This window comes from Vigna unguiculata, chromosome 3 (assembly GCF_004118075.2).
Source record: "Vigna unguiculata cultivar IT97K-499-35 chromosome 3, ASM411807v1, whole genome shotgun sequence".
Taxonomy (NCBI): domain Eukaryota; kingdom Viridiplantae; phylum Streptophyta; class Magnoliopsida; order Fabales; family Fabaceae; genus Vigna; species Vigna unguiculata.
Genome location: NC_040281.1, coordinates 48,289,129 through 48,359,443, shown reverse-complemented (window position 1 = coordinate 48,359,443; position 70,315 = coordinate 48,289,129). Strand labels below are relative to the sequence as shown.

The following is a 70,315-nucleotide window of genomic DNA, read 5'->3' as shown; positions in this document are numbered from 1 at the left end:
TAAATGTAAAAAAAAATGGGGGGGCCATGACCCTCCTTAGTCCCTCTTATGGTCCGTCAGTGCACACAAGAACATTTGGCGTCATTTTTGGGGACGACAACTCTCCTCGTCCTCGACTAGGGATTTGTTTCAGTACATCCAATAAGTTCCACATCACTTAAGAGTCGAAATCAAATGCATTTTAAACACTCCTTCCTCTCTCCACCCTCTAAAACACGTTTTAAGAACAAAACTGTAATGGAGTCCCACGTTTTAAAGTGGATGATACTTTGAGAACATGATGGTTGGTCTTATAATCCTGTCGAACGAACTTGAGTTGGGTCGAAATATTGACCCATCTATAAAGACAAAAACTTTTCTTATTCTCAACCAATTAAGAGTCGAGGCCGACTGATAAAAGAATTATTAGGAACATAATATAAGAAAATGTTTGAAGTTTCGTAATATATGGAAATGTTTGAAATTCATATTTGGCAAATTAACCATCTGAATAAAAAAATAAACGAAAAATTATAACAATAATATTAATTAGCTTGAACATATTATATTATCTTAGTTGTTTATGTTATTGTCTAATTTACTTTTCATGTATTAAATGTATGCACACAAATTTTCTTTAAAGAAAATCCATCACTGAAAGATTTCATCCATATTTTAAATATAGAATTCTAGTTTAATACATTTGTGATTTTGTATATATAGAATATAAATAATGAATAATGAGTATAAATATTGACAATCTACACATATAGAATTATCATAAAGTAATTTCAATATGAATCATGCAAAATTGAAACGCCTTCTCTTGATTGATATAATTAAAAAAAAAAATCATATTTAAATAAAACCACACTGGGTCTTTCTTTTATTAATCCATAAGATTTCGACACTGAATACCAGCATTACTCAGGTTTAATTCTATAAATTCATTGTCCTTTATATATATATATATATATATATATATATATATATATATATATATATATATATATATATATATATATATATATATATATATATATATATATATATATATATATATATATATATATTATTTAAAATTTTAAAATACATTTAATTCATTAAGTGATTTCAAAAAGGGCCACTTTTCTATTCTACTCTATATGTGATGATTTGTTTCTTTTGTTTTTTTTTTCTGCGTAAATTTTTACTCTTTTCACCGGTCCATATATATGAAGTTCATTCATATCTTTAAATGACATTTTTTTTTCATCTTAGAAAATATAAATCTTCAATTCACTGAATTAAATCAATTTATAAGATACGTATTTAATTATTTATATTTATTTTTTAATTTTTATCATGTAATAATATCTGGTATTCAATTTTAAATATTGGATTGCTTATTTAATTTATTTACTAATCTAACACATTTATATTCCCTGTTTTATTTTATCCGTATTTTTGTTTCATGTAAAGAAATATCTTTTGTCATATAAGTTTTTCTCCATGAAATTATCAATTAATTTTACTTTTGATATTTATGTAATTTTAATTTATTTTTTCATATTTGACAGGCAAGAGGGTCTATTTATCTTTTCAATTGTTGATAATATTTCTATTTTTCTCACAATTTTACTAATAATTAGCATAATATGAGGCGGATAAATACCCATACCATAAGGAAGTAAGTGAACAAATTTATCTTTTTTTCATCCTTGTTTGTGGACAAAAAAAGTGCTTAGTTGATTCAACGTTGGGAATATTCAAAACGAGGTAAGTGAACAAGTATGTTGTTTTTTATCTTCCGTAACTGAATAAGTGATTATTTGGTTTGACAATAGAATGGGAAAACAAACAGAGTGAGAGGAAACCCATGTGAGATAGCAATTGACTAAATAGGAAAATCCCCATTTAACAATGAGAATATTCCAAATGATACCCAATGATTCCATTTTTTTTATATGTATAATTATTATTTACTTAATATCAATATCACAATTTTTTAAACAAATTAATTAAAAAAATAGTTATTAAGCATTTTATTCATGAAATTGTGTATGGGATGTGCCGCTGCTCCTTCCAACAACAAACCAGCTTTTTTTTTGTGAAAAGCTGTGTAAACGCCACTTTTTTTCATCACGTCAAACAAAATTAGCCTCCAAACTCTATTTAAATTAAAAACTACGATAAATAATTTTTTTTCTTAATTTCAGTTGAACTGATCTGACTCGAACCCTTAACAATTTTCCAAAGAAACACGTTCAACTAGCGTTTCCAACTTTACTACAGTTCAGACAAGAACAGCATGAATTTCTAAATTATACAATATATTTTTTTCCAAACAAATGACATATATATATTTATTTATGTAAATAGTTATAAAAGGTAATAAATATGCCATCTTCACAACAAAGATACATACATAGCATAAGACAGTATCTTTTTCTTTCTCGCTCTTTCTCTACATCTCCGCGTATCCCAAGTTTCTCTCTCTACCTCTTTCTCCAAACTCACTCATATGCCCATTTTCTGAACACGCTTTTCGAGAGGGTCAGTTTCTTTTCCATCTTTTTCGCAGTGCTTCGATTTGCTCATTTTTACTCTGTGAGGATTCCATTATTTTTGTTTCTCGAGTTTCTCTTGTTTTGATTTAGACGCCCCTGTCTTTGATGGGGTTTATGGGAGGGGAAAAAGGAAGGACAATGTGGGTTTCATGTTGTTGTGGTTTTTCTTTTCTTTTGATGAACAATTAGGCTTCAGGGTTTTCTTGATTTCTTTCATTTTTTGTTTTTTTGACATATTTTTTGTATGTTGATCTTCATGACTCCTTTTGTACGCTGTGATTTCCAGATTATGGAAATAAAGTAATAAGTCTGGCTTGTGTCACGTGTCGATGGGATTATGTGATGTTGATTGTTCTCTAAGTTTTCAGGATTATTTCATCTTGCTTGTAATGGGATAAATCCGAATTCAAGTCAAATTTTTTATTTCTTGATTACTCAATATGTTTGTTATTTGCCCCTTTTGCTTCTTATGGTTCTAACTTGTTTTTGAAAAAGTCTTTGTCAATAATTACATAAATTATGTCTCTTTGTGACACCTGAGCTCATAGCCTTCATTTGTTAATTATCAATTATTGCTCCTGACATAGAGTGCTGGGACATTGGTTTAGTTTTCTCGTTATTTCTTTTAGTTTTTTAAAAATAACTTAGTTTTTTAGTTAATTCACCGTGTATTATTGTAGGGTTGAATTGTTTATTTATTATTATATACTGTGTTGTTTCAATTGGGTTGGAATGGTTAAGATGGTTTTGATGATATATATTTCAGGTAAGTTTGAGCGCTGGTCCTGTACCGTGCTTCCTTACCTGCATTTCATCCATAAATGGGCTGTTTCGTCTCTCGGCCTAAAAGAAAATTTCCTGCACAGGAGAAGACAGTAACTCTTGCATCAGAGACTGCTTGTAAGTTGATCAACGCTTCCAGAAAGCTTTAATTCTTGTACAATCATATGTGACTTTTTATTGAATTCTAACTGTATTTCCTTAAGAGGAGTTGCTTTTTGTGAATTTACTTTTGGCCTTGCACTCTTGCTTGACAAATCTCATAAGTATAATACTGATCGTGAAAAAAGAAGGTTGTAGTATTTTATCTGTAAGGGCTTGCTGTTATGTATGGTATGTTTTCAGCGCCTGTGAGGTTTTGGGAATGGGAAAGATTGCAAATTTGTATCAAATGTGTATTGTTGAAAGTGGGCTGTTCCCCTTGGTCATACCAAATCTTATTCAATCTTAATTTGGGCTACATTAAGATGAAAAGACCATGCTCTGTCAATATTACTGCATTTGTGGGTACATAAATGTAAGGCAATAATTTAAATTTTAGTTATTCTGTATCTAGCTAGTGAAGTAAATCGAAGAAAATGTTGTTGGTCGCTTGCAAAGTTGAAGAGAATAAAGAAGAACCTCTCATCTTCTTTGTTAAATTAGATTCCCTAAGTCTTCCATTAGTTTCGATCTTTCCATTCTGTCACTGACATAAGCAGAAAAGCTTCTATTTTCTTCCATTTACTACAAACTTTTCTACTCTTTCAAAACCAACTGTAAGTTTGCAAATTTAAGTAATGAAATTGGAGTGAGTTGTCAGTTTATTTGTGTCATTGTATCAATTGAAATGGATGCAATAGTTTTCTTGTGCTCTGTTACCAGTCAATTATTTAGAACAATGTTTCCATCTAATGATGCATTTGTTATAAAATTGTTGTCTATTTCTCCATATGTAGTTTTTCTAATTTAAACTTGTGTATAATTTTGGTTTTCCATTTCCCAGTTACTGTTAGTGAGGTTGAAGCACTGTATGAGCTTTTTAGGAGCATCAGCAGTTCTGTTATCGATGATGGACTGATAAGCAAGGTACGACTTAGATTTTTTTTTCATTTTCTATTTTCTGCGTTAGGTTGTTTTATGAAGATTGGTATTTTTTATTGTTTGTAGTCATATTCTGACATCTCTTGCAATGAGTATTTTGTCATGAGAGATTTGGTCATATTTGCATTTGTAATTTTGTCAAGAATTTAATTCGTACTTAACTTCAGTTTGGGATATTCCAATTAATCAATCATGTGTAATATAAGGATAATCGGTTGCTATTTTCTTAATGATATTTCCAGGCACGAATTATCTGTAATAGAATATCACTTTTGTTAAGCTTTTCTTTCATATATTTGATAAAAAAAGCTTCATGTATATTATTGTCCTAAGCAAACTTGTTCTCACATGGAATTCGGTGTCCATATTGTGGTTTGGGATATTCTTTCTTTGCAGGAAGAATTTCAATTGGCAATCTTCAAAAACAAGAAAAAGGAAAACATCTTTGCAACTCGGGTACTATACACTTATCCTGCTTTTGCTCTCTTGCTAGTAGTATGGCTTATGTTTCTTGCAAGCATTTGTGAATGACTATAGACTGTCAAAAAGAAATCGTCGTTGTGATCTCTGGATCAGCAATTTGCAATAAAAGTAGGGTATTGAAGAAATATTATGTTTTTATTTGATCTTCTTAAAGAAACTCACTAGATTTACCTTTCAGCATATGCCTGTAACATTTATTGTGAACCATGTTCTTCCATCGAGTTTATTGTCAAATTTATGTATGAGATTATATTTGATTATGTCACTGTCATTCTCGGGGCATCTCTATGAAGTAATCATTCATTTGACTAGATTTCCTCTCCATTGATACGGTCCGTGCAGATCTTTGATCTCTTTGATGTCAAGAAGAAGGGAGTCATTGACTTCGAAGACTTTGTTAGATCGCTCAATGTTTTCCATCCAAATGTGTCATTAGAAGACAAGATAGCCTGTAAGTTAATAGTCAAATCCTCAACTCAGTTTATCCTAAATTCCTTACTGCGTGATCTAGCCATTCTGATACATTGGGTCGATTGGTACCGTGTTTCAGTTTCATTTAGGCTCTATGATTTGCGCAATACTGGCTTCATAGAGCGTTCAGAGGTAAGATGGTGATTCTTTATTCATCTGTCTTCATGCTAACTAAGTGCTCATTGCTACAAAACAAAATAAGTGCTAACCTACGCATATATAGATCTTTGCTGCGATGTGATAATTTACATTTTGGTTTGGTGTATTTTGTCGTGGCATCCATTTGCAGCATCTGCATTACTGTCCTATAATTTGAATTTATTCATTTTTCTTTTTTGTGGTTTCAGGTTAAAGAAATGTTAATTGCACTTCTTTATGAATCGGACATGAAGTTGGCAGATGATGTCATAGAAACAATTCTGAACAAGGTGACTTATGCTTATTATAGAATTCCTGTATAATATAAAGTAACAATAGATATCTTGTCCGCATTATGGAAAAAATATATATTATATTGTTACCATGTTGTGCGCTGTCTTTTTTAGCATCAATTATCAGAAACTAAATAAAAGTCTTGAGCCTGTCATTGGATTTTTTTTGTGTAGACTTTCTTGGAAGCTGACCTAAACGAAGATGGGAAAATAGACATGGAGGAGTGGGCAAATTTTGTTGCTAAGAATCCATCACTATTAAAAATCATGACCCTACCTTATCTGAGGTATGTGCTGAATTATTTTTAATGGTACATCTGAATTTACTTTGGTACATATTTTTATATTCTGGATATGCGATAATTTGTTAATCCTGAAAATGCAGGGACATAACAACTTCTTTCCCAAGTTTTATTTTTAACTCTAACGTGGATGAAGTTGCTGCATAAAGTACAAAGCTTTTAGGTTATGGGATTTGTGGGAGAATTGGATGTATTGAAGAAAGAGTGAAATATAGGGAGCCTTATTTGATTAGTCAAGTTAGCCTTAATTGTAAATGAAGTTGGCATTGAATTTTTCTAGTCACATGTCATGCTGGTGCTTGTTTGTAGACCCTTTATTTCTAAGGGATTTTTCAGTAGAGATGTTTAACAAGAGTTGCAATGAAAAAATAACAGCTTGTGGAATCCAAAAGTTGTACAACTTTGTGTGCAGAACAGGTTGGAAGAACACCAAACTGAACTTAAAGGTCTGTTTAGAATTTAGAATTTAGAATTTAGAATCAAATCCGTATGACTAGTAAAACGTTAATGAAATCACGAAGGGTAGCGTTACATTAATTCGGCGAAAAAGGTTAATATTTTAACTGTCAATGATCAATTGATCTGGCTTCTTCAATGAAAATTAACACAAAAATATAGTTTAGAAATTGATATAAGATAATTTATTAAAAATTTATAAAATATGTATATAATTAAGTCTGTAAAAAGAGATTAGAAATGGTAGAAAAAACAAAAACAGAAATTTGCCGTGGTAAAAATCTGAAAAGAAAAATAAAAGGAAATACGTCAGGATGATGCAGTTCTAAACGAAGTATTGAAAAATGAAAAGCAATGGGACAGGATTAATTTTGATAAGACAGAATGACCTCAACTGCCGAGGGTGTGTCCGGTTTCGTTCGTAAAGAGTCAAACTAAACTAATAGCATCTTTGATTGACTTTTAGATCTCACCTTCGTAAATTTAGGTAAAAGCTATAGAAAAACAGCTTTTTCACAAATTATGGTATGAAGTTTTCAAATACATCATTAAATAATGAATAAACAAATGGATTGAGTATATAACATAATCGTTTCAACCATGGTTTTAATACTATCAAGTCATAATTAAAGACATCGTTAAAGGGTTAATTGTTGTGTTAAATTAAAAGTGATCCAACAATGTCAATTTTGATATTTTATATAGGATAATTAAAGTGTAGTTCTATTTTGTAATGAGTAAATAAATATGTGAAAATAATAATTTTGTCTGTCAATAAATAGGTTATGTTTTAATATTTTACTACATTTTTTCTATTTTGACATTCCATTATAATAAGAGACAGAGACATAGTTAAAGGGTTCTATTAAGAGAGTATGTGTTGATCTGTCACTTATTATGATTTCATGTATGCTTTTATTTTTAGTTCTCGTAATTAAAATGATAATTTTTCATCAAATACTTAAATTTAAGTTTGGTTCTAACCATTGGTATCAAAGGAATTATCATGATGGATTATGAACGTGTCTTTTCATTTGACTTATCCCTTAATTAAAATATTTTATATATTTGTAGCGTGTTTTCAAGAGGAGATGATATTGATAATTAGAAGGTTTATTTTATTTTGTTTTCAACTTTATGTTGATATGACATAGTGACATTTAAATATATTGATAATTGAGCACGTGTATATGTTTTAATTGAAATATAAATTACTTTTTCTTTTGATATTTGTGAAATCAATTACTCAATCATGTCATATGTTTATATATTGTGTTGTTGTTTTATTTATATATTTTGAGATTAATTAATTGAAAAGGCTCAAAGACTACGAAAAGGGGAAAAAGAGCAATATTTAGTTCCTCTTGTTTCACTACTTATTAATTGATTTACAAATTCTTCTTGCTGCCCAAATTTCCATTGCCACAATCAATTTGTAATATAATTGGCATCCAAAATTTCATATCATTTATGAAAAAGTGATCTTCTTCATTTGTTACCTACTCTTTTTTTTTTTCCTAACTAACTCAAATGTTCACTGAAGCTCCTCATCCCAAATTTTTCACACCATGTGTTTCTAAACTAGGACTGTTAAACGTTCATAATTTTGCTTGAAGGGTATTATCAAATAATAATCATTTTTAATTGGTCCACTACAAGTTATTATAGTTTGTTATTTTCATTCCTGTATAAACACCATAGCTTTTTACTGTACTCAAATAAATGGAATCAATGAAATATTCATTCGAAGAGTTTTATTTATTAAAAAAATGTTAATAATCAATATTTTATTTTAAAATATTATTTTATTTATTAAAAATTGTAAATCATGAAAAGTAATAATTAAAAAAGAATATAATTTTGTAGTTCGATTTTACGTTAAAAACCTGTTTTCGAAATATGGCAAAATGGACTTGTAAGATTGGTCTAAGGGGACTTCTTCTTGTATTTCCAAATATTTTTTCTTTTATCCTATTATTTTTTTAATTCTTACTTTGTCTCTCAATTAAAAATAAATATATTTGTTCTTTCTCTTATTTAAAGTACAATAACTCCGATCCCAACTTCTTTTACTCCTATGAATGTCGACATTTGGTTCTTTGTTTTGTTTTACGGATGTCGACAAATATTTTGTATTTTTTTTCTTAATTTTTGTTTGTTACATGTCCACATATGATTGTCTTGATTTTTGAACGGCTTGATTATGTTTTAAGTCCATAACAAATTTGAGAACTTTCAATTGAGTTTCTAATAAATTGTTATGGTTTATTGAGTACTCAATAAATTTAATGTTTTCAATTGAGTGGTCCCCGCTGTTGTCTATTAAGTGTCAATAATAAGTAAATTTTTCATTTGAAATTGATACTTATCATGTATCAAATTATTTTATTTATGTATAAAACAAACCTCCTTAAGCTTAAGATACAAAATGAGGCATTAAAAATTGGAGTTTGAAGAATTGTAATCATATTTTACTTTTTTGCAGTGAATATAAGAGAAAATATCAAGTATTTAGCTGAGTCACGGTCACTAGCGTTAAGCCATGGAAATAGAAAATACAAAATAACATATTTTGACTTTCTGGTTAAGTACAACAAATTGGAGTTGAGCCTCATCAGGAGACCTTCTTTGAAGGAAATCTAAAGCACAAATCCATGAGGTTGAGCAGCCAAGAAAACTTTCCTGATAGGGAAAGGTCAAGTGCTAAGCACTAGGATAAGAGGCTGAGCTGAGAAGGAAACTCATTTGTGAAGAAACCCTTGTGGAGAGCACCAAAAATTGGGTTGAACACTACCCAAAAATTCCTATAAATAAAGACCTCATGTCTTCATTCTAGGCATTGAGTGGAGTCTTAGAAACATAGCAGTAGGAGAGAATGGAGTTGTGAGGCTCGAGAAAGATGCTCTTAGTGTAAATCTTATGCATAGATGCTGTTGGAATTGTATTGTAATATCCTATGAGTAGCTTAATTCTCATGTCTAGGTTTGATGTAATCAATTCTTATTTTATACATTTCTACTTTGTGGGTATTTATTTATCTTTGCTTTCATTCAATTGTTTCTGGTTTGATTTATGCTTAATGATGACTTGATCACCCATCTATTTAACTAGTTTGAATTGAGTTGGAAAACTAGTCTTAAACTGCGGTCCAATCAAATCATCATACTTGTACTAGTGAACAAGGATTCATTGCACATGAAAACAAGGATTCATTCAACGAGTCGTGTACACTAAAGTAAGGATCATTCAACCAGGAGTTGAGGAATCACACTGGATTTGAAGTCCTAAGTTTTAATGATTCAATAATGAACCTAGATCTACATAGAAATAGTACTTTCCGGACATTGAATGGTTTGCAGAGTAAGTGAACAAGATGGTAGTGATGTAATAGAAGAAGATAAGATGGAATCAATTCATAGCCCCTACTCTACTCAACATCATTAACTTTTTCTATTAACTTGGTGTTGTCTATTAAGTGGCTGACGTGATTATTATCTTGTCATGTCATTTTGCTCAGTTGTCGCCACATGTCATTTCATTGTTTTATTATTTTAAAATTTTATAATTGTGTGATTTTATATTTTTATAATTTAATAATTTTAATATTTTAATTCAAAATTATATAATTATAAAATTATGATTTTGTGAAATATAAAGTTATTATATATTTTCAAATTTTATTCATATAATAAAATTATAAATTTATAGTTATACAATTTTGAATTAAAATAATAAAATTATAATTGTACAAGGGTTTAATACAATATTTTTTTTCTTTTAGAAACAACTAAAGATCTATTTAGTTAAAATAAAAGTATTATTTGAAAAAGTTTGTATGAACTTTATGATATAAAAAATAATGTATTAATTAAGACTTTTATTTTAACTAAAATTTTAGTTTTAAGTTATGTGCCACCACTAATTTTTTATAATCACTAAATCAGAGACTAACTTAAATATTTATTGTTAAAATCGTTGTTTCTTGGAAATCTAATTTAAAAGCTTAAATATGATAATTATATTTTCTTATATGTCAGATAAAATAAAATTTTCCCCAAAACTAACATTCCCTTAAAATATTTATATATCACTTATTAGCATTTTGTCTTAGTAGAGTTGAATTTCCATAATTAAAAAAAAGGAAAATGAACTTTCGAAACAATGTTCTTAACACGCAATCTAATAAACTATCTCTTCCAAGATAGAAGTTTATAAGATAACATGGTAAGATAATAATCTGTAAGCCTCTTTAAGAGTCATATCACTCATTCCATTAACCAAGAAAGTTACCATCAATATTCATTAGATACTAAATACTACAAAATTTTATCAGAGACTTAAATTATGATAACCAAATTTAATCCTGTGAATATATATTGAACTATACAATTTTTTTAAATTGTGTTAATTAAAATATTTAATAATTTTTTTTTAAATTTTATTAAATAAAAATAAAATAAAAAATAAATATATTTTACTTTATATTAATTTGAATGAATATTTAAAGCATAATTATGTTAACTAAAATAATTACTAAATTTTAACTAAAAAAGTATTTAAAAAAAGCATTCAATCGAATTTTGAAATTTAGTTAACATAAATTAAATTATATTAAAACTTTTAATTAAATTATTTAAAATATTTAATAATTTCTTTTTATTTTTATAAAATTAAAATTTAAAAGAATAAAATATAATTTATTTTATATTATTTTAAATAAAATTAAAAAATAATAATAATGAATAAATTATTTTACAAATTTTAATTTAAATGTTCATTTTAAAAAATTATATTAATCGAATTTGAAAATCAAGTTAATATATTAAATTATATAAAAATTTAAATTAATTTAATTAAAATATTTAGTAATTTTTTAAAATATTTAATAATTTATTTTAAAATATTTATTAAATTAAAATTTAAAAAAATAAAATAATATTATTTTATATTTATTTAAAAATATATTTAAAAAACAATTATATTAACTAAATTATTTATTAAATTTTAGATTAAGAAAATATTTTAAAAGAATATGTTAATCGGATTTTCTAATCCAGTTAGCATATATTAAAAATTTTAATTACATTATTAAAATATTTAATAAATTTTGTTTTAATTTTTATTAAACTAAAATTTAGAAGAATAAAGTATATTTTAATTTATAATATTTAAAATAAATATTTAAAGTGTAATTATATTAAATAAATTATTTCTTATATTTTAATTTAATTAGGGTTTAGGGTTTTTTTTAATAATTAACTTTTTTTTGGACATCATGTTTAAAACTAAAATAATTAAAACCTAATGCGGGTCTAGGGATGTCAAAAAAATCCTTACCCGTGGATATCCACGAATAAAATTCGCAATTGGTAGAAAATTGATATTAAAAATGGATACCCGCTACCCGCGGGTACGGGTATTTTTAATACCCGCATGTTAACGGGGCGGGTACGGATATCATAATATCCGTTCCCGTGGTTACTCGTATCCACTAAACTTTAATCACAAAAGTACCCTTATATATATATATATATATATATATATATATATATATATATATATATATATATATATATATATATATATATATATATATATATATATATATATAAGTAAAAAACATTATTTTTTCTAAATTGTACATCTTGTCTTCTGTCTTCATTCTTCAAACTTCAAGTATTGGTACATTGTCTTCTTCCAAGTACACCCCTTGACATTCTTCTCTTTTCTTTATTTGAAATTGTGCATATACATCAAATCATGTATAGACAATTACGTTTATGGTATGCTTGTTGTCAAATGATGAAATCAAAATAAGAATACTTGGCACATAGCAATTGAGGTTTAATATTTGTTTATTTTGTTTATTTTTTAGGAATCAATTGGAAAATGTGAACTTTTTGATCAAAAACACTAATTAAAGAATTTTCATTGTGTTGAATGTCATATTATATCTACTTTTATAATTATTTGGACTGGTATGAACTTGAATTTATTTGAACTTTATTTAAAATTTATGATACTGATGTATTTTATTTTATTTTATTTGAATTTATGATTAAATATTTATTTTTTAAATAATTTTGTAAATACCCGCGAGTACCCGTGGATATCTGCAAATATGAAAAAAAATAGACGGATACCCGCATAACACATACCCGACGGATATAGGTACGAGTACGGGACGACGAATATTTATCCAGCGGATAGGGTATGGGGGAGCTACTACCCATACCCTACCCGCCCCGTTGACATCCCTAGGCGGGTCGTAGAGATCCAATTTTAAATAATAAAAAAATTAAGAGCATAATATTGGAGATTAAGTTCTAAATACAAAAAATAAAAATAATTTATATAATGACATCCGTAAAACGAATAACCGAACGAATAACCGAATTTCATATATTCGTAGATAAAAAAAAAAAGAACAAAACTATCATATATGAACATTCGTAACGGATACAAAATACAATAAAAAAATACTGAATGTTGATATTTATACATTAAAACAAAATACTGATATTAACCTCCTAAGAGTAAAAAAAACTTGGATAAAGATTAGTGTGTCTTAAATAGAAAAAAGAAAAAATATGTTTACTTTTAAATAAGAAACAAAGTAAGAATTTGAAAAAATAAATTAGGGTGGAGAAAAATTGTTTGGAGGTGCAGATAGAAGCCCTTGGGTCCAAAGGACGTAAATGGACCTATATAAAGAGTCGATGTTGGTCGCACACAGAAGAAGGAAGTAAAAATGGAGCAGAAGAATGAGACGACGAGGACGTTGAGTGAGGAAGCGAAAGAGAGAATTTCAGAAAGATTGTCATGTTTGGAGAACCTGTACTTTCCGCGCGCGCTCGAATCCACTGTCTCTCTCCCTTCTCAACGCAAGGCCATTTTCCACGATCTTCTCTCAAGAGACGTTGCTCTTTTCTTAGGTTTCTTAATGCTCACCTCTCACTTTCTTACTTTTCTTCGTTCAATTCATATATGCGTGTCTCGATTTTTCCTTGCTGTAATCGAATCCTAATTAAACCCTAACCTAGGTAAGAGACGAAATAATGAGTACGTTAATTGTATGTATTCTTGTGTTTTGTGTAGAACGATACGGTTCCCAGCTTACGTGCAATGAACTTACTGAATTTGACTCGATGAAAGACGATTATGAGATTAATTGGCACATGAAGCGGTTGCGGAGCATTATGAGCCCGTCGGAGGAGGAGTTGAAGATGAGGTCGGTGACGGTGAAGAACCGGAGGCGGGCTTATTTGGATAGATTGGTGTGCGGTGGGCACTACTTCTCTGAGGATGCCATGAGGGAGAGAGAACCGTATCTGCATCATGAGTATGTGGGCAAGTTTCAGGACCAGAGCAGCAGAAACATGGCAAGGCCGGGGGAGCGGTGGTCGGAGACTCTGATGAGGAGGTGTGAGGAAGCGGCGCTGGTTGCAAAAATTAGAGGGGAGCAGCAGAGGATGGGTGTGCCGGAAAGAGACTGGGTTGGTAATGAGAGATTTCAAGAGGAGGGGGAGGAGGAGGAGGAAGAAGAGGAGGAGGAGGAGGAGGAAGTGGATGAAGAGAGAGTAGGTGGTAGCAATGGACAGCTTGCAGAGGTACTAATCTTTAAACTATCAATCATGTGTTTATTTGTATTTTCTTCTGTTTTGACTAGTATATCAGTAATATCCTTGGAGAATTTGGTTTTTAATTGAGCCCAATGGTATTGTGTGGTTCGCATAGTCATCCCACTTGGTCGGATAACAAGGCTATTGTTGTTCTTGTTTAATCGCATGTAAGTAAAAATAAGATGAAGAGGAAAATTACAAAGGAAAATGTGGGTTGAAAAGGAATCCTCCTAAACGAGAGAACGAAACAGTTAAAAATTAAATGAACCATACTATTCAAGCAGCATAGGTTGTTCATTGCCACAAAAAATATTTATATTGGGACTTACGGCACACTCAAATTGCCCTGAATGAAGAATTTATAAAGCAACCTGGCTGAACAATTTAAGAACAGTTGACTAACAATTTATCAGCATCAACGAGACCCTTTTTTTTAAAATAGCATCATCTATCTGTCTTGGGTTGTATAAATAAGTAAACAACTACATCTTTGTCATTGTCTTCTACAGATACTGGATACACAGATTTAGACTGCATGTGTACAAATTTAGTTTACTATGTTCATGAGCTATAAAGATCTTAGATCAATGTGTTGTGTTTGATACCGAAGCCTGAACATTCTGTATACACCTTTCCTTCCTTTTCCCCACATGACTAGTGGGATTGTAAGTCTCTTTAGTTTGGTGCATGCTCGTTATTATCTTTTGGTACCAATGCTCTTGAGGATATGCCTAAATTTGTTTCACGCTACATTTAGAAGTGTTAATCTGCTTTTGCATATTCTTATTTTTATTGAATTAAAACCCTACATCATCTTTACTCAGAGAGAAAGGTGAATCATGATATTCAACTTTGTGTTGGTCTCTCTGAATAAGGTGAATAGCAATTAATACATATACTTGTGCCAATTAGCAAATATTTGGGTATATAATGTAAAAGATATTTTCTGATTATAGAATGAGTTACATAGTAGTTCGAGAATTAGTTCAGTGGTGATAGTTGGAAGAGAAGGGGCTTATAATCTAAACAGATGGGTTAGGAGGGAGATTCAGATGGCTTTTCTACGTATTATGAGATTAATTAGATTTAACTGATGAGTAATGTATCAATTAAGTTGCAATTAATTAATTATTTTCTGAAGGTTATATTTTCTTTAGATAACGGGTTAGGGTAGAGGATTTTTTGATAAATAATCTAAATCAACTGCATACTTCAGCCCTGACTTCAAATCTGTTGGATTTCAACCGCATGTCAGTATCTGGAATCCACTTCATGGTACTATTTTCTTCATTTGATTTGACCCACATGATTGTGAATTAGCTTACGAGGACTGATCTCATATGCAGTAACTCCGACTTGCTTTTTATGATGGTCACTATTGGCATGTCCTAATTATGGCAATCCAGTGATAACACCGTGTATTGAAGACATTGAAGCAATGAAGTTTTTTTTGCATTTGTTTTTGGATTATAACCCCTCCCCCTACGCGATTATATTATAGTATCTCTTAGTTGAATTCTTTGTTTTGAATAGTTTGACTAATACCTAAACTGTGTATTGCTTTCGGATCCAATGCTCCTAATGCTTGTGGAAATGGGGAGTTACTATGTGTTTTGTAGACGTGAATAATTATGTTGTTATTTGGTACTGGCAGAGACACCTTAATGGGGCTGATGTAAATAATGATACCCTATCCAATCCGGGCAGAGTTAATTTGGAAGCAAGTATATCTGCAGAAGAACTAGAGGACAGGATGGATCAATTCACCTACATTATGCAGCAGAAGTTTCTTTTAGGGGAAGATCAGGAGCATCTTGATTACTCTAAAATAGATAATGATGAGACCCTTGACGATCATTGGCAGAGGGAGGCCAATATTGATGCAGAGGAGAGATATTTTGCCGATGACTAAAATCTGGCTTCATACTATTACTGGGTAATGAGGAATCAAATGTGTCTTTCTCCACAATGTACCTTAATTAACTGCACATCTGTATATTCTTAATATAAACGTCTCTTTAATTCCATTCTTCACTAGGGCTGTCATAGGAAGCTTGGTATGGATCGCTTCTTGCAATTCCCGCAATTTCTCACCATCATCTTTTGCATCGCCTTTTTCACTTTTAACAAAATAAATACTATATAGTAATATTTATGCTAGGAACAATTAACATTTTAGACTTAAATATATATTTGGTCCCTATTTATTTTGATTTTATTCAATTTGGTCTCTATTTTCGTTTTATGTTCAATTAGGTCTTCATTTTCGTTAAATTATGGTCAATTTGGTCCGATGTTTAAATAGTTAATGTTTTTGAACAGTACATGCCACGTGTTAGCTCCTGATTTTTTTGATTTTTTTTAAATTTTTTTTAAATTTTTTTTTAAATTTTAAAAAAATGAATTGTGTCAAGTGTCAATGCTAGTGCCACGTGTCAGTTTGTGGTAGTATTATTTTTTTTGTTCAATTTAGTCTCTATATTCGTTATTTTTGTTCAATTTAATTCCAATTTTTATTAAAATAAATCAATTTTGTGCTTTTCAAATTGACACTAAATTTAATATCTTTTATACAAATTATATTAATATCTTTTCTAAAATTGACCTTTAAATTTATTATTTTTAAATTCAATTATAAATTATTAAATTTAATTATAAATTGAATAAATTCTTATATTTAATTTCTAAATAGAATATAATTATTTAAAATATTATAAGAATATAATTATTAATTTTTTTTCTAATATTTATATTCTAAAATATTTTTAAAATTGATATATAAAAATATTTTAAATATTCAAAATATTTTAGAAAAATAAACTAATATTTATAAAATTAACATTTACATATAAAATATTTTAGATTTTAATATATAAAATCAATAAAAATATTAAATATTTAAAATTTAAATGTAAATTTTACAAATGTTAATATATATTTTTAAAATTTAATAATTATATTTTAATTATATTTAAATAATTATATTCTATTTAACAATTGAATCTAAAAATTATATTCAATTAATAATTAAATATTATAATTTATAATTAAATTTAAAAAATAAGTAATAATAATGTCAATTTTAAAAATTAAATGGTTTTATTTTAACAAAATTTGGGACTAAATTAAACAAAAATAACGAATATAGGGACTGAATTGAACAAAAATAACGAATATAGGGACTAAATTGAACAAAAATAATAATACTACCAGAAACTGACATGTGGCACAATTATGACTTGACACGTGGACACTTTTTTGAAATTAAAAAAAATTAAAAAAAAAATTAAAAAAAATTAAAAAAAATTAAAAAAATCAGAAGCCGTACTGTTCAAAAACGTTAACTATTTAAACACCGTTAGTGAAAATGACAAAATTTACCATAATTTGACGAAAATAAGGACCTAATTAAACATAAAACAAAAATAGGGACCAAATTGAATAAAATGAACAAAAATAGAGACCAAATGTATATTTAAGCCAACATTTTATTAAACATTAATATTTTTTATGGAAAGGTTAACTAGTGCTGATATCTAGTCTAACAATTATCTCCCGCCACCTGAAAATACAAATACAAACTATCTATTATCACATTTGGGAAGAAATGCTTCTACCTTAAGAAAATAGAAACGTACGTATTAACCATATCGTGCATAATTCTTACTATCACCGGCATGTCCAAAACTACCATGTTAAAATTATCAATATTGCTACGAATAAATCAAATTAAAACTAGTAGTTCACCTGTTAGAAATTCAATAATAGAGTTTGATGATATATCCTTGCAGAATTCAACGATGGTTCCAAAGAGCAGTATTACCAATCAACAACATTGTTACTCAATGTTTTACTAAGTATTACGCACTGTCGTAAAACTTTATTTTAATTCTTAATTTATATCATAATTCATTCTAACCCCTTACAAACATGTTATCATCTAATAATAAATTGACATGCATGATAAAAATACTGATTTTTACATTAATTATAGGAAAAGGTGGACCATGGTTATATTTAGTGAACAGATAAAAATATTTAATATAACAGGTGCACTATTAATATTTAAAAAAAAATAAAGCATAGATTAGTTATGATTTTGTGAGAATAGTGAGTATAAAATGGGAGGTGGATGCAGTGGAGAAGAATTATGTTATTGATAGAGGAAGCGAAAAGAGGGGAAGAAACATGGTACGTATGTGACAGAGACGCAATAAAAGAAAGAAGGGGCCCCTTGGAAGAATGGTTGGGAAAGTAGAGAGAGACACGTAGACGCATAGAGAAGAGAGAGAGAAGTTACTAAAAATGAGATTGTGAAGGAGTGGGAGGAGAAGGATCTGGTATATTTAATTAATGAAAGAGAGAAAGTAATGATGATCATCGGAGAGGCAGTTAGAATGGTGAAGGCATAAAATAATTAGAATAGAGATAGGAGATTGGAGAAGAGAAAAAGAGGGAAAGAGGAAAAGAGGAGGTTATGAATGATTACAAAGGAAGAGAAGGAGAAAGTGTTGTTGTTCGGAAGCGAATCAAGGATAAGACGCAGCACCAACAACAACAGCAACAACAACAACATCACCGACAACCCAGTCCTTCCACTGCAAGGCCACACCAGCTTCACCGTCGCTCCGTCTCCCTCCCTAACAATCAACACGGTTTTCTCTTTCTCCTTCCCACACACGCATTTCTTTCCTTCTTTCTTTCCTTTTTATCATTTTCTCCAATCTTCCATGCCAAACCTCTCTTAAGCTCGCATATTATCGTTTCTCTTTTAAAGATTCATTCATGTTCTTGAAAATTAAACTGAATGGAACGGTTTTTCGAAGGCCAGGGGACAAACAAAGTCTAATATATCTGTTTTTCTATCCTCCGCTGTTTTGGACAAGAGAATTTTGGAGAGATTAATTCATTTTAGGCACCAATTAAAAAGTTTAAGGGAGTTGAAAATTATTTAATTTTTTATAAAGAAAAGACAAGAATCTAAAGATTTTCATATATTTTTTTATTTTCTTTATATTTCTTTTATTTAAATTCTATTGGGATATTATTTTCTCGGTTTTATCAGGTCGTTATCACTTGATATTATTGTTGCACTGTGATCCGTTTTTTTCTTTTTTATATATTGAAATTCATCATGATAATTTTTTTATGATCATAGTTACTATTATATGCTTCTTTTTTTGGAGGATGTATTTAGTGTTATTTTTCAGCCAAAGTTAACGAGAGATGTCTTAGGTGGTATCAAAATGTTTTCTTGGTGATAACACTTTTTTATATTCATTATTATTTTCAATTGATATTAACGCTTCGATTAATATTGGTTGGACTATTTTTCTTTATAACAACAATCATGACTTTTTACTAATGTTATTTAGACCATTTTCTAGTTGATATATAATAGTGGTTATTTTTGGTGCATTATTGGATTTATTTACCTGCACTGTTATTTCTCGATTGATCTTACTTAAAGTTTCTAAAAATGATGTCTTGGTGACTATTCTATCGTGGATGTCATTTGTTGTAGTCTAATATTGTCAAAAAAATATCTGAAGTTGGCAGGGATTTTATCCATCTAATGTTGACTAGAACTATTTTAGCCAATCATCACAAGGACTCTTTTTTTTCGTTAGTTGGAAAAAATTTCAGTAGGCATTATTAAAGAAATTGACAAAAAAAAAAAAAAAACTTGTATCAAATGTTTTGAAGAAATAGTCCTAATTAAGGTAAATAATCAAAATCAGTCGAAAACAACCTCGATTGATGTTAATCAAGAAAATATATTATATAAACTAAAGAATCGCAGCAAATTTTAAATTATTGAATATTATTTAATATTAAAATAATTTTTTGTATTTGGTAATAATTAAAATACTTCGTTTAAACAAGAAAAATCTGATTCAATAAAATATGAATTGTCTTATAAAAAAGTATTAAAATAATTTAGAATGAGAAAAAGTTTAAATTTATTATATTTGAGTTTTCTAAAAGAATATGAAATTCTTCAAATGCTCACACAAGAATTTTACCTAATCACCAAATGGAACTGCCTTGGTTATTTGCAACTTATTCAAAACTGTTTGTTCTGTAAGATAAAAAGTAAAAGGCATAGAAAATATGCGGGCACTAACTAAGAAGGGTGAAATGGATCTAGTGTTTTCATGGCTATGTTTTGGAATTAATTGGAATAGATCCTTATTTTTTACGTGTACTGGATGCAGAGGAATCTGAAACAGATATCGAAGGATCTGATGTTAGTGTCTCAGAAGGGGATGACTCATCTTGGATCTCATGGTTTTGCAATTTGAAAGGAAATGAATTCTTGTGTGAAGTTGATGATGATTTTGTACAAGACGATTTCAACCTCTGTGGATTAAGTAGTCAAGTGCCTTACTATGATTATGCATTGGATTTAATTTTGGACGTTGAGCCTTCCCACGGTAAGCATGCTTTTTTCTTTCTTCAGTTCATCTTTTATTCTACATTCCAAGTTATGCGATGAAACTGAAAATAGTTGTTGCTACCTCTGCATTCTGATTAAAGTAAGGCAAAAACTTCCGCCATTGGTGCTGAATCAAAGTTGTTCACTAATATATGATCTCTGATAACCTCTTTGGTGTTTGCTTGATTGACTGGTAGTGTCATTTTGTCGAATTATTAGCAGAAATGTTCACAGAGGAACAAAATGAGTTGATTGAATCTGCAGCGGAGATGCTTTATGGTCTGATTCATGCCCGGTACATTTTGACGAGCAAAGGAATGGCTGCAATGGTATGAATTTGTTTTTCTGTTTTTTTGATGTTTTATTGTGGACAAAGATGGCTCTGATAAATGGCATTGTGATAATCTACAGCTTCACAAGTTCAAAAACATGGACTTTGGCAGATGTCCAAGAGTTTACTGCTCTGGACAACCCTGCCTTCCAGTAGGGCAGTCAGATATTCCTAGGTCAAGTAATGTAAAAATATTTTGCCCCAAATGTGAAGACACTTACTACCCAAAGTCCAAGTACCAAGGTAGTATCCTTTGAAGTGCCTTGTTAAACTTCTGAGAACTATTTATCTTGTCTTCTCAAAGTTTAGATTTGCTTATTCTTCCATCTATGTACACTTTATCATTGCCTTCTGATAATTAGATGCTGGATATTTTTGGAGTGACTGTGTCTAACCCTGTGTTTTGCCATATGATTGTTCAATTATTTATTGGTGGGAATAATATCCCCCCATTTCATATATAAATTTCCTAAACTGTGTCTAGACATGGATGGAGCTTATTTTGGAGCTACATTCCCTCACCTGTTTCTGATGACTTACGGGAATCTGAAGCCACAAAAGCCAGCACAGAACTATGTGCCAAGAGTTTTTGGTTTCAAAGTTCACAAGACCTGAAGCTGGGTGGAATTTCAAGCTTTCATCAGAGTAAGAATCTGAGCAAGCCTTGTTTTCCCTTTGTTGTATTTCTTTAAAATACAGTGGATTTTGAGTTTCTGAAATGAGTATAGTGTAGATCCACGTTTTTGTAAACTGTAAAGATATATGCAGATACCTCTACAACAAGGCAGCTGCTAGAGCTTAATTTTTCTTTCAGTTTCAAATTTAGTCTGCCTTTGTAAATCTTTTTCTGATAGAATTTTAGATCAAGTACTTGAATGCACTTCTCAACGTTTATGTTAAACCTGCCCAAGAAGTGACACATGACACTTTCTTATCAAATGTATTCATGTCATTTACTCATGAAATGTATTCCTGCTTCTTTTCTTCGAGTTTTACCTCTGCTTGTTCAAATGCACAATAACTTCCTCTGCTAATATTTATGTCTAAAATTTCTCTGTTCTGTTCCTATTTTCTTGTTTCATATTGCTATTTTCATATTAATATGCCCTTGCTTATTTCTGCAACTTTTACTTAAAACTTTTATCAGTGGGCTTTACATGAATGCATTTGTGCTTCAGAATTTGATATTTTCAAGTGATTTAATTTCAAGTCCATCTATTCAAATTCAAAGGTTAATTTTGATACTCCAAAGAATGTCAGAGTATTTTAGATCATCTTCAGTATAAGATCATGGATCTTAATTTACTTTTCTGTAAATTTCATTCTACCACGATCTGTAAGATCTCTTTACTATTTTCTTTAACATGTTCATTCACTTAGTACCAAAAATTACATCCCAACTCACAATATCTCATGTATCTACATTTTTCCTCAATTTAATAAAATCATAACATATCTCAATTCATACACTTTTCTTATAGTTTCACATCTTCTTAAACATGTCAAAATTACCACTTAGGTATTTTTGACTTAATTTTTATTAAATTATATATTTTATACAAATACTGATTCGTTTATACATATTACGCCAATAAGTAAATTGAAAAATCTAATGTTTGATACATTTATAAAATTTGTATCATATAAGTGAAGAGAGAGAGTGTCTATAATCGAATGTAAATTTTTTATTGTATGTTTTCTTGAATGTGCCATCAAATAATACGGAAAATCAACTGTTAAATGACTATAAAGATTTAAATGAAATATTAGATTATCATATATATATATATATATATGATTATTATTGTTTAAATACTTAATATTCGAAAAGGTACTTTATATTAAATGTAAAATTGATTTTTTAAAATAATCAAGTTAAAAATACTATAAAATCATATCCTTTGGAGCACTACGACAGTAAAAGAAATAATTTAGTTAAGACAAATAGTTTTAGTCATAATAAAAATATTAAAACTGATCTTCAAAATTGATTTGTATTTCAAAAGTTACTATATTAATACAAAAATAATGATATTTTGATTCATATTTTTTACTTATTTTTAATTTATTATTTCAATTATATTATAAAAAAATCAAAATAAATAATTAAAGATGATTAAAGTAGCGAGTAAAAATGGATAAAAAATAGATAAAAATATATTATTTTGAAATAAAAATTTGTTTTACGGTGCAATGAATGATTCCGATACAAGTGGTTTGGGAGCTTATTCCTTATACATATTTACGAAAGTTTACGATGAATAGTAGTTCAATGTTACATAAGTCAGTTAAATTTATGGAAAAGGCTCATGTCAGAGATTGCAGAATCAGTTTCAACAGAACACATTGACTGTAACAATAAAACATAACAGCCGAAAGAAAAAGTGGATGTGAAGCATGTGTGTGATCAAAACATTAAATATTTTTTTAATCTAAAATTAGACCAAAGTTAGAAAAATAAAAGGTTAATTTAAAATATATCTTGTATTATTTTATTTGTGTAGAATTGAGTAACATTTAAAGTTAACTTCAACTAGATAAATTTGAAATAATGTTAATCTGATATTAGTTAAGGTTCATATTATAAAGACTATGTTTCTCTGATGATTTTGTTTATAGACTTATGAAGGACATACATTGATTGCAAAAGAAGGTTGTGAGAAAGATTGAGAGTGAAATATGGTATTAAGATAAGGAGGCATGGAAGATGTAGAGATGATAAAAGGGATAAGGACAAAGGTTTGGGTAATGTAAGGCCATGACTAAGATTATTATTGGCATATATGGATAAGAACAAAGTAAGGCCACTCAACCTCACCATACCATACACATCTCCAGATTCCACCCCCTTTTTAAATTCTTTATAATTTCAATCTCATTTGTTGCAATGTTATCTTCATAATTCTTAACTTAGTATAATTAAATCTCTCTGATACTGATCTTGCACTACTTTTGTCCACATCATAGTTTATTGTATCAACACGGAACAACGTGGGTACTGTTCCACATCGACAAATTTAAAAGGGTATACTGTCATTGTCAAATGCCTTCATTCCATCGTTTTTCTTTATTACCATTATTGAGCATAATCAAATAAACAGTGTTGTAAAAGAATATTTGAATGGCTTATTGGTTTCAGAATGATAAAATCCAATTTTTGCATTTTTTTTTTTATATCATCGAAATATCGTAAAATTAAGATTGAGCAGAAGAAAATAAAATTGTGTAAATGAAAAAGAGAATGGGAGGTGGCGTTTACGTAAATATAGGTAAACCATGTGATTGATTGGTTTGAGATGAGAGTTCGTTTCAAATTCAGGATTACCAATCAAAAGCTGAAACGAAACCAACGTGTGTCTGAAACAGCGTGCCACGTGGGCAGCTTTCGGTACAGTTATCGTTGCTACCTGCTAATACAGTTGCAGTTTCATCAGAGGGTTTCTCAATGTTTTGTTACATTACATTTTTGCCCTCCATATGCTTGTGTTTTACGAATTAACATTGAAAACTTTTTTTTTCAGTAAATTTATAATAGATTAAATATTCTTTTTTTAAAAACTTAAAAGAAAAATTGAAAATTCTTTATGCTCAATGATATTATTTTAATGGTTTAATCGGTCGGATAATATTTTTTTTCATTTATATGTGTTAATTTGGTGTCTATTTGAGTTTTAACATTTGAAAATGTGTTTCAATTAGAATTTTTTTTAAAAAATAATTATTTTTATTTATGACTTTTATCATTAAATTTTAATATAAATAGTAATACTTACTTTTGTAAGTCATTTTAAATATTAATATTATTAATAATGTCAATAATTTTATTTCGAAAAAGACTTAATTGAGACATTTTTTCAAAAGTTGAAATTCAATTAATATTTTTTTTTAAAATATAGGTATCAAATCGACACATTTTCAACAAAAAAATGAGTGCTATTCGACTAATTAAACATAATTCAATTATGTTAAATTGTATTTATATGTCTAATACGATTCAAATAGTATTTAAATAATATAAATTATGTGACAAGTTCTTAGTTCAATATCGGTTAAAAAACATGTTTGATATATCAAACTTCTATTTATAGTTATGTAATACTTTGAGCTGCATTTCCTTTTAGTAATTTATTTACATAATATTTTTAAAAGATAAATTATATACAAAATAAACTTATTTTAGTCAAATTAACTTTCGGTGAGTTTGTATTAGTGTGAAATGAGAAGTTGAGGAGATAAAAGTAAGCTCTGACATCAGTGTGGTTAACTATCACACTGCTTTGACCATTGGTAGCACATTTGCATGTGAAGTCTCCATTAACTTAAATTATGTTTTCTTATGAATTGTTGTATGCAGACATAAACATAACAAAAATTATGATAAGATTGAAATTCATCCACATGCATGCAACCTTTTCCTATGTGATGGTTCACTCAGACACGGAATTTCTCTTCAGTCAATGTTTTCGTGTTTTGTTCATCAATTAACCTAACCTAGTCAAACTTCAAAATAACGATTCACTTTAGGGTCAAGTTAAATTTCAAAATCCCTAATTTATAATAGTATTATTGAAATCAAAAACATTATTTTACCTGGAAACATTTAACCTTTATTATGTTCTGCTTTATTCTTAATTAACTAACTGTACATATTTAGTTTATAGAGTAAATGCTTAAATATACCCTTAAAAATTGAAAACACGCTTTTGATTTGTTTCTAAATAATTAGTTTCCCAAAATTTTAACAGAACACTTTAATCATTTCAACGCTTCGAGTTAATGTTTCTAGAATAATCTTGAATTACTAAACTTATATTAGGACATTATTCCTTTTATAGAATAATAATCTTTTTGTTAAAAACAGAATAAAAATAAATAAATAACTAAAGTACCTGATACTTATAATCTGGAAAAGGGAAATATTTAAAAGATTAATTTTATCCCTTTATTACTTGCCAATCTTTTCTTTCATTCTTTTTCAATTACCTTAAATAAGTTTTTAACTTTTATAAAGCATATTTTGTAATTTTCTTAAAGTTTATTTACCTGTTTGTGTCTCTACTTTTCCTTGTTTTATTTTAGTATTGAGTGTGTCATTCAGTTTGTCTCTTGTAAATTCAGTCTCTGTAAAATTATACATTCTTAATATATTATTTTCTTTTTTATTTTAAATTTTGTTATAGAATACAAGCCTATTTCGAATATGCCAGACATTGAAAATAAAAATAATAATAATAAATGACTGAAAACAAAAACAAAAAATGCAACAAGTGATTTAATAAAAAAGAGTTTGATAAATATTTATTATAGATATAAAAACTTTAAGATTATTAACAAACTATAATAATTATTAATATAATTCACAATAAATTAATAGATAATATAAATTATACAATGCAAGGTCTACTTTTTTTATCAACCTCTTTTCTCTGTTTTCTCTGTTATATTTACATGGTAACTAAAGCACGAAAAAAAAAACACTTGGAACTATCGTAGTTGCATAAAAAATGAACAAGTTTATTGAATTATTTTAAACTATTAATGAATGTTTTTTTTTTTCCATAAAAGTATTACTATGAATTATAAAGAAAAAAAATATAGTTATAACTATTCCTTATTTTCTCAATAGTCCTATCATGAGCAGAGTTGATCCTTTTAGCAGTAAAAAACACTTACCATAATTTATCCCTTCAACTTGCAATGGAAGTTGCAATTTTGGTAGAAATTTAGAAAGTCCAAACACAGTTCATAATTTGTTTACACCCTTCAACAATCAAGTTGCAACCTAACCGTAAGACTGTACCTTTTTGTGGCAATTTAGAAAATTGAGAGAAAGCCCATGTCTCTTTTAAATTCACATGCAACCTTTTCCAAATCCCTCTTATTATCACATTCCATTGGCTTTGGCATTAGCATTGGTATTCCTGTTGGACCCCAAAACAGATACAAACTGCAATTTCCCACCTCCATTTTCCTTTCATTCCAACAAATTAAACCAAAGCCACAAACAGCAGCAGCAGCAGCAACCAACTTCCACAGAAGAAAAGCAAAACCATAATCACAAGCAGTGTCACTGTGTGACTTTCTTTGTGTGTTAATGCATCACCACCACAAGCCCGACCTTCACATCGGAGAAGAGAACTCCCACCTCTCTTCTGAGGATGCCACTTCAATTCCTCTTCCCCAAAACCAAAAGCAATCGCAAACCCATTTCTCAATTCAGGTCTCACCCTCCTCTCCCCATCCACCGCCACCAAACTCACCAAACACTCCCTGTCACCATGAACGCTTCTCCAATAACCCATCTGAAATTTCGCCCCGCAAGAGAATACCCGTCATGGCCCTCCCTTGCTGTCTCTTTCCGACACCCTTTGGCGCAAAGTTTCCAACTTCGAAGCTTCTCCCTCGCTTCCGTTTCCTCATGTTCCTCCCCCTTCCTTCCCTCTACTTTCTCTTGTCAAACCCTAGCCCTTTGGATTTCTTCTCCGTCATCGCTTGCTCAGCAGCACTGTTGATTTCCCTCAATCTGGCACTGTTGCTCTTCACTCGATTGTTCCCCGCCAAATTTTCATCATCGTCTTCTTCTTCCTCCTCTTCTACCCACCCTGTGGTGTGGTCCATTGGGTCGAACCCTAAGCAAGTGAAGAGCACGAGTTGGGGATGTTGGGTGCAAGTTTACAGCAATGGGGATGTGTACGAGGGTGAATTCCAGAAGGGGAAGTGTTGGGGAAGTGGGGTTTATCACTATCACATGAGTGGGAGGTATGAGGGGGATTGGGTTGATGGGAAGTATGATGGGTATGGTGTGGAGACATGGGCAAGGGGGAGCAGGTATAGAGGGCAGTATAGGGAAGGTTTGAGGCATGGAATGGGGATCTATAGGTTCTACAGTGGTGATGTGTATGGTGGTGAGTGGTATAATGGACAGTGTCATGGGTTTGGAGTCCACACTTGCAATGATGGGAGCCGCTATGTTGGGGAGTTCAAATGGGGTGTCAAACATGGACACGGACAGTACCATTTCAGGTTTGTTTTTATTTTTTCAATTTACAATCTGTACAGATGCTTTAGTTACGATGTTTCAAAATGTCCTTCACTTTAGCCCTTCACGATATTAAGAATAGATTAGCTTTGTGTGGATAATATTTCTCAGTAAGTCTTCATAGGAGAAGAAAATAAATAAGTAAATGGATTGCGTTTCTATTAAGTTAAAACTAGCTTACTCGTGTGTTGATTTATAGAATCCCTCTCATTTACTTTCTGTGAGAGCTGAATTTTAATACGTCAAATTCCAATTTAACATTTAAGATGAATTCAAATTGTACCTTTTATTTTCTTATTTTACCTGTATTGTCAAAAGTTTACCCAAAAAAGATGTAAACAGTTTTTTGCAGAGTGAGGGCCTATACTTGCTTTGTCAGTTATAGAGGTAAATGAAGTGCATGATGAATACAATTTCTAGAATTAGAGTTGGGGTTTAGTTCTATTGAAATTTCACATAATGTGTTCAGGTTTAGTGTTGTCGATGTTCAATGCAATGGGACTTTGGTTTTCTTGTTGGAACTTGTTGAACATTCCAAAACCATGATTTGTTGGGGAACTTCTATCTGCATCTGATTCAAGCCTATTTTATTTTCTTTTGATGAAAACATCGGTGTTTCCATGGCCAAAGTTTAGAAATATGTTCATTTGGCCAGTAAAGCATTACTGGATCCAATATCTCAATGCTTCAATTATGACTTCTTAAATTTACCCGTATTAGGTCTGGAGATATAAAGTTTCAGTTGCAACAATGACCATTCAAATTGTCAACAGCCTGTATTAGACACAAAAGTTTTTTTATTTGAGGTTTTACATTCCCTATCTTATTTTACAGATTTACAGGTATATTGATTTGGATTTACTGTTCTTCATAGTTTGGAACTAATAATCCCAAAGTTTTGTTGCTCTGGCTAACTAAACGATTTTCTGCCGTCTTTTCTTTTGCACTGTAGTTCAATCAGTTGTTTCTATTACTGTCAGAAGCCAAATTGGTGTAGTTTCTCACTAACCACAATTTAATCAAGTATTGATGATTAAAGCACAGCCTGTTTGTAAGCATCTGTAGTAGATCAAAGTTTTTTGGGCCACTTTTCTTGTAGAAAATTACCATCTTATTGATGATCACCTTGAAGATTATGAATTTGCTACCTGTCCTTGCTGATGTCAATTAATCAAGTATATTATGTCTCAACCAATTTTACGTGCAGTATACACATCCTGCTATAAGATACTTGAGAAATGATATGGAATACTGGTTCTAATACTCTGTAACCGTGTAATTGCATTTGAAATATTTCTCAGCTATTATATCAGTATAGTGTATAAGAATATTATAACTCTGACTCTGTCTAACTCTTTTAACCTTGCAACATTAATAATTGAAACTCGGTATTGAATTTGATCCACGTTTCCAGACTGTATAATTTCTCAATTCTTAACCACTTATCATTTTTTACATAGATCAAAGAACAATCTCATTGGAAGGTGGTACAAGGCTGTGATTGTCATTAGTGCTGTGGAATCTTTAGTTCACTGCATATATTGAATGCATTACAATAGAACAATTGTGATGGGAAGGCTTGGAAATGTGTCTTTACACTCTCATTTTATGTGTACTGCAGAAATGGGGACATATACGCTGGTGAATATTTTGCTGACAAGATGCATGGTTTTGGAGTGTATCAATTTCAGAATGGTCATCGGTATGAGGGGGCATGGCATGAAGGAAGAAGACAAGGACTAGGAATGTACACTTTCCGAAATGGGGAAACACAGTGTGGCCACTGGCAGAATGGGATTCTTGATGATCCTAAAAGACAGAATAGTCCTACTGGATCTCCATGTGATGTGGACCATGCCAAGGTTTCCAATGCAGTACAGGTAATGTTATATTTCTCACTTAGGAAGGATGGATTGATATGTATATAGTAACTTGTACCAAAAAATCTGTAGATTGGGAAAGAAAGGGAATAATAAGGGACAGGGTAGTTATTCTTTTATTAGGAAAAGGGTAGAACTAACTATGATATAAATGTAATTAACCTCCTTTCTAGTGCGTAAGCATAAACATAATGTGATGACAAACCATCCAGAAATTTCTAATATTCTACTCTCCAAAGGAGTAGAGTATTCTTCTTTGAAGCTTCATCTTCTTCTATTCTCTTAATCAAGAATATAGTGGCCTTGGTCGGATGGTTTCTCATCACAATGTATGAAAAAGCAAATACACTTGATTACATTGCTTTTAAATTACTAAAAGAAAAGGTAAACATTGAATGATTATTTTTGTATTTTCAATACAATAAAGATTATGTTTTTGGCTCTATGCTCACATTAGAAAACCTGTATAACCTCATCCTGTTTTGTTTGCCATAATATAGTTTCTTTCGTTGTTTCTTCCTGGTTGTCATTATGAAGGATAATCAAATAATAAAAATCAGGAAGAAACCAGAATTTTCCTCAACTTATTTCATCAACTTGGTGATCCTTAAACCACGGTATTCACTTCTCTCGTTGTTTGCAGGATGCACATTCTGCTGCTGAGAAAGCTTACAGCATGGTAAAGGTAGATGACAGGATGAATAAAGTAGTGGCAGCAGCTAATAAAGCGGCCAACGCAGCCAGAGTTGCAGCTGTAAAAGCAGTGCAAAATAGGATGCACCATAACAACAGCAATGATGATAAATGATAGTAACCATTTCCTCAATCTAGTGATGATATAAAGCTTCAGTATCATCCTCCATCATAGGTTTGCCTACACACCATTATTAGATATGAGAAAGCAAAGGAAGTAGAAGGAATTAAGGAAGGAGAATCATAAACATGTGCAAAATAATGAGATCTTCTCTCAAACTTGAGTACTAAGTTCTGTACATGTTCTTCCCCTCCCCACTGGAGAGGCGTTTCCATTTCTTATATCGTGGTACAGGTGCGAGGTGTGCCTGCTTGGAACCACTTTCGGTAATTGAACTCAATGGCAGATTGTGGAGCAAGTAGGGTCCTCCCTTTTGGTGTCTGGTTATATGTGTATAAGTGTAAGAAAATTAGATAAATCATAGAGTTTGAAATTCCTATGTACAATGCAGAAGTGCCAAAAACATGTAGCGTAGGATTTGCATGCTGGGTTCTTGCCATAAACACGATAGTGTATCTATCCATGTGGGTGCATTTAAAAGTTGCCCACCATCTAGTGCTGTATGTGTTTGGTGAAGAGTTAAAGCTTTAGAAAGCTGAATTTCGTTATCATGCATCAAATCAAACAACCATGTATAATTTCATATCTTAAAATAGAAAAAAAGTGATTGAAGATGAAGGTCTATTAAATAAAAGAATTGTATGTTGTAGTACGATGGCGACATCACATCAATTTTCAACAGAAATGGATGCCAGTGGTGTCAACCAGGCTGGTTCTTATCAGCCACCAGACTAGTCAGTATTTTTGTTTACTACAATGTTAAACACATTTTATTAAAACTCTTTTATCTTATTTTCATATCTAGATATGATTTCAGTTTTTATAGATATGTTTAAGTTTAGTTCAAGTTGCAAGAAAATTGTTATATGAATCTTCAAAATAAGTAAAATAAAAATGATACTGTGACTCACATTTGTTGATTCTCATCTTTGATGTGTTTATATTTTATATGATTTGGCTATGATATTAATATTACACATATAAGATATTTGACACTATTTTAATCCTACAATCTTAAGACTATGTGGTTATGGACTTTTATTATTATATAGTGTTTAATTTTGTTTAATCTATCCAATGTGAAACTTTGACTCACATTTAAACTATTCTTAACCATCTTTTACCCTTTTACGTGGTTTAGTATGAACCCTTAATTAATGTATTAATATATTTTCCTTTAAAAGAATCAATGACTTACACTAAATTATAATAAAAAATAAAGGATGAGAGTCAAAAAAATAGAAGTCACATCATTTTTTGAAATAAAAATGATATCTACTTCATAATTATGTAGCAACTCGAGTTAATAGTCAAATCAGGTGAATATTATATGATAAGATGATAAGAAGTAAAACAAACAAGATATGAGTATAGTATAAGAGAATTTAGTAATTGTGCATATCAAGATAAACTATTTAATGCTTGATTATGTTGAAAATTAAAAGCTTAATTAATGTTTAAGTTTATTATAAAAATATTTTAACCGGATTTTTATTATTTTTATTATTTTTATTATTTTTATATTTTTTTATCTAATATCTGTTAATTAAATTTTTAGGTTAGTTTTTTAATATAATTATCTTATTTTATCATTTTATTTAAAAATAGATTTTACGATTACAATTAATAGAAAACAATCGTAAAATTATAGTTACAATGAGTAGATTCATAGTTCATGAAAAAAAGTTAATAAATAAAATTGTAGCCATGGGTATTAAAGTTAACAACTTACTTTTCATTCACATTATAACCATTTATTATAATTAATTCAAAATACCAATTCAAGTAAATCGAAATTTGGAAAATAGTTTATTATATTAATATAAATGGTGTATACTGTCAAGTAATTGGAAATTAATATTAATACAAAAGGTAAAAGAACATATTATGCATGATAATTTGTAATTAGATAATGATGTAAAAAGTTTATATTATCTGTATATACAATATTTTCTTGTAGAAATATTTCATTGTATGCAACTTTAAAAAAATACTTTACCTTCATATTAACCAATGGTTTATTTCATTTAATCACCTTATTATTCTCATTGATATTTTATTGTGGTAAATAAATCATTGTATTTATTAATGTGTTCAAAATAACTTTAAAAGACCCCTGAAAAATAGTGAGAACGTGGAGATGTACACCAAACACTAACATATGTTTCTTTATCATAGCTTTTCATGTCTTTCACCAAAACTCATTTCTTTTTTATTTTTAATAATATTTTATAAGATTATGATTAAGAGAATAAGTTATTTTTAAATTTAAAAAATGAGATAAATATAAATTTTAGAACTCATAATTTAGAGAGAAAAAAAAATCGATCATAACTTAAAATGTTTGTCAATTTAATTATTGTAGTTACTTCAACAAATGTTTTAAAAATAATTTAATTTGCTTCCAATTTTAAAGATATTTTTCTAATAAAGACACACTATATTAATTGAGATGCAATTAACATAATACGTGTTGATAACATATTATCAATCATTCATTTTCTAACCTATTTTCTCTCGTTCATTAAAATTATTAAAAAAAATTTAAATATATTAGTATAATATTTAATGTCCCTCGAATAGTTTTATTAAATTTCAATCAATATAATATGTTAAGTATTTTTATAATTTTAGAAATTTCTATATAACAGAATATGCTGTAACAGTTCTTAATTAATGTACTTGATATAAAAAAAAAAAATCTGAAGTATAATTAAAATAAATTCCATTAGTCTGTTTATGAATTGTGATTGATATTCTTTCGGTCCTAAAAAAATATTTGATTATTTTTCCGTGTCCAAATTCTTTAACCTTTTTTATTAACGTATTACGGTGTATTTGTCTTTTCTAAATGTCACATTTAAGTTGTTATAAAATAAAAACATCGATTTTCTTTAAAGTTTAAATAGAAAAAATTATAAATATATATATATATATATATAAAATATTTTTATGTTTATATTTATTTTAAAATTTTATTTTTTAAGTAATCTATTTTTAAATTAAGATATTTATTTTATCATTTCTAGGAACCATTTTTTTAAATTTATCCATTTTTTCAATTTTTCTACTTTTCTAAATTATTTATTTTTTTAATTATGGGACTACTTGTAAAATAAATAAAAATTATTCATAATAAAATTATAAAAATAATTTATATTTAACATTATAATTATAATGATAACAATAATTTTATTCATAATATACATAACATATTTCATATATATATATATATATATATATATATATATATATATGTATGGTATAAAATAATATTGTGAAGTCTGATTATATCAACAGTAAAATATTGTAAACATCTACAATAATTAACAACAAATGCAATTAACAAAAAAAAGAAATGGTTGAAGTGGGAATAATTAAAAGAGAACTGAAAACATCTACAATAACTAAAACAGCTAATTAAATGCTCAGAAACACCTATTAACAATGACAATAATAGTAATTTAATTTGACTTGCATTAATGCCTGGATTCCTTAATCTCAGAAAAAATAATATTATAAATGAATTGATGATAATTAATAGTAATAATTAAGTTGGAAGAGGAAGAGGAGTGGTATATAGGAATGGGAATGGGGTTGCTTAGCTTAAAGTGACAATTAGGATTGTGTTGTGTGTTGTGCTGTAGGTAATCAAAAACCCTAGCCTTCACCCTTTCATCCTTTTTTTCTTTTCATCTTAGACCATGTTTGGTTAACTTCAATCGTCCCAAGAGAAAGACGAAGAAGAAGAAGAGGAATTAGGGATAGGGCAAGGATTAGGGATGTATAAAGAACGAGGAGGTGTTTCCGTCACTGTTTCTGCTTCCAAATCGGAGGATCGGAAGCGAATCAACGACGTTCTCGACAAGCACCTCGAACGATCTTCGCCGTCCACTTCTCGCCCCATCAACGCCACCTCCAAGAATTCCAACCTCCAAGGTACCTTTACCTTTTCCTCTTTCATTCCCTTCCAATTTGCTTCACCACATTCTTCTCTTCACACAAATGACACCACTACACGGATTCACCTAACATCATAATATTCCTTTCTAATTTCATCTGCATTGGCTGCAGCGGAGGAATCTGAAACAGAGAGTGAAGAGTCCGATGTTAGCGGTTCCGATGGAGATGACACCTCTTGGATCTCTTGGTTCTGCAATCTTAGGGGAAACGAGTTCTTTTGCGAGGTCGATGATGATTATATCCAGGATGACTTCAACCTCTGTGGATTGAGCAGTCAAGTGCCCTACTATGATTATGCCCTTGATTTGATTCTCGATGTCGAATCATCCCATGGTTAGTTTTTCATTACTCTTATCTGTTCTCGTAATTATTTTCCTTTCAGGTTAATTCGTATTACCAACGGTGGTTTCTACATCAATGTTAACATATTTTGAGGCTCCTCTCATCTGAATGCAATTTCCAACAATATCAATCAAGAATTACGACAGAATGCAACTTAAAAACTTAAAAACGTTTTTCAGCATTCACTCATTTACTTTATTTTCGTAGTGGTTACACTTTGGTTCGAATGTGTAGGTGACATGTTCACGGAGGAACAGAACGAGTTGATTGAATCAGCGGCGGAAATGCTTTATGGTTTGATTCATGCCAGATATGTATTGACCAGCAAAGGAATGACTGCCATGGTAAGATTTATTGTTTGGTTTTCACTCTTTTCGTTGTTAATCATTCAGGGGATTAGCTTGGTCAGTGACGTTGGTTCTTTTTCAGCTTGATAAATACAAGAACTATGATTTTGGTAGATGTCCGAGAGTTTACTGCTCTGGACAGCCCTGCCTTCCAGTTGGTCAATCAGACATTCCTAGGGCGAGTACTGTAAAAATATACTGCCCTAGGTGCGAAGATCTTTACTATCCTCGCTCCAAGTATCAAGGCAGTATCCTTATATATGATCTATTATTGAACCTTTTTGTGGGTGACTTTAGCTGATGCAACAGCTACTTTTTATAACTGTTCACTGAAAATTCTATTTTTATTCTCTTGTGCCTCTAATTTCATCCTTGCACGAGTTTAATTCTTGAGTCTGACCATATAAGCAGTTTGTTTTCAAGGATGTGTCCTTTTTGGTTTTGGTTTATTTGGAAATTCACTTCTTACAATCCAATATTTGTTATGCTCATTTGAAAGAAAAAGTAATTGCATGTGTGGATCAGGAACTATTTTCTCAATATGATTTAGAATATATTAGAATTTATGGACACGCTGTGCAATTCTTTTTCTTTTTTTCGGAAAGTATACTTCAATTTCTTGTTAATGTTGTCCATACTATGCTGGTCCCTTATGGAATAATAGAAAGTTATATTCAGATAACAAGTTTGTTTAACTGTTATGAGAAGTGGGGGTTCTAGATATTCCAGTACCTAGTGATATGATGTCTAGTAAATGGCCGGTCATAAAGGATAGCCATGCCAATTTTCTTGTTTGACAAATTATATCTGCTACTGTACTTCCAGTGCTGTATGCCTCGAGCATTAGGACTGTTTCTGAATACTTTGGTGAGCACACTTATGTTTAGAAAATGTTGCAGGAAGTTAACTTCTGAATTGTTAAGTCTTTGGAAGATCAAATTTCTTTAATCTCTTGAAGCTAAGAAGTTTGATCATTCGGAATTTTCAGTTTATTTTTAAACTTCCTGACATTATATTGTTTGTTCCTCTTGCATTTATTTTTCTGTAAAACTTTCATATTTTAAATTTTGATGTGTATATGAAATATGGTATATGATTGTATGACACTATATAATTGCGGTTCAAATTTTACTCCCAATTTTCCTTAAGTCTGTCTAGACATTGATGGAGCTTATTTTGGAACAACATTTCCTCACCTCTTCCTGATGACATATGGACAACTGAAGCCTCAGAAACCATCCCAAGGCTATGTTCCAAGAGTTTTTGGGTTCAAAGTTCACAAGCCATAAAGCTGATAATACTGAAACTTTCACTAAAGTAAGAATCTGCCCATGTCCCGTTTAACTCTTCCTCCTTTTGATTCTCATTGCTGCACCCGGCGGATCATAAGCTTTCTGAACCAGTACAATCTAGGCATCTGTTTTAGGAGCGTGTTGTAAAGAAATATGCGGACATGTGAAGCAAGTGCTTAGCTTCAGCATCCGATTCAATTAGCAAGTGCGTAGGTACTTGATGATACTTTTTTAATGGCCTAAAAATTGTATTCTTGCTATTAACTTAAAATTGTCTATGGTTATGTCTCGGATTAGAACTACCCTACTACTTTTATGTCGTTTACCTCATTTCTGTAGTCTTTGAATTTGTGGATATGATCCCAATGGATTCATACATTATACTGGTTTTAAAGTTTCCTTGCTTGAATGTTAAACTCGCCTATACAGTTCCAACATTACTATTGATTATGTGGAAAATATGAATGCACAATATGACTGACCTCAAGTCAGTGTGCTGTATTCTGAATATATATGATTACTGACTTGTGAAACCTCTAATTATGTGCATAGAGAAATAGTTACTGTTGAAAAATTAGCTATTATCTATTTCTTCAATTCTCATTTTGTTGAATCCCCCAATTCAGTTCCCTCAACGTGCTACACTACAAACTGAGACCCCATAATCACAGTTTTGGCTGCTTTACCTGTTTGGTTCTCGTTATTCTTGTTCTGATCGTAATAGTTGCGGATCAAACTAAGAACTCTTTTATCGGTTCTATTCACTTGTTGTACCTAAGACAGTTCATGCTCAATTTGGTTTAACTGGCTATGAGTTGGTTGTTTATTCACTTGTCCCTAAGACAGTTCATGCTCAATTCGGTTATATTCACTTGTTGTCCCCAAGACAGTTGTCAAAATGAAAGTTGTAAATCCCCAAGGAACTTTTAAAAAAAATGGTAGGCTCTAAAGTTGGTTTTAGTTCTATTTACTGAACGTAAAATTTTAAAGCGATTACAAATCCTTCCAGTTTAGTTCTATTGACGAGTTGATTAAAAAAGTAATTTACTAATTACGCATGGAGTGGTTGAGTAGTTCTGACTTGGTAATCTTTTGGGTGGAAGCTTACACCACCTTCCATACGCAATTCACGTCCATGATCTGTAAAATTGTTTAAATTACCCCCTTTTTAAGCTCTTTATTATTTTCTTGCAATCATCATGATTTGGCTGCACGCAGGCAGTGAATACGTCTCATACTATTCTATATTTTTGCATTGGTTTTGTCTGGGTTAACTTTCTACGAACAGATTCATTTCGTTGGAATTAGTAAAAAGGGATGTCTTCTGTTAATCTATCTTTAAAAATAACGTATAATGCCTCTGAATTTAATTACAATTCGCCCATTGCAATGTGTACGATTACTATTTACAAAAGTCAATATTTATTACTCTGAAAATCTATAAACGCCAAATCAAGGAGCTCACACAAAGCTTTGTACCCTCCCACGCGTCTATGTCATCCACGTCATTGTCTGAGGCTGGATTCATCTCAGAGAATGGATAAAAAATAATTAATACCACAATGAATGAACATTCGACATTTGGTAAACAATAAAAAAATATTAAAAATGATGAAATTAACAAATTTTCTCAATTTCTCAACCATACTTATAAAAGAGACTAACGAAATGTTCATTTGAATGGTTTGCACTGTTCAAGCAAATTTGGGAGTGCAGATTTGATACAATGAGGGTGTTCTTTTGCTACAATTTGCAATGAAAGCAAAGAGCGAATTTGGCCGATGAATGGTTTTTAATCCATCCACATAAAAGTGAGGTAATTAGCATATATTTAGTTTAAGATTACGAAATTGTCCCCTTTTTTGGGAAAAGCAATGGGTGTGTGTGAATTGAATGCAGTGGTTAGTGCAGATGGGTCATCAAGAACGAAGATGAAGGAGGAGTTAGGGTGTGGTGGGGAAGAAGATCAAGGAGGGGGTGGACTGTGGTGACAGACAAAGATGAATGATGTGGTGGGGATGAAGCTCGTGGAGGAATGGTGGTGCATAGGGTATGCGCACTAGTTACATAATCGGTGAGTGTGTATGGCACCGATTACATAACTTGTGTCTTTGCAAAGTGGAGAGTGACACCGGTTACGTAACCAGTGTCATGTGTTTGTTGTTTTTTTTTTAACTTTTTTTGTATAACTTTTGTTTAAAATTTAATTGTATAATTTTTTTAAAATTTAATTGAATAAATTGTTTTTAAAATTTAATTGTATAAATTTTTATACATTCATAAAAATTTAAATTTTTTTATTTTAAAATTTCATATAATTTTAATATTTTTTAATTCATATTAATTATTTATAATTATTTTTATAACATCAAATTACAAAATTATTATTATTTCCATAAAAGATATTTTGGTAACTTTCTAATTTTATCTAATTTTACAATTTATTTTATCTCTCACATTAATCAAATTTTTCTCTAACCTTCATAAAATTTATCTCCAAATCCAGTCACTTTAACATCTAAACTCACTTAAAAAAAACACGCAAATCCATATACTCAAATTCATACAGAACCAACTTCAGACTCTCCCAAATCCATACTCCAAAGTAACACTCTAAAAGAATAAAAAAATACAAAAGTAAAAATTGACGCACCGGCCGTAGGATTAACATTCTATCATCAAAGATTAAAATGTAAACCAACCAAAATATATTTCGATAACTTCATTGACTCCCTTACAGTAAAGAAAAAGAAAAATTAGCTTCTTGATAAACCAAAAATAACATAGTAGAAGCAATGAATAAACAACTTCAAATCCACAGGTAAATCATTCGCATTATATATATTCTAGTTTAGAAAATATAAGTTTCAATTTTTCTACTTATTTTTCTCATAAAACTAATTATGAATAAAATCATCCAAATATATCCAAAAATATACATGTATATTAATACACTCGTCTATGCGCTGATCACAAATCAAGAACAAATTACCAACCCACGCGTATGAGTGAGTTCAGTCACTCTAATTCTTAATTTTACAATTTTAAGATAATATTTTCCATAATTGAAGACTTAAAAACAATTTGAAACGTTAATGCCCATATAAAAACCTTCAAAGAATCAGCAAACATTAAGAATTCAAGTGCCGTCTGACCAATCCATTTAATTAATTCAAACATTCTTCAAAGTGAACTTCGGAAATTAACATCCAAGTATGTCCTAACTCTCCAATTACGTCCAGACCACTTGAAAAACAAAAATCCTAAGAAAACTTGTCCAAAAGACATTTTAATTTAAAAACCTAAAAATCTCCTGCATTGAGCCTCATAACAAATCAAAACATCATTTTCAGTGCTAGCTCTCCTGCACTATATGATTAATATAGACCTAAAACTTTTAGGAGTAAAGCATTTGCGGGGTAAGTAAAAGTTCACCTTAATATGCATGGAAAGCAACAACTAAAATCTGAAAAAGAAACTACAATCTTGGGAAGAGACTAGAATTGCAATCAATAAAAAGAAACTATAAGCAAAATTACTGACATAGAGTCCAAAACAAGAAAAATCATAAGAGTTAACTCTGATAGAAATCAAAGGAGTTTACTTTGGGTACAATCAATGCAGTTCTGTAAACACAAACTAAGAACTCCACGCAGGTCTAATTGATATAGCATTCACAAAAAGTTTATCCCTCAGTCTGCTCTCTCAACCTCCTGATGGTGCTCCGTACAGTCACAGCACTTGCGGTGCTGCCAAAATAATGAGAAAAATTAAGTCTCTGGTTTAGAAAATAAAACATTTAAGTAGAGAGGAAGAAGAGCATTACTTCAAAGTGTAAGCACCCCCTGCTTTCACTTTACCACAGTCCTTGCATCCCCATATTCCCACGGCTTTTCTCTTCACAGCATACTGCCACAAAAATTAGAATGTCAGAATTCAAACATTTTGAAAAGCTAAAGAGAACGACTAAAGAACTTGCTGGAGCATATGATATAAAAACATACAAGAAATCAAGGTTTAGCTACCTTTCCACAAAATTCACAGAAGAACTTGCTGTGTTGACTAACTTCCATCTTCTTAATCTGCTTCCGCAGACTGGCACCATAACGGGTACCTGATAAAACAAATCAGGCAAATTTCTCAGCAATTAATCAAAGCAAAATAAACATGTTCCCTGTGACAGCATTCTCAACAACCTAAGTTCGCATAACAATTTCCATTGACTCCAAAACCAAAGGGTTTAGCAAGAAATCGTCACATTATAAAAATACATCAACCAGTAATCATTCTTCTCAAAGCTAAATAAGATTTACAGTAAGCAACAACATTAAGATTGACCCAAAAACCTAATCACATCAAAATTATAAGATTCAGGTGGCATTGAAGCAACTATACGTACCGTATTTTCCAACAATGCCAGCCTTCTTTGTTCTCTTAGTCTGCCAAAACAAAATGTGAAATTTTAACATAAAACGACGCACAAAAAAAAATAGAAAAAAAAAAAAAGATGCTTGAGAATGGAAAGAGAGAGAGGGGAGAGTACCATGTTTTCTGGATCGTGGGCGCTGCAGAGAGGTTTGGGACGGTGAACGAATGAATGGAGCAGCCGCAGAAACCCTACTTGTCATTCCACAGAATTTATAGAAAACCACATTGGGTTCGGGTCGGGTAGAGATCCGGTTTGATTCGTTTTTAGTGAAGTTTGGTTTGAATTACTATATTTTGTTTTATATTTTTTTATAAATGATATACAGTAAATTAATAAAAAAAGATTATAGGTTATTTTCACCGAAGTAATACCGATTAGATGTAAATAATAATTTCATATATAAGTGTCAATAACTATATTTGTGTCTCTTTCGTTTTAACTTTAAGAAATAACTATATTTTTTAAAAGGAAAAAAAAAAGGTCGGAAAATATTATTTACTTGAATGAAAATATGCGCAATATTATATTTATTTTGAAATATCACAAAATATGTTATAATTTTACGTTGTTTTTTTATTTTTTAATATTTCGTTCTTTCCATTATATCTTGAGAACCACTTAATACATCCTTTAGGTAACACAAAAATTAAATTATTCTTTTTGAAAGTATAAACACGTTTAATATATTAAAATCATAAATATCTGATCTCAAAATTTCAATATTAAATCCAATATATTTGCATTTTTTATTACCATTCATATCCCAACAAATAAGTTTGGAATGAAAACCGAAGCCATAAAAATAGTATTGCCGTGAAGAGAGTGCAAGACCTTGTTTTCTTTTCTTTTCACTATTGTGTCTCAATATTATTGGGCCGTTGATTTTTTATCTATAGAGCTGCTTTCTTCCTGCACCCTATTTTTTTTTCTTCACCCCATAGTTCCCACACTACTCTCTCTGAAAATGTAATAAAAATTTTTGGGGACAAGGGACCGAATATCTATCTAAAACACTCCCTAAATCTTTTTCTTTTGTAATTAGGCTCTGATGCTTAAATCAGTTCAAGTCCGTTCGGGATATGCAATTAATGCTATGATAAATACGAAGTAAAAGTCTTTACCAACTTAACTTGGACTCCTTTTATAAGTTTGATCAAAGTCCAATTGCTTTTTAAATTTGATTACTGACTTGTTTTACTTTAAGTATAGATCTTATCTTCTTGGTCCGCCTGACTGACGTTGTTGAGTGTTCGTACTCCGATTAGACATGTTCTTATGCCCAAATAGTCAGATCAGAATGGCAAATCATAACCAACATTGTCGGTGTTTACATTAAGAAGGATCTCAGTGTGATTTTCAATTACTTATTATCAGGATCAACCGGTCGTTGCGGACTTTCGACCGCTTGTCCTCAGAATCGTTCAGTTGTGGACTCCCTAAAATTACTTCGGAGAAATTGTCACATCAACAAAGTTAACAACTTTCAACCTCAATTGTTGAATAGTTCACCTGTAACAAACGACTTTTCCACCGCTTATTCTTGGTCGCCTAACTCAGGGTGTTGATAAGTACTACGCTACAAAAGTCCTGCACCTCTTTTTTTCTAAAATTTTCCGGATTGAATGTTTCGGAAATAGCTTCTAGATTGGGTGTTCGGAACCCAAAAACCCACACCCAGCCTCATCCATGTTCTTCCACCTATGTTGAAGATTATGCTGGTTCATGAGCTTCTTGATGTAGTCGTTTTCGTGGTGTTTTCCTGGATGATGATAACACTACGGATGGAGACGTGTTACACCACCACCTGCATCCAACCTCCCGGATAGCACAAGAGTGTCGTCAATCAAGAGAAGTGTTTGGAGGTGGTTCTCATTGCCTTTACAAACTTGGTCCATGGTGATGGTAGAAGTCATTTCAATAAGGCCATGAGGGTGCACCAAGAAACATGTGGTAGTGCAGGAAGAAGCAACTTTGCTATAGTTATATGGCCAAGCCTAATTTGTATAATAAAAGTAAATAATTTAAATAACTAAATGAGAGGGAAGAAACTATGTATCTTTAAAAGATGACAAAAATATCTATTCACAAGTTATAATGGATATTTAGTACATGTAGATATTTATAATTCGTGAGTAGCGACTATTTTAATACATGTTTATAAATAGGTCGAGTGCTAGTACTATACCATCCATACATGTAGATACTCATTATTTGCAAAAAAAATAAAAATAAAATTTAATTTATATTTTATTAGTATAAATTTAATTAAAATTAAAATTTAATTTTTCATAATTTTATTTAAAAAATATTATGAAATATATATATATACATATATACATACATATATATATATATATATATATATATATCTTTTAAAGATTCGTGGGTATGCATGTATTTACATATATCCGTTAGTTTTAAAAAATCTACGAGTATTTTTTAAATGACTAACCGACAACTTAACGGGCAGATAATTAATGGACTTTTTTTGTTCGGATCGGATTACTGGTAGACACTATTTGTATCCGATCCGACCCGTTGTCATCCTCAATATTCATCTAATTTTTTGTGTAAAAACATGAAATACATTCCTATAGTCTAATGTTTCAAATGAATCATGGGAAGGCTAAAATCATGTGCCAGTTATGAGAAAATTGATTATGCTCATCACTTCGGTTTGAGCTTCCAATCATCCAGGAAGCATGTGAAGCTTAGTAGGTGAAGCAGCAACTTTACATGTGCACACAAAAAGTTACCCTTTCCTTTCTCAACTCTCAGAATCTACCTGGAATACCATTTTCATAATAAAACCACACCTTGCTCAAAAGAGGATAGGAATAACCAAGCCAGCAACATGAAGAAAATATCTAGCACGTTCATGGAGGCATTCCTGATATTGATGCTGATTTTATCAGTGACAGCAACAGAAATGGATGCAAGGAACGAAGAAGACGTTGTTGCAGCAACCAGAGAGATGCAGAAGGCAAATTACTTTACCTTTGTAATGCTCATAAACATGTCTCCACCTGACACAAGACTCGTGGGGAATGTGACTTTCTTGATGCCCAACGATCGAATGCTAGCTAACATGGTTTTGCAAGAAGGATCTGTCTCTGACTTCTTGCTTAGGCATTCAATTCCGTCACCTTTGCTCTTTGAAGTCTTGGGACAGTTCCCAACAGGAACAGCTATTCCCACTTCATTACCTAATTGCATGCTCAGAGTATCTAACAATGGTAGGAAGAACTATGTTCTAAACAACGTTAAACTCATCAGCCCAAATATATGTGTAGCAGGATCCTCGATTCGGTGTCATGGAATTGATGGGGTTCTGTCAGAAGTTTGTACATCAGTAGGTAACTACAGTGTTCCCTCACTCACATGTGATAATAGCACACAACAACCTTTGTGTAAGGCCTCACCTATTTCACCTTCTTTGCCTTCAGCTCCTTCCCCTGCTAGGGACATCCTTAATAATTCTCCTACATTTCCAACACCTGATGCAACAACACACAAATCAGGATCTCCCTATCGGTTTTCTTATCATATATCCTTAGTCTTTTTAATGTTGTCTCTTATAGGCATCTCTATCTAATTCAGACACATTAATTGATTAGGATTATATGCAATTGATATTAATTCTTCAACTAATTAATAATTTAAGTTTTAATTTTATAAGTGTAAACTCTTAATTAGCACTACAACATTTAGTAGCTACAGCAACATTTACTTAGCTACATTTATTAAAAATGTTACTATAGGTATAATATAGTTACATTTTCTTAAAATGGTTACTATAAAAAATATTAATATTAATATTAATATTGTAACACTTTTAAAAAATGTCACTATAGATAATTACATTACACTTTCCTGTTTTTAGTAACATTTTCATTATCATAACTATTAAAAATGTTACTATACATCAATCTTATAAATTATAATAATATTTTTTAAATAAATATTATTATAAGTTGTATTTTAAATAAAAGTTATTATAAATTATTAATTCACTCAGTAAAGAAAGTTCAGGCACAAATGTCTCTCACGTCCATTGGCATTCTCTCCGTTGTATTGTAATTGTTTATCTAGTTCACTTGCATTCTTCCCTTTGCGGCTTCCTCTCTAGTCGCCACTCTCTTATATGCTCTCACTCATCGCTCTAGTAGGTCGCGAGTCATTTCTCTGCTCTTTAACACTCATCGTTCTCCTCATTCTAATTTCGACATCTCACGTCATAGGGTTCTAGGATTGACTTCTATTTGTTCTACATTGCTTCCCATCTCTTTGCAACGGTGCAATCAAAGTTAGTTTATCCCATTCTCTAACCTATGCAATTTAGGGTTTAGTTCCTGATTTGGATAATTTTTTTGAAATTGGTTTAATTACTTTTCCTCGTGTCTATAATTGAGGGTTGTTGTTGATTTTGGATTTGATTGTCTCCTACATGTATTTGTTTTTTAAAATGCATATTTAGCATTCTTTAAGAATTGATCTATAAAAATTCTTATTTAAATCTATTTTTTATGTTCCTTAAGAACTTGTCAAAATTAGTATCACAAAAATGGAGAAATAGAATCACTAAATGTGGTGTAACTCAAAATAAAAATTTAACCAAATGGGATTCATATGGAAAAAGCCCATTAATTCTTTACAAAGAACAACAAGGAATCTCATTAAAAAAAAAATAGAAAACAATATAAATACGATCTTTTATCCTATAATTTTATGAATTATGCAAATAAGAAAGACTCATATATTTATCGATATAGATCCCTATTTCAATCAAATAAAAACACAATGATTTCTTCTAATTACAATACATATAAAAAAAGACTTATTTGATAGAATAAGTAATATTTTTATCAAGAATTATATAGCAGAAGATACTATTATTATAAATTCGGATAGAAAATATTTGGATTGGACGGGAATCAATAGAAAAATACTAAATCGTTCCATATGCAATCCGGAGAATTGATCTATAAAAATTAAAATCAAATTTTTTTATGATTAGAAGACATCAATTGGTCAAAAGAAATGTTTGTATGACTATTTATATTAGTGATATTTTTATAATGTTGCCTTAACAAAAAAAAAATATCATTAAATTTTGTTAGTAATAATTTTGAAATGTCTCTTTATTTCAAAAAAATGTTATCAATGACTTTTAGTAACATTTTTATGATAGTCACTCATTTATAAAAAAATTATAACTAGAGTAACATTTTTTAAAATATTACATTTTTATTAAATAAATGTTACTAAAAGTATCTAGTAACATTTTTATAAATGTCTCGATTGATACGTAAAAATGTCATTAATATTTATTAATAACATAGAATATACATAACATGTAGTATAATGTTACTAAATTATATTTGTAACATTTTTTATAATGTAGTAACATTTTTTAAATGATACTAAAGAACAAATATGTAGTAATATGCATTCGTAAAATAAAACTAAAATGTTGAAATATCATATAGACATATCATTTTTATCATTTTATATGTATTATATGTTTCAATGTATAATTGTGTTAGACGTTTATAATTTAATAAACTAACCAACAACTTTCAGTTACAAAATAATGAAATATGTAATAAAAGAATTATGTAATATAAAATTAAATTAAGGATAATAAATCAACATATTAAAATATAAAAGTCATTAATGAAAATATATAAAATAAGATACAAGCACAAGTTTCCTTCATGTTTCTCGATAATCACATTTATTTATTGCAATAAAAAATCCTTTTTTTAATAGCAACCACCAACTATGTTGCATGACACTGGCATTATAAAATTCGGAGTAAGAGAAAACCCTTGTTCTTAATCAATGTAGCGATGAATTACAACTCTATTAATGTCCTTTTAAGGTTATGTGTTATGATTTTTTTTTCTCTTCTTAGTATTATATATCATTCTTAGTGGACTTTTAACGAAGTATATTTTTTTAGAACGACTTACTATTTGAGTGAGTTCTTTTTTCTTGAAATGCACCATTTTGGAAATGCCTTCCCGATCTTCCACACCACAAATTTTAAGCCTAGTAAGAAAAAAAACATGTTATGTCCAATGTTCATTGACATGATTTCAATACATGAGACGTTGAGTGATTTGAGTCGCTGAAAGTTTGAACCCAATCAGACTTGACATGTTTAGATAAAGTGGTGATTAGTGATATGAAAAAACAAAAATGTGCCAAGAATAACAGTGGGAAGGTTAGGAACTTAAGTGCACCAATGCAAAATTGGAATTTAATAATGACATACTAAGGTGGTTAAACGAGAATAGGTGCAAAAGAGAACGTAGTATAATTTTACTAATATTGGACTAGATATTACATCGATTCTAATTTAGTCGACGTAAAAAACGATAAATTGTATTAATTATGTAGTATAATTGATGTAAAGTTATAAATTTTTTAAAAATTTAAAAAAAATTATTTCACTATACATATAATATCATTTAAGTTTAACAAAATGTCATTAGGATGAAATTGAACATGGTAGCAAAATTGTAATTAATAAAGGACTTATTATATCGGTTAAGTTGAGAACTAATATATTAAATAAAAACAACATCGGTTAAACAAAATAATGATGTAGGGATTTTAATTTTTTCATATCTTCATTTACATGTATTTGTTTATTTCGTTATTGTCTTAATGTTATTTATTTATGTGTGTCACTCCTCTTATAGTGACTCATCATGAAAGGTGTTCGAACATCGTTACTATCTCATAATCCATCTTTATTGCCTCAAAATGTCGTGTCCCACGTCGTTATGAATGTTGTTCGGTCATTGTCATTCACACTGTCGATGGTGGAGAATCGTGCTTTGAATGTGATGTCGCTCTTAACGTGGAGGTTTTGTTGTTGGTGATGGAGGTTTGTGTTCTAGGTGTTATTCTGAGTGTTGAGATGCATGTTTCACCTTCTTTCACTCAACTTTATCGTTTGCAAGCCACCTTAATTGTATATCATTGGTGTCTGCATCAATATCCCCTTGTTGTTCGAAACCAAAGTTCAAAACAACATTTTTATGTTTTGTCATTATGTATTGCGTCATTCTTAAAACTGTTTGCAAAACCATACTTTATATATCAGTTAGGATCATACCCATTGTAATTTGTATATATTAATCAACTTTTAACCATGTAAAAAACACCACATTTTATATGTCGACTACATCTATATTAATAATTTGAACTATGTAGAATTCACAAAATAACTTGTGTAATAAATGTTTTTTGTAGTAGTGGTGAAAGTAAAAGCACGAGAAAAAAAAGTTTAGTGGTCAAGTATAGGGGTAAAACTTTAGAGGTAAAACTTTAATGAGTAACCGGAAGTAAGTCTTTAAATGTCTTTTCATAAGATCTTTTAATAACATCTATTAGTAAGACAAACCATATGCGTGGGAATGATTGAGTGGTAAGAGTAGGAAGCCCAGGAACAACCTTGATCACTAACAAGAATTAAGTCCTTGAATGTCTTTATATAGGATCTTTAAGTATAGTCTTTAAATTATTTCTATTATTAAGGTCAAATATTAGGTTGAATGTATCTACATAAGATCTTTGGGTATAGTATTTGAATTATGTATATTACTAAGGTAAAATACTAAGGGAAAGAGACTTCAACAATAAAACATACAATCCGAGACTTTTACATATTTATCATTAGTGGTGAACCTACATGTACATAAGGGTGTGCCGTGATTTTGTTAAAATTATTACCAAATATTTGAAGAAAAAAAAAAATGTTTTGTCCCTCTTCATCTTATATGTTTGTCCTTCCTAATTTTGTTTCTCTAAATTCTTTACTTTTCTTGATTTAAAATTTAAATAATTTTTAATTGTCATGTTGACTTAGGATTTTAAATCCAACAATGTTTCTCATGAATTTGCCAAATTCTCCTCCTTATTCCATTTAATTAAACTTAATATCTCATTATTATCATAGTGCAACACAATGATGTCATCATTGTGTTGGTTACTAACCATATTAAACATCATTTTTCTTTCTTCTTTAATAAAGTATCAAGTCCAATGCTATTTTTCCTTCTTCTATTAGTATTTTGGTAGATCATTTTTAATTTTTCTTGTAGTTTTGAATAAAAAAGTATTAATACTGCAAATTGAAATAACAAATATTTTATTACTGATAATATGTGAAAATTATACAAATTACAAAATTAAAACTGTAAAAAAAAAAACATTGTAACAGTAACTTAAAACATTGTTTTTATGAAAACAAGTAAAAAAATTGAATTAATAAGCTTATTCACTCTTATCTGAAAAATATCACGCAAAAAATTGGTAAAGATTTTTTTTTTCCACCAAGCATACTCGATCATTGCCGATGATCAGGGCAGAGGTAGGGCAGAGGTGGGGAATTGTTACATTTAAGTTTTCAATTTAGTAACGAAATCAACGTGTTAAAAGATTATCTATTACTTATTAAAATATGTCGCTACTTTAATACCTTATTCTATATTATTACAAAATTGGTCTTTTAATAAAATGGTTCATAAATTAAATCTTGAAAAATACATTTAATAATAGTCTATATATCACCAGGGGTTGGCATAAATAATAACTTATGTCATCGTGATATAAGATTTGAAGAATAATAATATCAAATATGAAATATATTAATTTGAGAAAAAAAAAGAATATCTACCTTATATAAGTGTTCAAATCCTCTAGTATCAGTTATTTATGAATAATTATCACTTGGGTTTAGAGAAACATAAATAAGATCCTTACAAAGTTACATTTGAAATATTTAAGAAACTTTTATAGTATAATCATCTTTTTTTCGAAAAAACTATACCCCACGAAAAAGCAACCATCTGAAAAAGTGATTGAAACTTTTGATGGATAAAAGAAACAACAACATTTCTCCACCGTGGGGTTTGTTCTACCTTAATGTTTATATATATCATTTAAAATTTTTAGTGAATTAAGGAATATTTAATTAATATAATATAAGTTATGTTTAAAATAAGTAAACTATTTTTAAAATAAAATATAATAAAAGAAAAATCACCTTTTTGAACACTTGCACTTTTAATTTATATAAAATTAACCAATTTTGGTTTTGATTTATATACATTTTTTTTGCTTGTTTTCATTTATGTAAAATTTGAAATCAATCTTTTTAATTCTATAAAAATTATGATTTTTTTTATCTAGTCTATAAAGATATTTTCTTTATTTTTTATCTCTAAAAAATTATAATAATAACAATAGTTATTATTCTTAATTTTCATTATAATATAGATAAATAAGATATGTTTTATAAACATTAAGAACTTTTTAAGTGTCATGTCACAACACTAATATATACATAATTTGAAACAGTCACTTGGCATTTTATTCTATAGAAAAAAATAATAATATTTATTTTTATAATAGGAAAAATCAAATAAAATTTTACATATAACCAACTTGCTCATTTCAGAGTAATGAAAACACATTTAAACATCTCTTTAATAACAAAATAAAAATTAAATTTTGGTTGCTGTCAATAGTTGAATATCTAAATGTTACTTTAATCATTGGATACACTAAATTCTATATAAATAAATTGTGTAAACTTAGTGGTCAACATGTACTCTTTTTTTTTAAACAAATACGTGGAATACATAACAATTAATTTTTTCTAAATGCTAAAAAACATTTTTCATATAAAAACATGTGTATGAAACTTAAAAGAATACAAAAAGTTAAAAAATAATTATAAGTTATAATAATTTAGATAAAATAACAATTTATTTGAAATTGTTTTCACAGATTCCGCTTATTGTATCTAGTATCACGAACCTTTATCTTTTAAATTAATTGAAATAAAACTTCAGTGTTAAATTCATAAAATAGAGATTTGTTAGCTCATATTCACAATTTTTAGGACCGTCAAGTTACTGTAGTTTTAGATATTTTAGAATTAGCAAATACATTAAAAATCACATAAGTAAACGAGTTTGTTTTTTATTTAAAGAATTAAAAAATATAGTTTCTTTGTTAAGAGTCATGGTAATCTATAACAATATATAAAGGAGATTCTCTGTTTTGTGTACACATTTTAAAATATTAATTTTACCATTTAAATATAATAATTTATTAAATTTTTAAAAATTGACCGTTATTTTTACAAGTTTTTTATAAAATCGACTATCTCTGCTTTTTCTCTTCTTCTTTATTTATCAATGATGATTCTTTCATCTGTTCTGATATATTTCACTTTATTTTTAATAAATATAATTTTAGTTTATATATTAACTTAATAACATTACAATATTATTACTTACTAATATAATATCACCTATATTTAAAAAATGTATACACACCTTTTTTATATTTATGCCAGTAATACATTAAAAACATTGAGTATTCTATAATCTTCAATAAATATTTTCACCTTTTCTTTTATTTTTCCATATTTACTCCTTTTAAGTTCAATAATAAATATTTTAAATTTTTTCTAAATTATGTCTTAAATCTTTTAGAACAAAGTCAAATTAAAATTCTTAATTGAGTGCATATTAACAAATCTTACTTATAATGATACTTCTAGTTTGTTAAATAATTTAATATTAACTGTTTTAAGAATAGTAGATGTTAGTTTCTTGAGCTGTCAAAAGAAAATAGAAAATGTTGATTTGGAAATACAACGCACTTCGCACACACAGCATTGTCCCAACAACGAACAACCTGATGAATCAGGTGTCGGAACACACCACGAAACAATCACCCACCATCACGGAATCCTAAACCTAGTAGTAGCGGTTTAAATTTAACGTTTAAATTAAAAATGAAAGAGTAAATATTAGAAAAAACAACTCAGAACGCTGCGGTAAACAAAATAAAATAAAAATAAAGAAAAGCAAATCACGAGGGAGAGGAGGGAAGAAAACCCCCCAATAATTTTTGTTTGTTCCTTGCAAGTAAAAGGAACGAACAGACACTGAAGATCCCGTCCCAACCGCACAACGCGCTGTTTGGGAGCAACGCGAAATCTCACCCGCATTCCTCGTTTCCTCTCACTCCAAAAGGCCTCATCCAAACACCCCTCTCTGCCTCAGATCTCGCCGCGAGATGGATCAATTGTCGGCGATCAGCGAGGACCTGGCCGAGATCGAGGGGCACATCGCCGACAATTTGCGCGCCCTACAGTCAGAACTTCAACCTCATCGCTTTCTTTCGTGTTCCGTTGCTACATTGTTTTCTCATGTTGTTCTTGTTGTTGTTGCTGCAGAAATGGATTTCAGAAGTTGGAGAAGATTAAGGATTCGAATAGACAGAGCAGGCAGCTGGAAGAGCTCACGGAGAAAATGCGAGAATGTAAACGGTATTTTTCACATTCTACATACGAATCATTCGTTATAGAGTTTCGATTATGTTGTTTACAATTCGCGTATTCGAATTGCATTTGTCTCACATTGATGAGAGCTTTGTGCAAGAGAGCCTGTATAATCTGTCACAATTTTCAGATCTGGAATACTGAAAATTCATGACCAGAAACCTGTATATAGGGTGAGGTTTTAATTTGTGTTCGAAAGCCTGATTGTGTGATTGTCCTGATAATCGTTTGGCATTGGAGAACACCTTTGATTTGAGGTTTTGCTGTGGCTGCCTCATCTAGTGTGTTTACGGTTGGATCCCATTTTGCAGGCTTATCAAGGAGTTCGATAAAGAAGTCAAAGCTTTGGAGAATAACTTCGATAGAGAAACCAACAAAATGTTGAATGAGAAAAAGCAGTCAATGGTCAGATGCTTGTCGATTGTTTTTTTTTTTCCCGTTCATATTTTAATCGATATGTCTTTGCATTTTAGGTTTATTGATTTCCATAAATTATGCACGACGTTTGTCAATGTTACTTATCAGCATCTTCTATTTTTGTTGCAGATCAAAGAGTTAAACTCATATGTTGCTTTGAAAAAGAAGTAAGTCAAAACATCGTATAAGCTATCGATTTATTCCGTTTGGCAGACATAGTTTTTTCTTACTTCTGCAATTTCGAAAGTCATTATATTCTGACATTAGTGGATGTATTCCTTGATATCAACAACCAATTCTAGTGTGTGCTATATTGCAATGCAGGTATTCTACAAATATTGAGCAGAAACGAATTGAACTCTTTGAGGGGCCAAGCGAAGGTTTTGCTGAAGAAAATGGCTTGCTAGCATCCTGTAAGCAGACCGATTTTTTTATATTGTACATGCGGGTATTTATTTTTCGTATCACATTTTCTGCTTTCAAATAAATGAAAGCCTATAATAATTTTTGTTTTACTACTTGGTACATTATTGCTAGAACAGACATATATGTTGCCAACCAGTATGCAAGTAGGATAATGTGGTGAGTATGAGTGGAGATACAAAGTCTTTAATCATTATTGTGAAAATGAGAAATGAGAAATGACAAAATAATTATCATTTTTCTGCGAAGTTTTATTTTGAGAGAATCTCTTGGTGTGCTTTGACCTAATTCAACATGGGTGTGCATGCTCTAAGTTCCTGTCTGGCCCTGCTTTGATTTTTTCATTTTTTAAGAAATGTTTTTTCCAGAGCTTCAACAGTAAACATAATTAGAGGGAAATAAATTTTTTTCATTTTTTAAGAAATGTTTTTTAACGGCATATTTTCTGCCTTCTCTGTCACTGAAAGGCATTTGCATGTCTGTAGTTTTGGTCAACTGCCTGGAAGTCTTAAAAGCCTTTGAAAGAAAGAAAACTAAAAACAAGCCGTTTAGCAAATAGAATTAAGATCTATACTATTGTGCTTAACATTGACCATATATGATTTATTACAGCAATGACTAACGATCAGCTAATGGATCATGGGAATAGGATGATGGATGAGACAGATCAGGCCATTGAAAGGGGAAAGAAGGTAGGTCTATTTCTTGGGTGTCACATCTTTTAAAATTTGCAGTGCACAACTAATTTGTCTATAGTTTGTTATTGTATTTTTTCTAGTCCAAGGAACCCAAAGTGAAATCACATTGGTTCCTCCACTTGTTTATTGTATGTAGCAGCTGTGGAAATGCAGGGACCTTAAGTTATTGTTACCGTCTTTCTGGTCTTCTTATTTTTCTGTCCTGCTATGATATTTGTTTCTTGTTGTTTAGCTGGCATTTGCTTGCCATTTTGCTTATTTGCTACACGTTCTTCCTCAATTAAATTTACATTGTAAACTTTCTGAGTGTTTTAAATTGACATTATGCTCTTGAAGAACTACTTTCCCAATCTTCCTTTTGTTCACTCCCATTCTATTATCATCTTTGCTAGACTTTTTCTGGCTCTCCATGAAATGAAGGTATGTGTGATGGAGGTGAGGGAGAAAGGATATTTTTCAACAGTAGTAGGCGTGCAAAGGCATAGCTATATAAGACTATAATCCCAACCAATATGCACCATAGCCTATATCAATAGTTTTCAGCACACCAAAATATCATTTTAGAAATAAAGCAAACAAAAAAAGAGTTGGAGAACCAAACCAAATCCACTAAAACTTTAGAAAATCTAGTTTGACATGCCCAAACGATTTGTAAAAGAGTCTTGCACAAAAGATGGGATATGATTGCAAAGAAGTAAACCCTGAAGAGTATTCCCACAATAAGTTTATCAGCACAATTTGAAAATGTGTGAAACCCTAAAATACACAGGCTTGATGAGCTTAAAATTTTTTTTCCACATGCTTCTTAACTACCAAAGATACATCAGGAAATGCTCGAACCTCGAATAGAGAATCCCATTCCAGCCAAAGATGCAGCCACTCTCTGCCATAAGAAACTTCAATGGCCAAAATAGCACTCATAATTTCAACGTAAAGGCATCCTTAACACCAAGTGGAGCAGTAAATCATCCAAAAGCAGTAGCCAAATTATTTCTGAAAATTCCAACACAAGCAGCTGGTCCAGGGAAGCCTCTAGCTGCCACATCAGTGTTACATTACCCACACGACTTGAATAATCTCTTGATAGATTTTCTAGGATGTCCAGACACAACAAAGGCTTTTATTATATCAAATTCTTCAATATTGTTTGTTATTCACGATACCAGCACAAGAACTACCTGCAAGATTATCATTTGTAAAAATTCTCTTCTTCATGTAATGATAATCTATTCTACCATTGTCAAACCTCAATTTATTTCTGCTGAACCCTATTTCATTAATAATACAAATTACCACAGCCTAGATAATGGTCCTTACCTTTTTATAACAGACCAAGTAGATTCCAAGAGAAGAGTGATCAATAGGAATCCTGATAAAATGGTAAAGTCAATTCCACAACCTGGCAGCAAAAGGGCAGTGAAGAAAGATATGACCAGCTGTTTCCTCATGCTGACAACTATGAGTACACGGGGAATCTACTGTACACTGTGAATGATTTAGAAGGAGAGATTGCCTTGTTTCAGATGTTTTTAGTTTTAGCCATGATCTGTCCATACTCTTCTATGTGCATTTATGCTTGTTTCATTGAAAGCATACCATCAGTTGTATTTTCTCATGTCATACTATCTTGGCTGTCACAGAAGGGAATAGTAATTCTACTGACCTCACAGCAACCAGATCAGAATGGTTTTGTACCAAAATTCCAGGGATATTTCATTTATGATTCTGAATAAAATCTGCAACAGAAGCTTTTAAAGAATGAAGTTGTCAGGAAATATTTAGAGTTTCTACAATAGGCCTAGAGAGCCTCGTATCTACCCAAAAGTTGATGTTCTTCCCATCTTCTAACTGGCTTGTAATGTGATTATGAACTCCCTCAATATTGTATTTTATCCCTGCCCAAATAGAAGAGAGAAGGAAGGAGCTAAAAGGCGTAACTCTTGTGATAACCCTTGCTTGAATGATTTTTCCCATTCAATTGACAGTTAACATTTTCCAACCTGGTTTAAGCATTGCTGCTTGTTTGATATCAGAAATTAGTCTCAATCCAAGACCCTCTTCTGTTAGGCCGACAAACCTTACCCCTTGTTCAGAAGTGGCATATCTTTTTTGTCTTTAAGATAATTGTACGGTTTTTGTATGATATTGTATACTCACTTAGACCAGTGTAGCAATTAGAGAACTTATCCATGTGCATTGTTGAACTTTATGTGTAAAAGACTTGCATTTTATGTGTAACTAACCTGAAAGGCCACAATTGAACTCTCTATCCGCTGGAAGTTTGAAGGGATGAGAAAGTTGTTGTGAAATGAAAAATTCTTGATGATGTTTAATTTGAATATTCTTTACATATAACTTTTGCTTCCATCTTGTGGGTAAAAGGGGAAGTTTGCTGATACGAAGTTGATTACTGTTAATCCCTTTGAATAGGTCGTTCTAGAAACAATAAATGTTGGTACAGAGACTGCAGCAGCTCTTAAGGCTCAGGTATGATTCTTGTGCATAGTCCCATACCCCAAAATTAACGAAGAAAAAACAGACTTAATTCGACATGGGGCTAAGTGTACACTCTTCTATGTATAGACGGAACAAATGAGCAGAGTTGTCAATGAGCTGGATTCGATCCATTTCTCTTTGAAGAAAGCATCACAATTGGTCAAGGAAATCGGTAGGCAGGTCAATTTCTACAGAATCCACATCATTTCATTACAATGTAGTTACTATATGTATGAATCATTCATCTAACGTATAGGTGCTTTTATAATAGGTTGCTACTGACAAGTGTATTATGGTGCTACTTTTCCTTGTTGTCATGGGAGTAATTGCTATCATTATAGTAAAGGTAAGAGAATATGACTTTTTAACTAAAGGATTAATTCAGAACCGTCATCCTCTATTATTGTATTTGTAGGTGAATTTATTGGCCGGGAATTTTTTTTGCACTTAACGGTAAAAATTGCTTGACAATGTTTAAGGATATATATGTTGCTTATGGAGCATATTATATTTATTTATCGATTAACCATGAAAAAGAACTTCCCTTTCCAAGTCTTTCACTGGATACAGAATTTGATGGCCTTCATTAGTTTGTGCATTTTTATGTGATATGCTAAGGTTCATTTTTTTGTCATTGATCGATGCAGCCATGTGACAGTTATCATAAAAAAACTCTTCCAAAATCTATTTGCAGTATGTTTCAAAAATATTGTTTTCACCATTACGGTGCGGAAAAAACTAGTTCCCGTACACTTCAATTCATCCTCCAAAATGCCGGTGGCTTTGGACAAATTTGAAACAAAAATATCCTTGATTGAGTCCAGGGCAGTTAAAGGTGGTGAAAGAAGTTCTAAAATTTAAATAGTTACGAATGTTACAGTTTAGAATGCCATTTTTCTTTTTGGTAAAAAGTTCCATTCTCAACCTACTAGAACTAGATTCCAGAAGCCACCTTCGATAAGTATTGCCAAACAGCTCATTTTTATTGATTAAATCTTCTGACAGTGGTCAAATTATTATGAATTCTTTCAAAATTTCAGCTTGTGCACCCGGAGAACAAGGACATTCGCGACATTCCAGGACTGGCTCCTCCAGTTCAGAACCGAAGACTGCTTTGGAGTCATAGTTGAAGAGTTAAAATGAACATGGTGATGACTGATAAGCTTATGACAAATGCGTTGGGGACACTAAAATGACCATGTTTATGACTTCATCAAATTGATTTGACGCTCTTTGGTTTGATGGTGATGACATTGGATGAAGTCATTACCAGAAACACAGTTGCCATTAATTGAGTTTGTTATTACATAATAGTAGAAGAGGGGTTGGTTGGCCTGAGGCATAATAGAACGTGGGTCTAGGAATGCACACTGGACTTTTTCTTGAACCGAACCATTTTTACTACCATACAGGTTCTGTCTATCGAATCATAGGGAAAGCCAAACAAATGGGCCCTCAAGATTCTTTGTTGATTGACTTGCCGTCAATCATGTAATGTACGGTGCCATTTACTGTATACCTTCACTTCTAACAAACCTACCTAGTATTATCAATTTATAATATAAGCACTGATTTATCATGTTTAAATCTTGCAAATCCTTTGCTTTGTTTTAATCGATGTCCACATTGCCCTCTGTCACGCTTGGTTGACATCCCATTGATCCATGATGAGCCCATCAATGTTTTATTTTATTGCTGAGAGTGTGACAACCTATTTGGTTGCAAAATTTTATTTTAGGTGGTTCCTGTCTTATAGTAGCTGCTAGCTTGACTTTTGATGAGGATTGTGATTTTGAAGTTGACCGAGGATTCTTGTAGGGACTAGGGACTGTGGTCCAATTGGGGTCATGAGTTGAAGAACTTTTTTCTATTCATGTGCCAACTACTCGTGTCATAATTGGGCTAGTTGGTGTATTAAGCTGACAATAACCACGAACTGGTACGATCTTACTGTTTTGGTAGGGATCGGTGCTATACGAGGAAGAGTTATCAGTCTTTTACTTTTTATACCTAATAAATATGAGTTTTTAATTTTCTTTTATTTTTTTAAAAAATAATCTCTATATGAAAAGAATCCCAACCCTCTAACGTGACCAATTCACCTTAGAGGTAATTGATCAGAAATCAACAATTGATATTGCATAAGTACTAAAAAAAATTAAAATATGAATTATTGATTCCCATTCACTATTGGAATTTCTTATTTATTTTAAAAAGTTAAATTCAAATAATAATAGCAATAATAATGATAACGAAGAGGCGGTTTAATACTTTTTTTCATAACAAAATGCTATACACAAATTTACGTTGATGTTATCATTTCTATAATCTATCTATAATAATATATAAAGAGGATTCCCTATTTTGTGTCCACATTTCATAATATCAATTTTTTAAAATTAATGATTATGTTTACTTATTTTCTATAAAACTGTTTATTTTTTTTTCTTTTTTTTATTCATCAACAATTAATTTCTCTATTCATTTCACTTTATTTTTAATAATTATAAATTTATTTTATATATTAATTTAATAATATTACACTATTATCACATATTAACATACTATTATTCGTATCTAAAACATTTATCGCGCTTGTGTGGATATCGTGTCTGTGTGGCTAATACTATATTAATAATGTTATGAACCAATCCCATTAACGAATGAATCATACTAGTGAAATGTTCTGTTAATATAATGCATTGTATTATTAATAAAATTCGACAATATTTATACTAATATTTTTTTATTAAATGAATAATTATGCTCACTTATCAAAGTTGACAATTAGGAACAGTGCACTTATTTTTAATGTGTGTGCCTACATCTATTTTTCATAAGCTTTTTTAATATTCAGCTGAATGTTTTTCAAATAAAAACATTTGGTTAAATCAAAATAAATAAAAAATGTCTCTTAATTAACTTACTTATGTTGTGTTTTTTTATTCCTCTAGTTGAAGGAGATTTTATGTAAAAATCTTAAGATCTCCTATTTTACTTGTACCGTTAAATTTTATCATACATTTAGTAAAATGCTTCACACATGATCTAATAAGTAAAGAGATTTATTATCTTATGCTACTCATTTCATGCTCTAGTATGATTTTAAAACCATCATTTTCAAAAGAACCAAACCATGCTCAAAAAATATCGCAAACCATTTGATCATCAATGGAGGACAGCAAGAAAACCAATGTTAATGGTTGAGGTTGATAATAGATATAAAACCCTAGTTTAACAATATTTATAAGTAAAAGGTAGATGGATTTGGATTACTTATTAACGAATATGAGTGTATGATCTATCCAAGTTCATAAATATCTACTACCTATCAATATTAAAACATCAATATATATCAATTTTCACTTATTTTTGTTTGATTAGGTATTTTTTTAACATGAAGCAAGATAAATTATATATTGGCGAGAGTGATCCATATTATTAATTGTATTCTTAGTCTGATTGGGTCAATACACAGCATCCTCTTTTTACTACTTTTAGCTGCTGACGTTCTTGAAAATTGAAGAAAAATGTCAACCAATATTTTCTATTATTTAATCATTCTATACTCTTGTGGAATACTTTTTTAAATTAATATACATTAAGAGTAAACATAATACTTTAAAATATAAATTATTTATATTTAACACTTCTATACGAATGTTTAAGATTTATGAAAAAAGAATACTATAGGAGGCTACACCCTCTCTTTTTTCTTCTAAAATTTAGCTTTCCCAAATTGATAATCCAAAATTCAGTTTGACGAAATTCAAAATCCGAAAAGAGCTTAGGAATATAAAAGATGGAAAGAAGACCAAAAAAAGTTGAAAAGTCAAGCATAACATGAATATAGCTTTTAACCGTATCAAACAACATATTTAGTGCATCAGTAATTTAAAATCAATTATATTTAATCTTTAATACTACTGCTGCAGAAAGGGTTGGTTATTGATTCTCCAACGGCATCGATAAAAGATATTTTTTCAAGAATTATATAGTTGTGTGTGTGGCACCCTTGTTATTTTACCCAAATTCAAGTGTTATGAAATATACTTGCACTTAGGTTTTGTTTGTATAAATGGAAAGTTGAAGATGCCAACCACCCAAATTCATTGCTCTCATTTTATCATCATCGCATTTTGAAACTTTTGCACCATTCAACCTTACACCATGCTCCACATACCACAATACAAACAGAGTCTAACTCATGCTAAATTTAAAGAAACACATGACAACAAAGAAAAAAAATCTATTCTTCAAATACTAAACTCTATGTCTTACTGTTTGTGAATGAGATACGGTAATCCAACCGATAGATTGAAATTAATTCTAGTCACAAACAAATTAATGATAAACTCAACCTAATTTCATTTAAACTGTGAACTAAACAAACTAAACTAAAAGTTTAATTTAATTTAGATTCTATTTTTTTTTCTTGGCTTATCTCATTTTATGAAATTTGTTGGTCGATTAGTTACATCAAATTTATTTTGAGAGTTGTAGTCAAAGAGGTACAAAAGTTGTGACCCGTAATATTGGGCATGAAGAAAAAGACAGATTAAGATTTTATTGAGTTACAAAAATGAAAAAAATTGAATTCTTTCTTCAGTTTTTGGTGTTGATGTTATATTTAGTCTTTAAAATAAATTGATAGATATAATTTTTTTATGTTTTAAAATATTTTTTAATATATCGGTGTATTTTGAAAATTTAGTATAGAAATAATATAAAAAACTTAAACAGAACAAAAAAAAATGTTGAGAGAGCGATGTGACAAAGGAAGCTATGAGACCCGACCCAAATTTTTTGCGACAAAGCAAAAGAAAGCTACATATTCATATTCCAGCTCACATACACACACCAAATTACCTTAACCTTTGAAAGGTCTTTCTTGGTTAGTCTTTTGGTCTTTCTTCCACACACACAACGTCGTAAACCCGCTTCACTCCTGTCTCTCTCTTCCTCCACGCGGGTGTGTTTCTGAATATCTTAAACTTTCACACCTCTGCTTCTTCTTCTCCATCGTTCCCATTCAGTATATTTCTTTCACTTCACGGAACCTAATCTTTTTTTCCCTTTTCCTCTCTCTTCGTCCCTTATCACAATTCACCGCCTCAATATATAATCAAGGTCCCATTTTCTCATCTGGGTCATCACCTTTATTCTCTCTTTCTCTTCTTCTGTTCATTTTCCCTTCTCCTTTATTTGATGGTGGTGACAAGATGAAGTGTTTCTTCTTCAAAGAGAAGTGTAAATCTGCCCCCGAATTGCATAAGAAGAAAAACCCCGCCGTGAACCGCGCCGCCAACTCCACCGGCTCCTTGTCGTCGCCCAAGAGCGTGAAGGACTTGTACAGAGAGAAAGAACACAGCTTCAGAGTTTTCACTTTTCAAGAGCTCAGAGATGCCACCCAAGGTTTCAATAGGACGCTCAAGCTTGGAGAAGGGGGGTTCGGGAGTGTGTATAAAGGATCCATCAGACCCTCCGATGGACAGGGTGATCAATTTCCGGTAGCTATCAAAAGGCTCAACACGCGTGGCTTCCAGGTATACACATGCTTCTTTTTCCATCCTCAATTTCTCTTCTTCTTTTGCTTTTCTTGAAAGATTACTCGATCCCGTGATCATTATTACTCTCTTTTTATTGCAATAGTTAACTTTTACTGTTTGACCCTTGTCAACTTTATTTTATTGATCGTGGGTCATAGTTTTATCATTTGTCCTACTGTGATCTCGTGAAGGAAAAATTTTATGCTTTGGGATCCAAAACTCATACTGCACAATTCTTTACAGCTCTGTTCAGCGAGTACAAGAATATTTTTCTATAAAAAAAATAGTTATGAGATATTTGCAACTGCATTGTTGTCTGGTTGGTGCATACAAAGTCAGATAACTATTTCTGCATTTGACATAAATGATCCAGAAGCACAACAAATTCTTGACGTTTTATTACTATTCTTATGGTTGTAATTTTTTGTTACCAAGGGTCATAAAGAATGGCTTGCGGAAGTTCAATTTCTTGGCATTGTTAATCACCCAAATTTGGTTAAGCTTTTGGGGTACTGCTCCGTGGACGGAGAAAGAGGAATCCAACGGCTGCTGGTGTACGAGTTCATGCCCAACAGGAGCTTGGAGGATCACCTCTTCAATAAAAGTTTACCACCACTACCTTGGAAAACAAGATTGGAGATTATGCTTGGTGCTGCTCAAGGATTGGCTTATCTCCATGAAGGACTCGAAATTCAGGTACTTCAAAAGTCTCATACTTTCCAAATTTTGAGATGATATAGTTGTCATTTTATTCAACTTCGTTGCATGCCATAGCATTTTCCCTTGGAAACTTTAATTGTATATCTGAATTCCTATCTTGGGAGGTAATCTTTTCATATTTTTTTTTTAATTTTTTTTGTCGAGAAGGTGATCTACCGAGACTTCAAATCTTCAAATGTTCTATTGGATGCGGATTTCCATCCAAAGCTCTCAGATTTTGGTCTTGCTAGAGAAGGACCACAAGGCGATCAGACGCATGTATCCACTGCGGTAAGTTCACTGCAGACAGTTAATGTCTGTTTCATATTTGTTGGTTTAACCTTAGCCAACCCCTTAAGATGTGATTTTAGCAACATTGCTATGATCCTATCAAAGGTTTCAAATTTGTAATGGTAGTCACAATTTGTTATGTTCTTTGATATTGCGGATAATAAGACAGATGAGACTACAACTGCTGTCATTGACACCTTCAAAGGAATAATGAGTCGAAATTTCCGTGGCATACAACAACAAAAGTTATGAACTCAAGACCAATGATTTGTCCTTATGTTGTTGTATTGTTTGGTTATTAGGTGGTTGGGACACAAGGGTATGCTGCACCAGAGTACATTGAAACGGGTCATCTGAAAGTCCAGAGCGACATGTGGAGTTTTGGTGTAGTACTGTATGAGATCCTCACCGGAAGAAGATCATTGGAAAGAAACCGTCCCACTGCAGAACAAAAGCTTCTAGATTGGGTGAAACAGTACCCTGCTGACACCAGCAGGTTCGCGGTGATAATGGATCCACGTCTCAGGAACCAGTATTCTCTCCAAGCAGCTCGCAAAATAGCCAAGTTGGCTGATAGTTGCTTGAAGAAGAATCCAGAAGACAGACCATCCATGAGTCAGATAGTGGAATCCTTAAAGCAAGCATTGCAACATTCTGAAACTCCGAACTCTTCTCAAGACATTGCTGAATCATCCTCTTCATCCCGGTCTAAATTTGTCCGAAAAAGTAAATAGTGAGTTTTGTTCTTTTGGAGGATCAAGAACTTGTGGGAAACGCAGTACTTTAACCATCTCTTATTTACCACCATCCACTTGTTCTCGAATCTCGTCAATATTCGAAGTCAATTTTGGGTATTTTTCGTTCTGCTTTGTTTGGCCCAGTTCAAACAAAACCACGTCCTTCCTTGCTTTGTCAGCTATTGGCTTTAAATACACTTTTTTTAGGTGAGATTGTAGAAAATTTTCAATTAATAAAATCATTCTTTACTTCAAAATCCAATGTTATTCCCATAACGGTGTCGATGGTCATTATTCCCCCAGGAATAGCAGGACTAGTTGAAATTGATTTCTGTAGCCAAGTCAAATTAGAAAATAGAATATTTCAACCTATAATATTACATTTTACAGCAAACATAAACAGAAAATGTTTTGTAAGATCAAATGATAATATTTTAAAAAAAAATGACAGTATTCTTTTTTCTTTTTTCTGTCCATTTCTGATTTCATGAAGAAAACTAAGAAAAGTGGCGGAAACACGCGGTGTAGAGATGAAAATCTGGTTGGATGACACATCCACTTTTGAAAACAGGTGTAACTGGTGTTGGCTTTTTTTGCGACTAGTGAGGATTTTCATTGTCTAACTAAACCCTTTTAAATTTATGAACAGAAAATTAGAGAGCCTTAATCAATTAAGTGATGTCGCAATCCATATGAATATATTAATATTTGTATTCGTGTTATTCTCAGTTTGATGAGGGATCCGTGGACATGAACGAAATAAAGTAATGATTTCTTACGGAAAGAAGGCACATACACTAAATTAAATTTTATTGAAGGGGCATTCGCATACCGACTTTGACTTGAATGGTTATAATATGAGATTAGATATTATGTATATGGTTGGGTAGTTCTTAGAAAAGTTGTAGGAAATTTTCGTTTGAAACATTATTGAGCAAGTCTACAAACAAACTACCACGTTTGGTAAAGAGTAGAGAAATAAATTTTTTCCAAAATGGTTTTTGTGATCAAAATCTATGGTAGAAAACGATGAAGCAAACGTCATTGAGATGGCAGCATTGTTGTCACGTGCACTGCAAATGTTTGTGATAATGTGAACGCGGAAAGGAGTTGATGGGAAGATGAGAGATAGGAATTACTAATGCAGATGTAGGACCATGCCTCTCTCCTTACACTTTTCCCATTTCCTGAAACTTCTTTATAAAAGCTTCTCCATAATTACTATTTATCAATCTAATTTTAAAATATCTTCAAAACCCCACCTTGGTTGCATCCCTTTACTTTTGCAATGGGAAAATAATAGTGCAACACTGTTACCACTTGATGTAACAGATGAATATTTAATGTCTCACGTGGAGGGGAAGATCACATAAAGCGTTTATGCCCGTGATTTTGCGGATAAATTATACCCAAAACTCTTCTTCACTTAACTTTTTAAGTATCGATATTTATACCATTCCTTTTCCCCTTCCACTGACCAGTGTGCATCCAATTTTATCATAGTTTGGTTCATTCGGTGTCAAAATTTGCACAATTTCAATACAACCAACTTATAGCTGTTACTCCACCATAATGCAACAACTTTAATTTTACCTCTTTAATTTCTGTCTATTATATTCAACTTATAAAAAGAATATTATATTCAAATATACTTAAGTCTATTATGAGACGAAGACACATAAAATCTTTTATTTCACTATTTCATAATAGATTTTTCACGACGGTTAAAATATTATTATCGACGATTTTAAATTATCGTAGATGTTGTCATCTCTAAAAATTTGATAAAAATGACGATAGTTAAAATAACCATCCTTAAAAATTTAAAATGATACCGGTTGTACTTGAATTATCGTTAAAAGTTATAAAAAAAGATAAAGAATGTATTGTATATCACAACGGGATTAACAAAAGAAAATCTATCAGAATAAAGTAAAAAAACATTTTCATTTGAGTGTTAACAAAGAAATATAATTCTTTTATGGATTTACCATTTGCTTGCTTGTGAAGTCATAAAAGATAAATCAAAAACAAGTAAACAAATCCTTCAATAAATGTGAAGTACTAGCCATAGGTGACAAAGAGACTCACGAGAGGAGTTTTATGATGCGGTTCGGAGAGCTTCACAAAGGAGTCTTCTGGTGAGGTTTGGAGAGCTTCGTGGAGGAGCCTCATGTCGTTGGTTTAACAACACGATGAAACATGTGATGAGACCGACAATGCTTTACTATTGGCAGAAGTTTGCGCAAACTGGTTTGCAATTGACAGAGGCTTACAAAGGTTCATCATTAGCGGTAACGACGACCGTGAAAATGTAGAGGGAAGAGAAAATGAAAGTGCAAGGTAAAGAAGAAACACTTAAATAAAAGTCGTGAGTGGAAAAAAACGCATTTTTTTTAATTGTGCACCTTTGACGATAATTTTCTATATAATCGTTGTTTCGCCATCACAAGAAAGTTTTAAGGATGGTTCTCTTTATAACCATCGTCGTTTCTCCATAGCAATAAATTTTTAACAACGGTTCTCTATATTATTATTGTTATTTTTCGTCTGTCTCAATTTTAATGACAGTTCTTTATATAATCGTCGTAATTTTCACTTTTAACAATAATTATTTAGCCAACCATTGTTAAAAAGTTAATAAAAATTGTAATTTTTCCACTATGTGTATTTTTACTATAGTGCTTGTTAAATATCGTCAATCAATGTTGTGAAAAAAAATTCTTTTTTCACTAGTGTGTATAAGAATAAATTAATTATTACTTATTTGTTTTGTAATTCTACGTAAATCATGTTTACCATAACACAAGGATAAAAAAATATATTCAAATTGTGAAAGAAAAAAAGTTCTTTCATATTTCTATATTAGTAGCATACTAAATGTTTTTATATAAACAATAACATATTTGCACTAATTTTATTTTTAAATTAACTGTACAATTACTTTTATTTTTTGACATCATCATTGGAACACTTGAAAAAGGATGAGAAGAGGAGAGAGACATGTTAAATTATTTAGAATGGTTAGAAGGAAAAGATGACCAGTTTAATAAAAATCACATTGACAAATTAAAAAAGCTTTGTCAAAAATGTTTTCCTTATGTGTGGGTGGTAAAATAGAATGACTTTGGCACATGAAAAATTGACTTTAGTAAAATGGCAAAATAAGATTAATCCATTATGGTTAAACTGGAACCGAACACACGTAATTATGTATATATTGGTTAATTAACATCTTCAATGAGATAACTTAAAAATATTATAATAAGAAAAAAAAATTTAAATGTTTTTTCACCTTAATTTTTGGTATTACAAAATATTGGGCAAGTAAGCCGGTTCCTATGTTAGCATATTAAAGGAGTCAAAGAAGACTTACATGTAAGCTTGTTGGTTACCCTTTACCACCCTTTAACATGAAATTTATATAAGAAAAATGAAAAAAAAAAAAAGAACTTTTAGTTCCTAATGGATTATGTAATATTGGAAATTGTGCTTGATCGAAATTTGTATTTGTTAGATTTTTATCCTTTTAAAGCATTGCTTTTAATTATTGTTTCTCAATTGCGTTAAAGTTGCATGTGATGTGTTATTTAATTTTACTTTAAAATAAAATCTTTTTGTAACTCACATTTTTAAAAGTTAATTAAAAAAATTAAAAAAAGTTAAAAGATCCGATATTTTTTACTGTTATTATTTTTATTATATATTAATAATAATATATAATAATAATAATATTATGTAATAATAACATTAATAATAGAATAAGAATATTATTATATAATAATAAAATATAATAAAAATATTATTATATAATAATATATAATAAAAAAATAAGAACAGTAAACATAATAATAGAAATGTTATGGTTGGGCTGGGCACATCTCTTTCCTGCACCTTTATATTTGTTGTATGTACCACCTACGTATATTGGATCTTTTAATGGATGCAATTATTTTGTTAGAAAATGATATTTTGACAACTAAATTTTAACAATTTTTATTTTACAATATGAGGTGACATTTTTTAAATGATTTTGGAATATTGAGAATGAGAAAATGAAAAAATGGAAAATCATTTAAAAAATGACACCTAAAATTATAAGAGAAAGTTGTCAAAATTTAGTAGTCAAAAAATCATTTTCTTATTTTATTATATAAAAAAGATGAAATAACATGTTGTATATTGTTAGTCACCTAAGTTAAACATCAATGTTAGTCGAGAAAATATGGATCAAAACCGATATTTTAAAAAGTACAAAAACCAATCAATGTACAACTTTAAATCAGGATTATTTTAAATTTTACGTAATACTCCAAATATCAAAACATATTTTCCCCAAATCTGAATATTATTTGTGTAAAGCTTTATCAACTATGTTTTAACATTGTGTTAAAAATGTTAAAAATTAAATAAATTTTAAAATTTTGAGAAATTAAAATAGTATTAAAGGTTTTTTAGAGCTGAAGGACTTTTCTTCCCTATCCCGCCACTTTTCTTAAGCTCACAGTAGTTGATGTCAATTGGGTATTATCTTCGTTGCTAATACTTAAAACCTTTTCTTTATTCAAAACCATACTTTTTCTTTAAGTAATGATATTTACACAAGCAACAACATGCATAAGCAAAGTTATATAATTTGTTTTAATGATAAAATTAACTAATTAATATTATTTAATTTTAATCAATACATATATGCAAGAAACTCCGTTTGAGATGACCCAATAAACTCACTACTTCAAAAATCTCAGAAGGAATTTGAGTAGATAAACTAGTTTTTATAAAATACTTTTGGTTGGCTTTTCTTCTGATCAAGAGTTAAATATAAAATCTTCACAAGAAAACAACTTATACTTAAATAATATTAATATTAATTAGTAATGAATAAATAAAATTATTAATAACAAATAAAATTATTATCATTATTAATTTTTCAATCAAAAATCTATTTCTACGTTTTTTTCACACCTCTCCTCTTCTGTTTACATAGTATAAATCTTATAATGTTTTTGAATGGGAGAATAATTAGTTGGGCCTGGTGATGTTGAAGGCCCAGTTTGAAGGTCCAGGTTGAAGGATGGTGTAATAGAATTGGATTCATGCGTTAGTGTGGAGTGAAGATTGGTAACTGAAAAAGGAAAGAGAGGGTTGAATGGAGAAGAAGCTCACTCTGGTTCAGACCATTGCTACTGCAGGCGTGTTCTCCGCCATTTCTTTCTGGTAATACGATTCAAATTCATTCGCACTCACTGCCAATTCTGTTGTAAACACTTTTATCACATTCCTCGCTGTCCTTCTCTTAGGTATGGCTTCATGTTTGGCAGAGAATCATCTCGCAAAGAGCTCTCTCAACTAATCGAAGATCTCCGTCGCGGAAACCCTCCGTCTCCCTCTTCCTCTTCCTCACATTCTTGATTTGAATCAGCTATATCTTCTTCTTTTTTTTCAATTCAGTTTCGTTTCCTACGCTCTGTGTGCCTTATAAACTCACCACTTTTCCCTAACAATTTTCTAATCTAGTGGTTTAGGATGGGGTTGCTTCTCAATCCTTTAATATGCACAAACTGCTGTACCTTTCCTTAAACGTTACTCCGTTCAATCATCTCTGTATTATTTCAGAGAATCATGTAAAAAAGTGCCTGGATTCGTTCGTTTTATATTTTCTGTTGAATCCGTTCGCTACTCATAGTTTCACTCGGTTGTTTACCTAATGCTTCAAGTAATTCCCTTCGTTATTAGTTTCATGTTTTCTATTTTATTGCGGTAGTATAAGAGAGAAAGAGATGCTGATTTATAATGCATGGATTTCTTATTTAGACAGCAAATTCCTTTACAACATTGGTTGTTGCAGTTATTATTAACTTACCATGACGGAGATGGATCATCTGATATGAGATTTTCACGTGACAATGTTGTCTAAAAATTGTCTTCTTTTTTCTGATGAACATTAAATACACAATGCCTGTTAAAATTTGCTAAGTAATGTCGTGTAAATTCAACTTTACAGGAATTTGTCTTTGGACTAATCCGATATCTTCCAAAATTGTTGATAAACCTATTATAAATTATTTCCTGAGTAGTTAGCAAATCGTTGAAAAGCCTCTTGCTATTTTACTGGTTTCTTCTTGGAATAGTGTTATTTTGTTGTAGCAAAGGTTGTTATTGATTGAATCTTGAGACACACAGTAATGTTAGCAGATTTTTCTCTTTCAACATTGTCATTTACTTACGTTATACTGATATTAAAGAATGAGAGAAAGCAATGACATTAGTGAGTTTCTGTAGATGTTTTTCTGGGGATTAATTAATGAAATTAGAAGTGACAAATGGAGCATAGAGATACGATATCAGTATTATTGGGTTTATAACGTAAGCAGACTAAGTATTTTCTCCATTGTACTTGGAGCTATATACATTATCATGAAATGAAATAATATCTTCTCGATCATCTCAGGTGTTGGCATGGTATATGCCAGAGTTCTCTCGTTTTTTTTCCTCTTTTTCTATAAAAAAAATATACTGTGTTGCTTTAAACTATACACCAAGATGCCTGAGCTTGCTATTTTATACGTTTACACAAGAACGGCCTCTTGTGTGTGCTT

The 70,315-nt window shown here is 30.5% G+C and overlaps 10 protein-coding genes and 1 long non-coding RNA gene across 14 annotated transcripts in view; 9 read left to right on the top strand and 2 right to left on the bottom strand.

Moving 5' to 3' along the window:
• Positions 1-2,366: 2,366 nt before the first annotated feature.
• LOC114178059 (calcineurin B-like protein 9) lies at positions 2,367-6,469 on the top strand. 3 transcript variants are annotated; one of them, XM_028063741.1, is made up of 9 exons: positions 2,367-2,514; positions 3,295-3,428; positions 4,294-4,376; positions 4,788-4,847; positions 5,217-5,325; positions 5,425-5,477; positions 5,693-5,773; positions 5,951-6,063; positions 6,162-6,469. In XM_028063741.1, exons 2-9 carry the CDS (start codon positions 3,350-3,352, stop codon positions 6,223-6,225), a joined length of 642 nt encoding a protein of 213 aa, XP_027919542.1. In that variant the 5' UTR covers positions 2,367-2,514; positions 3,295-3,349; the 3' UTR covers positions 6,226-6,469. The 3 variants fall into 3 exon arrangements, with proteins under 3 accessions (XP_027919542.1, XP_027919543.1, XP_027919544.1); XM_028063742.1 differs by having other exon boundaries at positions 2,370-2,568; positions 6,162-6,462; XM_028063743.1 differs by lacking the exon at positions 2,367-2,514 and adding an exon at positions 2,593-2,668 and having other exon boundaries at positions 6,162-6,462.
• A 6,791-nt stretch (positions 6,470-13,260) lies between these two features.
• On the top strand, positions 13,261-16,190 carry LOC114178058 (coiled-coil domain-containing protein 97). The gene is made up of 3 exons (XM_028063740.1): positions 13,261-13,469; positions 13,633-14,144; positions 15,811-16,190. Exons 1-3 carry the CDS (start codon positions 13,286-13,288, stop codon positions 16,066-16,068), a joined length of 954 nt encoding a protein of 317 aa, XP_027919541.1. The 5' UTR covers positions 13,261-13,285; the 3' UTR covers positions 16,069-16,190.
• Positions 16,191-18,305: 2,115 nt separating this feature from the next.
• LOC114179744 (putative casein kinase II subunit beta-4) lies at positions 18,306-21,921 on the top strand. Of its 2 annotated transcripts, none has more exons than XM_028066169.1 (5): positions 18,306-18,811; positions 20,375-20,593; positions 20,815-20,924; positions 21,007-21,172; positions 21,411-21,921. In XM_028066169.1, exons 1-5 carry the CDS (start codon positions 18,634-18,636, stop codon positions 21,539-21,541), a joined length of 804 nt encoding a protein of 267 aa, XP_027921970.1. In that variant the 5' UTR covers positions 18,306-18,633; the 3' UTR covers positions 21,542-21,921. The 2 variants fall into 2 exon arrangements, with proteins under 2 accessions (XP_027921970.1, XP_027921971.1); XM_028066170.1 differs by having other exon boundaries at positions 18,307-18,811; positions 20,818-20,924.
• A 4,895-nt stretch (positions 21,922-26,816) lies between these two features.
• Positions 26,817-31,271, top strand: LOC114178326. The gene is made up of 3 exons (XM_028064165.1): positions 26,817-27,949; positions 29,587-29,845; positions 30,489-31,271. The coding sequence occupies exons 1-3, from the start codon at positions 27,021-27,023 to the stop codon at positions 30,651-30,653; spliced, it is 1,353 nt and encodes a 450-aa protein (XP_027919966.1). The 5' UTR covers positions 26,817-27,020; the 3' UTR covers positions 30,654-31,271.
• Positions 31,272-34,245: 2,974 nt separating this feature from the next.
• On the top strand, positions 34,246-37,050 carry LOC114178648 (putative casein kinase II subunit beta-4). Its single transcript, XM_028064667.1, has 5 exons — positions 34,246-34,598; positions 34,734-34,955; positions 35,199-35,308; positions 35,394-35,559; positions 36,470-37,050. Exons 1-5 carry the CDS (start codon positions 34,442-34,444, stop codon positions 36,598-36,600), a joined length of 786 nt encoding a protein of 261 aa, XP_027920468.1. The 5' UTR covers positions 34,246-34,441; the 3' UTR covers positions 36,601-37,050.
• A 3,039-nt stretch (positions 37,051-40,089) lies between these two features.
• LOC114176944 (60S ribosomal protein L37a) lies at positions 40,090-41,262 on the bottom strand. The gene is made up of 5 exons (XM_028062150.1): positions 41,147-41,262; positions 41,003-41,042; positions 40,629-40,717; positions 40,430-40,512; positions 40,090-40,352 (listed from the first exon to the last, which is right to left on the bottom strand). Exons 1-5 carry the CDS (start codon positions 41,147-41,149, stop codon positions 40,289-40,291), a joined length of 279 nt encoding a protein of 92 aa, XP_027917951.1. The 5' UTR covers positions 41,150-41,262; the 3' UTR covers positions 40,090-40,288.
• Positions 41,263-43,910: 2,648 nt separating this feature from the next.
• On the top strand, positions 43,911-44,627 carry LOC114175503 (FAS1 domain-containing protein SELMODRAFT_448915). Its single transcript, XM_028060259.1, has one exon. The coding sequence runs from the start codon at positions 43,911-43,913 to the stop codon at positions 44,625-44,627; it is 717 nt and encodes a 238-aa protein (XP_027916060.1).
• A 7,281-nt stretch (positions 44,628-51,908) lies between these two features.
• LOC114179974 (novel plant SNARE 11) lies at positions 51,909-58,027 on the top strand. The gene is made up of 10 exons (XM_028066491.1): positions 51,909-52,218; positions 52,302-52,394; positions 52,718-52,811; positions 52,953-52,990; positions 53,148-53,236; positions 53,859-53,938; positions 56,375-56,431; positions 56,528-56,620; positions 56,712-56,786; positions 57,481-58,027. Exons 1-10 carry the CDS (start codon positions 52,142-52,144, stop codon positions 57,568-57,570), a joined length of 786 nt encoding a protein of 261 aa, XP_027922292.1. The 5' UTR covers positions 51,909-52,141; the 3' UTR covers positions 57,571-58,027.
• A 3,267-nt stretch (positions 58,028-61,294) lies between these two features.
• LOC114178398 (probable serine/threonine-protein kinase PBL19) lies at positions 61,295-63,973 on the top strand. Its single transcript, XM_028064263.1, has 4 exons — positions 61,295-61,986; positions 62,425-62,685; positions 62,857-62,979; positions 63,282-63,973. The coding sequence occupies exons 1-4, from the start codon at positions 61,663-61,665 to the stop codon at positions 63,711-63,713; spliced, it is 1,140 nt and encodes a 379-aa protein (XP_027920064.1). The 5' UTR covers positions 61,295-61,662; the 3' UTR covers positions 63,714-63,973.
• Positions 63,974-68,803: 4,830 nt separating this feature from the next.
• LOC114179692 lies at positions 68,804-69,451 on the top strand. Its single transcript, XR_003603519.1, has 2 exons — positions 68,804-68,933; positions 69,017-69,451. It is a non-coding gene; the product is annotated as an uncharacterized LOC114179692 (long non-coding RNA).
• A 596-nt stretch (positions 69,452-70,047) lies between these two features.
• The window catches only part of LOC114179691 (beta-amylase 3, chloroplastic-like), a 2,432-nt gene continuing 2,164 nt past the window's right edge, over positions 70,048-70,315 (bottom strand). The window contains exon 4 of the mRNA XM_028066106.1: positions 70,048-70,315. This exon is cut by the window's right edge and continues 762 nt beyond it. Coding sequence (XP_027921907.1) covers positions 70,286-70,315 — 30 coding nt within the window. The 3' untranslated portion in view covers positions 70,048-70,285.

Bases quoted from the DNA above. Each gene is read 5' to 3' on its own strand.
- LOC114178648 (XM_028064667.1), top strand. From the start codon at position 34,442: ATGTATAAAGAACGAGGAGGTGTTTCCGTCACTGTTTCTGCTTCCAAA. The intron at 35,309-35,393 runs GTAAGATTTATT...GTTCTTTTTCAG, and splicing joins GCAAAGGAATGACTGCCATG to CTTGATAAATACAAGAACTA. The intron at 35,560-36,469 runs GTATCCTTATAT...AAGTCTGTCTAG, and splicing joins TCGCTCCAAGTATCAAGGCA to ACATTGATGGAGCTTATTTT.
- LOC114178326 (XM_028064165.1), top strand. From the start codon at position 27,021: ATGCATCACCACCACAAGCCCGACCTTCACATCGGAGAAGAGAACTCC. The intron at 27,950-29,586 runs GTTTGTTTTTAT...TGTGTACTGCAG, and splicing joins CACGGACAGTACCATTTCAG to AAATGGGGACATATACGCTG. The intron at 29,846-30,488 runs GTAATGTTATAT...CGTTGTTTGCAG, and splicing joins AGGTTTCCAATGCAGTACAG to GATGCACATTCTGCTGCTGA.
- LOC114179744 (XM_028066169.1), top strand. From the start codon at position 18,634: ATGAATGATTACAAAGGAAGAGAAGGAGAAAGTGTTGTTGTTCGGAAG. The intron at 18,812-20,374 runs GTTTTCTCTTTC...TACTGGATGCAG, and splicing joins CCTCCCTAACAATCAACACG to AGGAATCTGAAACAGATATC. The intron at 21,173-21,410 runs GTATCCTTTGAA...AACTGTGTCTAG, and splicing joins AAAGTCCAAGTACCAAGGTA to ACATGGATGGAGCTTATTTT.
- LOC114179974 (XM_028066491.1), top strand. From the start codon at position 52,142: ATGGATCAATTGTCGGCGATCAGCGAGGACCTGGCCGAGATCGAGGGG. The intron at 56,621-56,711 runs GTCAATTTCTAC...CTTTTATAATAG, and splicing joins TCAAGGAAATCGGTAGGCAG to GTTGCTACTGACAAGTGTAT. The intron at 56,787-57,480 runs GTAAGAGAATAT...TCAAAATTTCAG, and splicing joins TTGCTATCATTATAGTAAAG to CTTGTGCACCCGGAGAACAA.
- LOC114175503 (XM_028060259.1), top strand. From the start codon at position 43,911: ATGGAGGCATTCCTGATATTGATGCTGATTTTATCAGTGACAGCAACA.
- LOC114176944 (XM_028062150.1), bottom strand. The intron at 40,718-41,002 runs GTACGTATAGTT...TTGTTTTATCAG, and splicing joins TGGCATTGTTGGAAAATACG to GTACCCGTTATGGTGCCAGT. The intron at 40,353-40,429 runs GTAATGCTCTTC...TTATTTTGGCAG, and splicing joins GGGGGTGCTTACACTTTGAA to CACCGCAAGTGCTGTGACTG.
- LOC114178059 (XM_028063741.1), top strand. From the start codon at position 3,350: ATGGGCTGTTTCGTCTCTCGGCCTAAAAGAAAATTTCCTGCACAGGAG. The intron at 3,429-4,293 runs GTAAGTTGATCA...TCCATTTCCCAG, and splicing joins TCTTGCATCAGAGACTGCTT to TTACTGTTAGTGAGGTTGAA. The intron at 4,848-5,216 runs GTACTATACACT...CGGTCCGTGCAG, and splicing joins AAAACATCTTTGCAACTCGG to ATCTTTGATCTCTTTGATGT.
- LOC114178398 (XM_028064263.1), top strand. From the start codon at position 61,663: ATGAAGTGTTTCTTCTTCAAAGAGAAGTGTAAATCTGCCCCCGAATTG. The intron at 61,987-62,424 runs GTATACACATGC...TTTGTTACCAAG, and splicing joins TCAACACGCGTGGCTTCCAG to GGTCATAAAGAATGGCTTGC. The intron at 62,980-63,281 runs GTAAGTTCACTG...TTTGGTTATTAG, and splicing joins AGACGCATGTATCCACTGCG to GTGGTTGGGACACAAGGGTA.
- LOC114178058 (XM_028063740.1), top strand. From the start codon at position 13,286: ATGGAGCAGAAGAATGAGACGACGAGGACGTTGAGTGAGGAAGCGAAA. The intron at 13,470-13,632 runs GTTTCTTAATGC...TGTTTTGTGTAG, and splicing joins AGACGTTGCTCTTTTCTTAG to AACGATACGGTTCCCAGCTT. The intron at 14,145-15,810 runs GTACTAATCTTT...TGGTACTGGCAG, and splicing joins GCAATGGACAGCTTGCAGAG to AGACACCTTAATGGGGCTGA.